We start from the raw sequence: 72,089 nt of genomic DNA, 5'->3' as shown, positions 1-72,089 counted from the left end.
GCTCCCGTTTCCTGCCACACCGGAATATCGAGGAGAGATAGAGAGCTGGATCAAATGCTATTTTGTCAGCAGTGCATTTAATACATGTACACACCAGAAATTGCAGACCATGACCGGAGAACCACTTACTATCACATTCCTCGACAACCACCAACCTAAGGTTGTTCACAAACCAATCCCTGTCCCTCACCACTGGAAAGAAGCTGTCAAATCCCAGCTTGATGCAGACGTAGCACTGAACATCATTGAACCAGTGCCAGCAGGGACACCAACGACATGGTGTTCGAGAATGATCACCGTGCCCAAAAAAGATGGCAGCCCACGTAGAACGGTCGACCTCCAAAATTTTAACGCAATGACAAGACGAGAAACACACCACACACCCTCCCCATTCAATCTTGTCAATACGATACCCCCAGGAAAAAAGAAAACTATTCTGGATGCCTGGAACGGATATCACAGTGTTCCTCTGGCTGTAAAGGCACGGGATGCCACCACTTTCATAACAGAATGGGGCAGATACAGGTATTTGCGAGCCCCCCAAGGTTTCCAAGCGTCCAATGATGGTTACACAAAGAGATTCGACACCATTACAGAAGGTTTCCCTCGTGTTGCTCGCTGTGTGGACGACTCTATCTTGTGGGATGATGATATGGCACTATCCTTTTGGCACACCATTAGATACATCATACTATGTGCTGAAAATGGAATAGTATTTAACCCAGAAAAATTCCAATTCGCAAAAGACAATGTAGAGTTTGCTGGCTTCGACATCAGCTTAACAGGGTACAAACCATCTCAAAAATTACTTGAGGGCATCAGAAACTTCTCATCACCGACAAACATTACAGGAGTTAGATCTTTCTTTGGTTTGATTAACCAAGTTTCATATGCGTTTGCCCAAGCACCCATCATGTCACCCTTCAGAGAACTACTGAAACATAACAGCAGGTTTTACTGGGACGATACATTGGAACAACTCTTCCAGCAATCCAAGGAAACAATCCTAGAAAACATCCGGGATGGTGTTCGAACATTCGAAATAAATCACCCAACATGTCTGACTACAGACTGGAGTCGAACAGGAATAGGATTTACCCTACTCCAAAAACATTGTGCATGCCCGTCCACAATGGACCACCGTTGTGGGCCAGGACATTGGAAAGTTGTATATGCTGGCTCCCGATTCACTAGACCTGCTGAGAACCGGTATGCACCAATTGAAGGGGAAGCTTTAGCTATAAAGTTTGGATTGGAAAGCTGCAAAATGTTTGTTTTAGGCTGCCCCCACCTGATACTTGCTATTGATCACAAACCCCTTGTGCCGATATTCAATGATCGTAGCTTGGACGAAATAAAAAATCCCAGGATTTTAGATATCAGAGAGCAGACCCTGATGTACCAGTTCAGGGCCATATCAATACCAATACCAATGGTGGAGCAAATGCCATGTCCCGTATCCCTACACATACCACCAAGGTCGCAGCAGCGGAATTGGATAGCATGGAAGAAGCGTTGCAAGCTGGAATAGAATCCCGATACAACCAAGAAACATCTCCTATCAAGATGGTGCGCATACAGCAAGAAGCCGTGATGGATCACCAATACATGAACCTCGTGGAAACAATAGAACAAGGATTCCCTGAACACAAGGATCTTCTACAGCCAAATATTAAAGAGTTTTGGAATATGTGAAGCGACCTATACACAGTTCAGTCTCTAGTATTCAAGGAAGGCCGCATATTAATTCCAAAAAACCTACGTCGCGAACTCATCGACCAACTCCACGTTGGCCACCAGGGGGTCAACAGTATGAGAAGCAACGCCAGACAACGTTTTTTGGGGCCTGGTATGGGAGCACAATTGCAGGAAAAGCGCAATCAGTGCAGGCGCTGTAACGAAATTGCCCCATCAAACCATAAAGAATCTGCAATGGAGCCTGTCCACCCAGAATACCCTTTCCAGTCGACAGTAACAGATATTTTCAACATGGCGGGACGGAAATATATGATATATGCTGACAGATATTAAGGTTGGACAGAGGTATCTTCAATGCAACAAGACGCCAGGATCTCCACAGTATGCAACATCTTACGCAGGTATTTTGTGAATTATGGTGTGCCGGAGGAAATTGCTTGTGACGGTGGACCCCCATACAACTCTGATGAGTGGAGGACATTTCTCAAAACATGGGGCATATCTCTCCGAGTCTCGTCGGCATATTATCCACAAAGCAATGGCAGAGCTGAGGCAGCTGTCAAGCATATGAAGAGGATATTAACAACAAATGTTAGCCCCAACGGTTCACTGGATACGGATGAAGTGGCGAAAGCACTGCTACTCCATCGCAACACACCACCACCTGACATAGGTGCGTCACCATCAGAACTTCTATTCGCTCGTCCCCTGAATGACCACTTACCAAACCCCACAAAATTTTGCCGTGAATGATTGGAACTCACCGACATGCGCGAGAGGGCCATTAACCAGCGTTTCCTCAACAACATGAAACACACTGAAAACAGGCAACAACTCAATCCACTAAGAATTGGGGAACATGTGTCAATTCAAAACCAACATGGACACAAACCACTGCGCTGGGATAACACCGGCACGATTGTTGAAACTCTCCCCCACAGACAATACCGTGTATTAGTTGATGGCAGCAGAAGAACCACACTCCGAAACCGCCGTTACCTTCGCAAAATAAGCACGGATAGCCGCAACCTGGCTCATGATGACACCCTACCAGATGACCTACCAAACAGAATCAGGATTCCTCACAGTCACCTACAAACTCAAACCCAGTACGCCCAGACAGCCAACAACACCCTCAAATACAAATGACACCAACCCCACCTTCCACACCAGGTACTCAAATAAAGAATGAACCCCTGAAAATGACAGATACAGGGCAGAATGAAAGATTTGAAGCTAGGTCTAGACCTATCCGTAACAGACAATTACCGTCTAGATTTAAGGACTTCCAGCTTGGATGATGATAATAATAATGATAATAATGATAATAATAAAAAAAAAGACTTTAAATAAAAAAAAAGAATAAATAAATAAAAATAACATGTAAACATAACACTGAGTTATGTACCCTTAACCCGAGCTCTCCAGGAAGGAGAGAGAAAAGGACTGTCATGGCGGACCCGATAAAGGTACACACGTACGTCGCTTATCGAGGCTAACTACTGTGTCTTGTTGTCTTTCCCTTATGAGTGAAGTCCTTCCCTCTTAATTATACACCGATATCCCCAAAGTCCCGATTTTTACAACCGTAAAGATTAATTTTGTATAAAATTTCTGATACTTTGTTGTGTTGGCATGACTTGTTTATAACGAAATGATATTGTCATTGAAATGAACCTGTTTATGAGTTTAGTGCTTCTAATGCTATTATTTAGATTTTGTTCCTTTTTTATGATTTGGAGTTGAAGGATATAGGATCTTGATCTGCATGTTTTTCTATTTGTTGCTGATGTTCATTTCCCTGTTTGGTCATCCACGATTCGTACATCTTGTCCATGAACATGTGCTTGTAGATCAGGATCTGCTCTATCATGATACAATATCATGATACAATTTCTGCATATCCATCCTATGTTTTAGTGATATAGTGAGTATTGGTCAATCTTGGGATGTTTGCTCTCAATATTCGGCTCTTCAAAATCTCAGCTTGACTTGAAAGTTGTTGTTAATTGGTACCGTTTGTCAGCACGCCATTACTAAGTTGAGATGTCATCTTACATTGTCTTGGTTAATGTTTTTTTTTTATTGTTTGCATTGATCTTTTGATGAAATCATTTTGTCCGATATATCCAACCAATCCCACTAGTAGCCTTATCTCTGCTGCATATACATCCACCGATTCTCCGGTCCATGGAACTCTTCTGAGTTTATTATACGCCTGAAAATGCGCTCTCTGAAAAACCGGTTCTCTATACTCTCAACAATGGTCTGATCTGTTTCTCTCATTTCAAGATAGGCGGCTAATACAGTGGAATCAATGTAGATGTCTCTCTATTAACCAACCACACAACACGAGCTAACACAGCGTGACACCGTCAACACGTGTTAACATTTTTTCTTTCGAATTACAACTCGTTTCTTATCTTTTTCCACCAAAAATGCACCAATCAACAACGTCCATTCAATCCAGTCTTCCTGCTGTTAACAATCAGTTAATATGCTTGATTGCCTTATATAGTTTGTTTCCTTATAAAACTAATACAAGGAGTCAGCTGACATATAAAAAAAAAAAATTAAAATATCACATGAGCGAGTAGCAGCGCCTCAGTAAGTGTATCAGAATTTTTGTAGGAATTTTTGACACCCCTAACACGAAACTGCGAATAAAATATAAAAATCTCGTAATTTCTCTTTTAAAAGTGGGTTGTTTATTTTCTTTATGGATTATACTTCCAAAATAAACTATTAAAGTTGTTTTAAAAGTAATAGAAATATTTTTTTTATTTTTTAAAACAGTTATGAATTTTACGAACTCAATATTTTTCAATTTTTAAACTTTAAAAATCTATCAAAATTTTTCTATTGATTCTATTTTTACGATATTTTCAGGGTCAATGTGAAATTTTATGCTCTTTCCAATAAACTTAATATAATATTTTAGACAAACTTTTTTTTTATTCACCCCCCCATTTTCAAGTTTCTATTAAAAAGTAAATAATTAACTTACTCACCGAAAAGTAAATAATTAATTTACTCACAAATTGAAGAGAAAAGGTCAATAAATAATATATTCAAATTTAAAACAAAAAAACGTAGTGTTTTTTTAGAATTTTACCTGTAAAGTCTGAATTTTAAAACCTTTCTTTTTAAACCACGTTATTTGTTTTTTCTTTTTTAACCTTGGTCCTTGCTCCTTTAATTGAAAAAAAAAATTAGGGTTTGAATTACATTTTTCGAGGAGTTATAAGCTTGGAAAGACAGGGGGTCGAATAATTCACGCCTCCCATTCTGAAATGTCTTTTAAAAAGTAAATAATTAATTTATGTACCAAAGTCTTATATATCACAAATTGAAGAGAAAAGGTCAATAAATAATATATCTAAATTTAAAACAACAAAAAAAAGAATTTTTTATAGAAATTTACCTGTAAAGTCCGAAGTTGAAAACCTTTTTTTTTTTTTTTAAAAAAACACGTTGTTCTTTTTTTTTGTTTTTTTGTTTTAATGAAACCTTGGTCCTTACTCCTTTAATTGAAAAAAAAATTAGGGCTTGAATTACATTTTTCGAGGAGTTATAAGCTAAAGATGGGGTGAATTATTCACTATTTTCACGAAATTTCTGACACACCTAGAGTAGCAGTGTTTATAGAATTAATAACATCCAAGGAGACCGATAAATCATCAAAGAACGTGTAAGCAGTATTACTTTTGGTTTTAACTTCTGCTATGTTTTCTTTTTATCGGTCGGTCTCTCCATATCCCATTCCCTTCGCCTCGTGGTCCCTGCTAATCTCTGTAGTCTGTTATTATTATGATCGTTTTTATTGGTATTTTTATTGGTCGCAAGTGATTCTTGCCAAACTTTTTTTCCTGCCTCTTTGCATTGATTAACTTTCAAAACAAAACACTTCTGCCTCACAGTGATGTCTGCCGAAGAGAATATGACTGCTGTAACTAATACCGTTTCATTGACTAACGATATCTCTGGCTTACACATAAGGCCACCAGAACAACTCATATTTAATGGGAACAAGGCAGACTCCATGAAAATATTTCATAAACGATGGTCCAACTGCTCGTCTGGAGCATAAACTATGAGAAATTCAGGTTGCCCTTCTGGAGAACTGCTTGGGCGATTACGCCATGAAAATATACCAGGGCATGCAGTTTGACACCCTGGAGACGGAGCGCACTGTAGATGACATACTACAAGCACTGGAGGAGTATTCCGTCGGAATTCTCAACGAAACTTATGAGAGATTTGCGTTCCGTCAGAGGAAACAGGGTGAAGGAGAGGCTTTTGACAAGTTCTACAACGATTTAAGAGTACTGTTAAAAATGTGTAATTTTTGTATCTGATGCAGTGACTCGCTTCTGCGGGATCAGATTGTAGAAGGTGTCCGAGATCAATTAACCAAATAGGAGCTACTGAAGACACAGCACCTTACCCTACAGAAGAGTATTGACATATGCAGAGCGGCTGAAATGGCCTCAACCCATAGTCAAGGAATGGAACTGGATACAGCCCAGGTGATGAGGGTACGTGAAACCAGTCAAATGAAGGAACCCGTCTCCAAAAGAGAATGCCTATTCTGCGGCTACGCACACATGCCAAAGCGCAACAGATGCCCAGCCCATGGCAAATTGTGCCATGCATGCAATGAGAAACGACATTTCGAATCCAAGTGTCCCAACAAAGACAGAATGACGCGAAAACAGAGACAGAGTGTATGAATGTATGAAAGCAAGAAACGTATTGCACCTCACCACAAATACACCAACTTGATACATCCTCAACTGAGGAGAATAAAGAATACACCCACGGGGTAAATGCGATAAAACCCCAGAAAACAAAATAGGCAAAAGATGCCAAGTGCCTTATGCTTTTGAACAAGAAAGAAATTATTTTCCAGATTGACACAGGGGCATCCATTAATACCCTCCCTGAAAGGTTTGCAAAAAGGATGCAACCATACAAAGGGGTTTTGTCAATGTGGAATGGGTCTTTGATGTAGCCACTTGGTGTATGCCGAAGAAAGATAAGAAAGATAAAAACGCAGCAAACCTACTCAGTGGAATTTGCAGTGTTTAGGGATGGAGATGATTGCCAGTCACTGCTTGGCCTGCAGGCGAGCGTACGGGCCTTGTGGAGATAAAGCAGAAGAACTTCCACCATGTTGCAGCAGTCAACATAGAGGAAAGCTACAAGGAAGTGTTCGATGATCAACTGGGCAAGCTGCCGGGTGTTGCCACACTCCAGCTCAAGCCAGACGCAATACCAACTATAATGCCCAATCAGAGAGTACCTATAGCTATACGTTCTGAACTGAAGAAGGAGTTTAGTCGACTAACCACATTAGGAGTGATCAGACTAGTAGATAAACCCACTCCGTGGTTTAGCCAACTTGTCATAACAAGAAAAAAATGGGACAATGAGAATATGCTTGGATCCTCATGAGCTCAATAAAGCACTCATGCGAGAGCACTACACCATACCAATTCCCGAGGACGTCCTTCATGACATGAGAGATGCAAAAGTATTTACAAAAGTGGACCTCTCATCAGGATATTGGCCTAAACTCCTCAGCCGAGATATTCCAAAGAAATCTGAATGAACAATTCCAGGGCATGCATGGAGTTGTTATCATTGTAGATGACTTGGTAATCTATGAGAAAGACCAAGAAGAACATGACAGACGGCTCCACAAGCTACTCCAGAAATGCCAAACAATAGGAGTTAAACTCAACCCAGAAAAACTGGAGACCAGACTAGACGCAATCACTTTCATAGGGCATCGCATCACTAAAGATGGCATTGGAGTCGATCCAGAAAAAGTAAGGGCTATCACTGACATGCCAGCATGATGAAACATTGGGGCTCTCCGCAGATTCCTAGGTATGGCGAACTACATAGGGAAATTTATTCCAAATCTTGCAACAGTGACAAAACCCCTCCAGAACCTCACTAAAGAAGATGTCTCGTGGTCATGGTCAGATTCAAGCAACTTTCGACACTATCAAAGAAGCAAGCGTGAACTCACCCGTCCTTACATACTACGACCACCACAAGGATCTGATTCTCAAGAATGATGCATGTGAGTACGGGTTAGGAGCAGCACTAATACAGGTTGACAAACCAATTGCATTTGCAAGTAGATCCCTATCAGATGCCGAACAAAGATATACACAAATTGAGAAGGAGATGCTGGCAGTTGTATACGGCCTAGAGAAATTTTACCATTACACACATGGAAGAGAAGTAGTAGTTTTGACTGACCACAAAACGCTCATCTCAATCAGCAAAAAGCTCCTATCAAAGGCACCAAAACGGCTACAGAACTTCCTGCTACGGGCCCAGCAATACAACTACACATTACGATATAAGCCAGGGAAATATATCCCATTAGCAGATACGCTGTCACGAGCACCAACAAGCAAGCCAGAGTTGGAAGAAATAATGTCAGTGAATAATCTGACAATGCAGCCGATACAAGACCATAGGCTCGCAGAGATTCACCAAAAGACAGTTGAGGACTCCAACATGAGAGCACTGGCAGAAGTAATCGCTTCGGGGTGGCCGCATAATAAGGAAAGCTTACCCAACTCTGTCAAACTGTACACAGTACAAGATGGGCTAATACTGCGAGTACAGAGAATAGTCATACCGCATGCTATGCAGAGTGAGATGAAACAAAAAGCACATGCCGGCCACCTCGGCATAAATACACGTCTGTGAAGAGCGTCGGACCTCATATTTTGGCAAGAAATGTCTAAAGAGATAAGACAATACATCGAAGCCTGTGGCACCTGTGCAATCTATGCAGACCACTAGCCAGCAGAAGCACAGATCATAGCACCAGTGCCAGAAAGACCTTGGCAACAAGTAGCAGCAGACCTTCTATCATGGGGAGGGAACAACTATCTGATCACAGTAGACAGACATAGCAATTTCTTTGAAATTGACAAACTGGATACGCCCACATCAGAAGCCATGATTGAATGCACAAAAGCGCATTTCACACGCTATGGAATTCCAGAGGTGCTGACACCTGACAATGGTCCTCAATTTTCGTCTTACGCATTCAGAAAATTGGCAAGGAAATGTCTATTCATACCCGAGACGATACTGCCAGGTAACAGCCAAGCAAATGGTGCTGCCGAAGCAGCAGTTAAATATCTCCAAACGCCTTTTCCGGAAATGCAAAGCGTCAGAAGAAGATCCATTCCTGGGACTGTTGAACCTATGCAACGCACCAACTAAAAGACTAAGCACCAGCCCAGCACAAAGACTCTTTGGTAGAAGGACAAGATCAACGGTACCAGTTGTCGAATTAAAGCTCAAGCCCCGTTACCCACATTCAACTGATGAAGCATGGAGGAAACAGGAGAGAAAGATTAGGCACCATAAGACGGGGAAAGAGCTAAAAGGCCTCAACGTGGGTGATAATGTTCGAGTCTAGCCACACAGTTCTTACACAAGAGGATAGAGGGAAGCAACGGTCTGAAAACGAATGACGGATAGGTCCTATGAAGTGGGAGCAAGAGATGGACACCGATACTGCCGAAACAGGCGATTCATGCGCAAAATGCCTGAATCAAAACATTCCTTCCCATCAAGCAACACACACAGCTGATGATCACCCTCAGTCCCAAATACAGCCTGACAATCCCATATTACAAAAAGAAAGGATTATACAGGAAAATGAACCGAAGAAAGCATTTGTGAAAAAATGACAGCCAACAGGTGACTACACGCTCAGGACGCATTATTCGAAAACCTGCACGCTACAACGAATGAACAATTCACCCTCCCTCATGTTGCCATTCAAAACCATATCCCTACTCCTTCCCTCTTAGAAGAAAACAAAATGAACAAACACCCTACCTAACAGGGTGAGATGTTGCGTATAGCTTAACCCCCACCACTACCCTCACTTGCCCTCTCCCCTTTCTATAGAACTTGGTCTTGGAACATGGCCGCTCAATAAAGCTGCTATTATATTTTAACTGCGTCATCTTCACTCTGATACTAGCCCATGAACGTAACAAATGTACTCACCAATAGAAAGTGAGGGAAACTGTTGATAGTTGTTGTAGCTAGTTGAGTGTTTTTATGAAAGTTTGGAAAATGGGTAAATAGCTTTCGCATGGTTTACTGGTCACTAAGGGACATTAACAAACTGGACACTAAAACATGAACAAATATTGACACTGCAGAATAACATGCAGAAAATAAAAGTGTCGGCCTGGAGTGTATCTGCCCAGAGGCGCATGACGTGTGAGTTTCTTAGAAATTGACTATCAGCATTGTGCGAATATTGAGTCGCTAAAAAATAACCAAGAGCTTCCATGGTACCGCCCCCCAAAATCTGAACAAACTGTTATCTATCTTAGCACTCAAATTTTAATTTATGAAATAGATTTTTGTTCTATTTTAAAAATTAAAAAAAATAATCGAAAAGCAAAAATATTTGTCATTGACAAATATTAGGTACGTGCAAAATGAATGCCTCAAAATGTATATTTTGACCTCTTCCTTTACCTAAAAATTCAAAAAAAATCCTTTACTAAAGTTATGGTTTTCTGTAGTAAAAAAAAAAATGAATTAATTTATTTTTGCATTTTTTTATTAAAATAATGCATCGTAAATTATAACAATTAAAAAATATATTTGATTTTTACAGGAACGTTATGAAAAAAGCTCCTACAGTCTGTATGTAACTCGAAGAAAAATTAATTTCTCGAACTACCGATATTATCATTGAATTAAGCATTATTTATTTAATTATTTATTTATTTATTTAATATTTTCACACAGAAAAATTCATATCACACAATATATTTCTACCTTTTTTTTTTATAAAATAAAAAAATTTGCATGATTTTTATATGTAAGATTTTAATTATGTCCTTGCTTAACTTAATGTGAAACTTTCGGCGTAACATAATTTTTATATAACCTTGAACAATAATTTTTATATAATCTTGAACAATAATTTTTATATAATCTTGAACAATAATTTTTATATAATCTTGAACAAAAATTTTTATATAATCTTGAACAAAAATTTTTATATAATCTTGAACAAAAATTTTTATATAATCTTGAACAAAAATTTTTATATAATCTTGAACAATAATTTTTATATAATCTTGAACAATAATTTTTACATAATCTTGAACAATAATTTTTATATAATCTTGAACAATAATTTTTATATAATCTTGAGCAATAATTAAAAAAAAATTAATTTGAAAACAGGAACCTAGAAAAATAATTAAATTAAAAATGGTAAAAATGCTACAAACGTTCAGGATAGGAATGTACGGATGCACGTCTGGGGAGGAAAGAAAACTTGCACCCCCCCTCCTTTTAATTACATGACATCATTCTCTGACAGCGTTTTGACTGTCTGAAATTTTGAGCTTCCGTAAAATTTGTGTTTACAAAACTTCCATTTGTCGCGATTTTGCAAAGGGCAGAATCTCTCTTTGGGGGCTAATAAAGCTATTTTTTGTACAAACAAGGCGTTTTCTTTATTTAATTCAATATCTTCGGACTTGTAGGGTACAGAAGGATGTGTATGTTTTTATCGGTCGGGTGTCACAAATTCGTAGTGGAAAAGAAGTTTAAGCGAAATTAAATCTCTTTGCCCCAAACAAAATAATAATAAAAAAAAGGAATAAAACAAAATGACACCCCCTTCTCGTTTAAAATGCATCGCATTTATTTTTTTAACAAAAACAACACGATGAATAAGCAAAGGTCCGATGGGTGAAAGTTCTTGCAAAGTCATTATGATTAGGATGTTAGGTGAAAGTCCTTCGTGGAATTAATAAGATTAGAAGGTAAAAAGTCTTGTGTGAAAATAATGTCCTTATTTTAATGTTAGTGTTTTAACTGGCAAAGTTCGCCTTATTTAAAGGTCCTGTGAGGAAAGTAATTCGTTGTTATTAATTAGAAAATGTGTGGAATGGGTGCATATGTTCATGCTTTTTGAGTGCCTGCGTGGCGTGTGTAATTAAGGTTTTGATGTGTGGAGAAAGAAGTGGCTTACCGTTAAAGCGGCTGCGTGTTTGTGCCTGCATAGCACAAATTGAGAATCAAGATGGCGCCCGCATGCGTTTATGTGGAAAAAAGTCTCGGGGAATCTCGGGGAATCTCGGAGAATCTCGTACCCTGATTCCATAAATAACGAGGAAAGGAAAGCAGGAGGACAGACGATTTTTAGTCACTAAAGCGAACGGATGTGTGTAAAAGAAGAAGTAGAAGAAAATAGTGTGGTGAACGAAACAAACAACGACTCGGTTGAAAGTGGAGTTGTAACGAACACAAGCTATTCCGGCATGACGTCAGGATTTGACCCCAAGCTAATTCCCCTGTTTGATGGCAGTAGCACTGATCACTCAGTGCAGGAATGGGTGGAAAAAGCAGAATTAATATGTCAGCTCAGTGGGGTGAAGCGTATAGAATGCGTGGTCCCAATGCGCCTCACTGGGGGAGCATATGCAGTATACCAGCAGTTCACTGATGAGAAAAAAACATATTTTGCCTGCATCAAGCGCGCCGTTTTTACAGCATTTGCATTAGATCCAGTTACTGCATGGAAGGAATTCATGGCCTGAAAATTACATCCCGGGAAAACGGTGGATGTGTATCTGGCTGAGCTAAAAAAGCTATCAGTCCTTTTTGGAGGGATGTCAGACCAAGGCTTGGTGTGCGCCTTTGCTGCAGGATTACCTAAGAGTGTGGAAGATCTGCTCCGTGCCTCATCCCAAGTGGACGAGATGGACATATCGGAAGTATTGGCACGGGTACGAGCAATACTAAAGAAAAGCCCTAAGACTATAGATCAAGTGGCAGCTGTACAACCATCACAGGTTGGATTGCAGGCCCTGGGCGCAGCTACAACCTGCTATAATTGTAGAGGACCCAACCATTTGGCCCGTGATTGTCTTTCGTCACGTCAACCAACTTGGTAACTTGACGGGCCGCAGTGCTACAAGTGCAAAGAACGCGGACACCTGGCCCGCACCTGTCCGGGAAATGGGCAAGGGGAAGAAGCTACAGTGCCAGTCTTCTCCCCAGATCATCATTGAGCAGGGCGCTACCCACTGTAAGCATACACATTAATGGAAGCGAGCGCCTCGCACTTGTGGACACTGGGTGCACCCAGACTCTCGTAAGCAAGATATGCTGTGCCACTTGGAAAGCAGAGAGAATTCCGGTACTAACTGTAGGCGGAGGTTCACTAGCCTCTTGTGGGGTGAGCATTATCCGCGCAAGCATCAACGATGGGCCTGCAGTAGCCGTGCGAGCCCTGGTGGTGGAGGGAGTGCTTCTCGGGTATGACCTACTCCTGGGTATGGACTTGATTACACAACTGGGTGGAATTACTGTGGACAGAACCGGCAAGTACAGTTCTCCCGATGTGAGGAACATGTTTGTGCTGCCATAACTCTCGACGAGCCTGACTTTCATGCAGAGTATGATAGAAACACCAATGCATGGACGGCGTCTTGGAAGTGGTCAAATGATCAGCCACCAATATCCTTGTGAAACCGGTTATCGGAATATCCCTTACCCATGTGGCTAAGGGAACAGTATGAAGAAGAACTGCAAACGTGGATCGACAATGGCTGGCTTCTTCCATACCCAGAGGATGAGCTTGGCCCCCCGCGAGGGCTGATTCCCTTAATGGCCGTCGTACAAGAGACCAAACAAAAGGTCCGCCCCGTCCTAGACTACCGTGAGCTCAATGAGCATGTCGACCCATATACGGCAAGGGCTGATGTGTGTGCACTCAAATTAAGGGAGTGGCAACAGCAGGGATGGAACGTGGCAACTCTGGACCTACGCAGGGCCTATCTGCAAATATGCATTGAGAAGAAATTGTGGCCATTTCAGACTGTGGAAATTGGAGGAACCTGATATTGTCTAACCAGGCTAGGGTTCGGTCTAAATGTGACCCCAGGCATTATGACAGCAATCATGCATGCTATCCGGCAGCAAGATGAGGCAGTGCAACAGGCAACATCCTCATACATCGATGATATATTCGTCAATGAGAGCCTCATGTCAGTGCAATTGGTTAGAATGCCCTTTGAGAGCTTTGAACTGACATGTAAGGAACCAGAGCGTCTGTGCGATGGAGCAAAAGTTTTTGGCCTGCACGTGCGCAATAGCAAGGAGGGACTTTGCTGGAGAAGAGGAAGTCACGTTCCCAAGGTCCATCACTCGACGAACAGTGTTTTCGCTTTGTGGAAAGATGGTAGGCCATTTCCCTGTGTGCGGTTGGCTCCGGGTTGCCGTGGCGGCCATAAAAAGACGTGCAACAGCTGTGTCGTTGGGATGGGACGATGCAGTACATGATGTTACCCTAAGGAGCATGCTGACAGAGACTGTGTCCAGGGTGACCAGTGATGACCCCATTCAGGGAAAGTGGTGCATCAGCAGGAATGAGTTCACGGTCTGGGTGGATGCTAGTTCACTGGCCCTTGGAGTTGCCCTTGCACTTAATGATTCCATTATTGAAGATGCCTGTTGGCTTCGGCCAGAGAATGATTCAAGGCACATAAACCTGGCCGAACTTGATGCCACATTGAAGGGCGTTAACTTGGCGCTTCAATGGCACGCCAAGGTTCTACATATCATGACTGACTCGGCAGGCACTCATCGGTGTATATACAATGCATTAAGTGGAAGAGCACGGCTGACGACACGAGCATCGAGTGAGATGTTAATTCGAAGACGGCTTGCCACCTTGATCGACACCATCACAGAGTACGACCTGACCGTGGACGTAGTGTTGGTCAGGTCTGCGCTCAACAGAGCAGATGCTTTGACAAGAGTCCTTCAACGATGGCTTCTGGCTGGTGCTCGGAGAGATTCTGATAATCTGCAAAACACATGTGCAGCAGTTGTGTGTAATGTGGATGCAGCGTGCATCATGCACATTCATCGACAGTGTGGACATCCTGGCATCAAGCGGACACTGTACTTTGTCAAGATGATTGATCCAGGAGTAGAAAAAAAAAGATATCCGAAGAGTGGTGGAAAGTTGCGAGGCCTGCCAATCCATCGACCCAGCTCCAGCACGATGGAAGAAAGGGGAGTTGGGAGTGAGTGGTAAGTGGCAGAGAGTGGGCATGGACATCACACACTACAGTGGCAACCACTTCCTTACCCTCATCGATTGTGGGCCTACACGTTTCGCAGTCTGGAGACTCCTCGGGTGCCAGGACTCTTGCAACAATATTCGCCAGCTGTCATCCGTGTTCTGTGAAAGAGGTGCGCCCAATGAAGTGCTGACGGACAACGACCCAGCCTTTTGCAGCCATCAGATGTGGCAGTTCTTACAAGAATGGGGTGTGCGGCTGTGGCTTAGATGCGCTTATGTGCCTTCTGGCAATGGTATAGCTGAGAGAAGCCATCGTAGCATCAAAACAATTGCAGCCAGGAAGCAGTGCACCATCGCAGAAGCTGTGTACTGGTATAATCTCATGCCAAAGGATGGCGTCTCTCCAGGAACGGCGCCTGCAAATGCAATCTATCAGTACCGTGTCCGAGAAAAAGGAATCCACCCCGATACAACTGTGGCCACTGAGATAGAACAGAATCGATATACCAAAGGGGATGCTGTCTGGGTGAAGCCGCCAGGAAACCAATGTACTGTAAATGTAAATGGGGCACAGTGACCGATGTGGTGAGTCAGCAGTGTGTTCAGGTTGATGGCATGCCCTGTCACGTTAGGGACCTACGGCCGGCGACACATGTACCACCTCCAGTGGACGACGAGTGGGCCATCGCTTTGGTTTGCACCATCCCTATCAAGCAGTGACTCTGATATCAGTAACCTCCACGGAGATGAAGCCTTCCCCGACCATCAGGCGGTGGATGAGAGCACACGCGAAGACGAGAGCAGCACTGTCCCCCTTCGTAGAAGCACTCGACGGCGGTGATCACCCCCCCCCCCCCGCAGTCTCTGTGATCATGAGATCAGGGGGGAGTGTGGAGAAAGAAGTGGCTTACCATCAAAGCGGCTGCGCGTTTGTGCCTGCAGAGCACAAATTGAGAATCAAGATGGCGCCCGCATGCGTTTATGTGGAAAAAAGTCTCGGGGAATCTCGGAGAATCTCGTACCCTGATTCCATAAATAACGAGGAAAGGAAAGCGGGAGGAGAGACGATTATTAGTCACTAAAGCGAACGGACGTGTGTAAAAGAAGAGGTAGAAGAAAAGAGTGTGGTGAACGAAACAAACAACGACTCGGTTGAAAGTAGAGTTGTAACGAACACATGACGGCGTTGACAGCGACGATGTTATGAAAACGGGAGGCATGTTCTTGTGTCATGTGATACTGTCGTCAACTTCACTAGATGCGTCAGAAATTTCGTGAAAAATAGTGAATAATACCACCCCGTCATTCTAATGTAATTCAAGCCCTATTTTTTTTTTTTTTTTTACAATTAAAGGAGCAAGGACAAAGGGTTCATTTAAAAAAACAAAAAATAAAAAAACAAACAACGTGGTTTTTTTTTTTTAAAAACGGCTTTAAACTTCGGACTTAAATTTTTAAAAAAACACTACTTTTTTTGTTTTAAATTTGAATATATTATTTATTGACCTTTTCTCTTCAATTTGTGATATATAAGACTTTTGTGAGTAAATTAATTATTTACTTTTTAATAGACACTTGAAAATGGGGGGGCGTGAATTAAAAAAAAAAGTTTGTCTAAAATATTATATTCGGTTTATTCAAAAGAGCATAAAATTTCACATTGACCCTGAAAATATCGTAAAAATAGAATCAATAGAAAAATTTTGATAGATTTTTAAAGTTTAAAAATTGAAAAATATTGAGTTCGGAAAATTCATTACTGTTTTTTAAAAAATAAAAAATATATTTCTATTAAAACAACTTTAATAGTTTATTTTGGAAGTATAATTCATAAAGAAAATAAACAACCCACTTTTAAAAGAGAAATTACGAGTTTTTTTTTATATTTTATTCGCAGTTTCGTGTTAGGGGTGTCAAAAATTCCTACAAAAATTCTGATGCACCTACAACTTCACTAATTACCTTTGAAATAATATTTATCTTTTAAAGGATTGTTACAATGAATTTATTTAACTTCAAAATTTAGCTGAATTGTTTAGCTTGCCGTGAAAACAGTTTTCATAACTTTTTTTTTTCACGTGTACAAATATTTTTTTTTCCGTTTGGAAATTCACTTTAGTCTGTAATCTTTCAAATATAATCCAAAAGTAGTCGGAAACCTACAAAAAATTGATGATAAATCGGCTTTCAAAACTAGACCCCCCCCCCCTAGCTTTATTGGTGCCCGGAAAACTCGTCCCGGGAAAACTCGTCTCCGGAAAACTCGTCCCGGGAAAACTCGTCTCCGGAAAACTCGTCTCGGGAAAACTCGTCCCGGGAAAACTCGACCCCGGAAAACTCGTCCCTTATTGAATAAATATCGATTGAAAACACATTTTATGAGCGTTCTTGAAGGAGATATTGTTTTTTTTAAAATAGACTATAGCCATAATATTTTTAAAAAATATTTTTACTTGTTTAGTGTTTTTTTTTTTTTTTTTTTAAATAAAATCGATTTTCTAAGTGTCCGTTTTCTACCTAACTGGCTAAGTTCTTAGTGGTTTCACTTCTTTTAAAGCGTTCATTATGTTCATACAAAGTTAATTACAAGTTTTTTTTTTGTTCTTATTAAAATAAGAACCAAAAAAAATTTGGAGTCATAAAAACAATAATAAAAAACAAAACCAAAAAATTAAAAAACAGGGAACGATTCGATTTTTCGTTTCTTTTTTGTTTTGGTTTTTTTATTATGATAGTTTTTTGTTGTTATGTTTTTTTTTTCTCTCATAATGCACTCATGCGTTATTTAAAATTATAATTTTATCAACATTTATTGTCGTCCTGTCAAATTTTGCAAAAATTAACTAATAAATTAAAAACGAAATATTTTTTTGGCGCGAGAGATGCCATGTGCTAACAATTTCTCGTTAACTAATTTTTAATTTTTAAAAATTTTTACTTCAAAATTCTAAAATCAATCATTAAGAGAAAAAGTAATCACTAAATAAATTTATTAATCAATTTTACTGAAAACTCCGCTATCGTTTATCAAGAATCTTTTTAATTTCATTTTTTGTTGGTTGTTTTTCGGAGGGAGATATAGTTCTTACCCCCCCCACTCTCTCTCTAAATTATATTTTTAAAAATATTAAAATTTATTATTTTTTTTAAAACCAAATCTCCCTTGGTAATTTCTTTAATTTTCTATTTTTTAGCGATTATCAAGACCCCTAAGATGTGATAATAAACCCGAAAATCGATTTTATTTAAAAAAAAAAAAAAAAAAAACATTAAACAAGTAAAAATATTTTAAAAAAATATTATGGGGGCTATAGTCTATTTTAAAAAACAATATCTCCTTCAAGAACGATCATAAAATGTGTTTTCAATCGATATTTATTCAATAAGGGACCAGTTTTCCTACCTAGCGAAAGGGGACGAGTTTTCCGGGGTCGAGTTTTCCGGAGACGAGGTTTCTGGAGACGAGTTTTCCGGAGACGAGTTTTCCTAAATTCAGCTTTATTTGTACATTTTTGCCCGTACCTAACAAATATTATTTGTTAAATGGCTAATCGAATTTTTTTTTAGTAAAACGATTTCTTTCTTTCTTTTTTTTATCATGGCTTTTCCTTTATTTATGTGGGATTCTGGACAAGCACCGTTTGGCGTTTCTTATAATAATCACTGTTAAATAAATATTTATTTAAAATAAGAAAAAAGAAAGACGAAATTTAAGCCAATTAAAAAAAATAACATTTTAAGGCTAAACTGATTTTTTAAAAGCCAAATTCGCAAAATCTGGCCATAATCTAGCATTCGAATTAAAATCAATTCCAAATTTTTTTTTAAATGTCATTTTCTTTTGTTGTGGTCTGTTGAATGTTAAAATATTGCAATAAATAAAAAAATAATTTTACACGAAATATTCACCAAAAATATCGCATCTATCTAAAAAATGTCTCATTTTATTTTTAAAATTTTCTGCGAACTAGCTATCTCGTCGCCATTTTTAAAACGTGAAACTCGTCACTAACATAGTCACATCCATGACAACATATACGTTTCTTTTTTTCGCCCCCGGTAAGTATTTTATCATTATTATTTTATTATTATTATTTGTTGTTTCTTTAAAATATATTTAACGAACAACATATAAGTTACTTTCTTCCCTGTAAGTAGGCACCGCCAAAAATGGCCGCAAAATCAAGTTGTTGTTGTTGTTTAAAACGAAATTACATTTATTAAAATCCATTATTTCTGAGTAACTTTTTTTTTCCAGAAAGATAAACCCCTGAATTTTATCATATAGAAAACAGAATAATGTAAAACTTTTTCTACTATTTTGAATTAAATGTTAAATTTTCCCAAAAAGTTAACAATTGACATTTTTTGTCTTGCACAAAAAACGTACATAAATATTAAAAAAAAAAAAAGGTTTTTGAAATAATTAATTTATTTATTTATTGTCTAACTAAGATTTAGGATGATTTTCTAAGAGAATATGCAAAAATATTATAATATAAGTACCTGGATTTCAAATAATTCCACTTATTCATATAGGTAACCAGTTATTTCGCGTCGATCTAGAGTCTAGATCGACACTGTTTACGTTTGCGTTTGATAAGAAGCAAACTATGGAAGACCAAACACGCCAAAAAAAACTGTTTTTCAGTGACCAGTACCAGATGGGTGACCATTTGTATGAGTTTGGTTTTTAATGTGTATGTGTGTGGGGGACAGGCTCCCCAAAATGGGGTGGGGGCAATTTAAAGCAGAATAAAAAAAAATTATTTCAGCGCGTTTGGTCCACGGCGGCAAACGTTTTTAAACGGGATCGAAAAAAAAATGATGCTATTTTTAACATAAAGGGCACAATATTTATCGAATTTTTTTTTTGTATCGATTCTTCAAAGCATGCCCTGTTTAATAATGGTCATGCATTATTCGGCTCGCTAAAAAAAAAAATTGTTAATTTATTTATCAAAGATTTAAAAATGGCTTTTTTCGTATAAATATTAAAAAAAAAATTATTTTTGTTTTGCTTAACTTAAATTCATGATTTTACTTAACATATTCACCGAATTTCACACTTCAAAACTCAAAAGCGGGATAATTAAACACAATCGAAGTTCTGATATTCAGACGTCAAAATAACGTATGCAAACAATTTTTTTTTTTTTAATCTATAATTCTGTCCCTTACAACAACACAATATGTTGTGTTCAGTTTCAGATGATTATTTTAAGCATATTTGTTCCCATTTCAAAACAGGTGGGGGGTTTGTAAGCAAAAAAAATATATATATAAATATCGTTTATGAAAAACAAGTACACTGTTATAAAGTTCATTCTTCTCTTAATAATCGCTGAAAATTTTGTATTGATCGGATAATTTCCTGACTTTTGGTAGATTTTTAAAAAGACGGTCCGTCAAAAAGTACTGACCTGTCCCCCCCCCAGTTTTGGCGGTGCCTACCTGTATTTTTTTTGTATCGATTCTTCAAAGCATGCCCTGTTTAATAATGGTCATGCATTATTCGGCTCGCTAAAAAAAATTGTTAATTTATTTATCAAAGATTTAAAAATGGCTTTTTTCGTATAAATATTAAAAAAAAAATTATTTTTGTTTTGCTTAACTTAAATTCATGATTTTACTATTATATATTATTATTTATATATTACTATTATACTAAGTATTATTATTATTTGTTGTTTCTTTAAAATATATTCGATGATTCATTACATTACATTTTCAACGATTTTATTGCTATTAATATCATCAGTTATTTTCTTAGAGATAAATTTATGTTATTGAAGTTTATTTAGGCAGATTTTCCATGTAATTGTGCAAATAGCCTCGAACCCTGTTATCAAAAAAGGGATCGACACCATTAGACATTGCTTAGTGTAAACAGAAGTTTGTTTACGTAAAATGTATTTTAGATTAACCGTGTCGTTTAACAAATAAAACGATTACATGTATTTTATTTCATAATTTAAATTTTTTATTTTATAATTTAAATTTTAAAACATTAGACAATACAAATAATACATTGTTTAACAAATAAAACGATTAAATGTATTTTATTTCATAATTTAAATTTTTTATTTTATAATTTAAATTTTAAAACATTAGACAATACAAATAATATAATAACAATAATAATAATAATAACAAATAAAATGATTAACTGTGTTTTATTTAATAATGTTGAAAACAAACAGTCATATAACTGAGAGTAGCAAACCTGAAGTGAGGTTGCGGAAAAAATACAATCTTCTTTGCGACCTTCTTCTCAGGTCTTGTAACCACAGTAACATAAAAATAAAGGAATAAGTGACTCTTCACAAAGGAGGAAGGTTTTTATAATAATTACCTTACTCTATTAGTATAAATAACTACAAGGCTATTGTTCTTCTTGATTGTTGGAAGAGCATCCTCACCTCCGGCAGCTGCACTCAGGTAAGCTATGTATTATTCACCACACTCTCCCAACAAAAGAAAAAAAAAGAAAGAAAAAGTGCATTTTTTATATATATATATATATATATATATTTCATAAAAAATAAGTAAGTTGGCGTAACCCTGTAGGGGGACTAACAGGTGCTAGGCCTCAGTCAAGGGCCACCTGGAGGTAACAGTGGTTCAGGGTACCACTTGATCTTTTTCTGGATGAGGAAGGGTTGATCCGCTCGCATGGACGGCTGAACAGGTCTTCTCAGTTTTCTTATGAAGTTAAGAATCCCTTGTTGCTGGGCAAGAATCATCACCTGACCCGACTTGTGATATTAGACTGCCATCTTAAATGTTCCCATCTGGGTATAGGGTCAACCTTAACGGAATTGAGATGTCGTGGGTACTGGGTACCTCAAGGGAGGCAGGCAGTCAAAACTGCACAAGGTGTAAAAGATACAATTCTAGGCCAGTGCTGCCAATCTACCAACTTCTCGTGTCGAATTTGAGGTTCTGCAGTGATTGTGCACCTCAAAAGAGACGAAGGAGTAGACCTAGTCTGTTACCTACTCAATAGAAATAATCTTGGGTAGGACTATAAACTACAACCGACAGCGGAGCCTAGGCTAAGATCTGAAGTGCCTGAACACAAGTAGGTGCAGGCTTTACCATAGGATTCCGCAGGTAATTCAATTCAGCTGTAAATTCCTCTTGTTGAGAACATTTTATTAAGTAAATTGCGGCTTTCTTGTTGTAGTTGTCTTCCCTTTTCCTCATCAAGCCGATGAATCGGAAGACTAAAGAGGTTACCCTCAACAAACGGGTAAACATGGAGATCACCGAAGCACACTCCTCATCCACAATCGCAGCAAAATTTGTTGATGAACGAACAATCTGCTGGCACCTATTATCAAGACAAGGCAACTCCTGCTCCGGCCAAGTCAAGACCCCACCGCGCAACCAGGAAGGGCCATGGTACCAAAAGTCAAAGTTGTCTCGGAACTTCCTTATCGTTAATCCATGAGTGATTAAGTCAGCCGGGTTTTCGGTGGTAGAAACATACCTGAAGATCGGCCTGATGCTGTAGTTTGTTTCCAAATCAGGCTCATTAGCAGAACATCCTTTAACCTGTTTCTAGCAAAGATGCTTTTACTAGTCATCGTTTCTGTAAAATCCATGACAGTACTACTTGTGCATCTGTTACCACACACAACCTAGAAGGGCGGACAGCCTTGCATCCTACCAAGATATGCAGAATTGTTGTCCTGAACATAGTAGGCTGCAAATCCATATACTTCTTTAGAAGCGTCACAAAACAGGTATAACCCTCCAGTTCGGTTCCCGTCATGGGCCTGTCTGCAGAAATGCATGTCACTCAATTTAGCTAAGTCTTCTGCCAGGTTCCTCCAAGAAGACTGAAACTCTGGAGAGACTTCCTCATCCCATTGCACACCTCGCTTCCATAATTCTCCCACCAAAATCCTACTCCTTATAGTAACGGGCAGGCAAAGAGATAAGGGATCAAATACCTTTGCTGATTCCGAAAGGATTTGCCCGTTAGTAGATGCACTCGGATCACACTTAACAGGAGCAGTGCAGAGCTTTTCTGAAATAGGATCATACCGGTACCCGAGCACCATCTCTCATCCGGCCTCATGAGTACTCAATGTAGCATCTTTCTTCATCTCCTTCCTAAGTTTGAGTTACAGGACTGCACCACAAATCCACCTTCCTGCAATCGCCTCCTAACCTGGGAATACAGCCCTACAAGCTTTGCTGGGTCAGACTCAGTCACCACCAGGTTGTCGACATAGAATTGGTTCTCCATCGCAACTCGACATTCATCAAAGGGATATTGGGCTGCATGAAACTTCAAGATACTCCCCAATATAAAGGGACTCGGGGTGAATCCGAAAATCAATGTGGCATAGCGGAAACATTGAAGGCGATCACCATCCTTCACAAAAAAACAGAACCTGTTCTTGTCTGCCTCCAGTGCAAGGCGAACCATCAAGAAAGCTTTCCTGATGTCTGCAATCAAGACAAACTTATTCGATCTAAAAGACATCAACAGGTCCAACATATCTCCTGTCATATTCACACCAGAGTAAGAGAAGCAGAGCCACCGACCTTCAAGCTAAAGTAAAATACAGGCCTGATTTTAGTAGTAGCTGCCGGATCCATCTTGAAAACTGGCCGATGAGGTACCCATACATAGTCCACAAAATTTTGAGGATCCACCTGTATTTCCTCAATGATGCCCTCTCGTAGCTGCTGAAGGAATACATTTACATACTCTTGGTACAGCCCCTTCTTCTCCAGGCTCCTGACCACACGATCCAAAACGTGCAAAGCAATAGCATGATTAGAAGGAACCAGAGCCAGCTTATCTGCATGCCAGGGTAATTGCACATGATATTTCCCATCCCTGAATGTTATAGATTCCTGGAACTGCCGAATCATATCCTGATCATATCCTGAAATCTCTTCTCCGTCCTGAATGCCCAACGACTCAATGCTGAACATTTTCTCCAATCCTCTTTCCACATCGCTAGAGGGAAAGACATCCACCCAGGGGCCTGCATGGGTAGGATCGGCTTCCAGGATGAAGCAAACATGCGATGATTCCACTTGGGGAGTATTCTCTATCACTGCACTGAACAAAGTAGAATCTCTTGAAATAGGGGCAGGATTTGTAGAAAAAAAGTGTCTACCTCACCAAAGGGAATCAAACCAGCAGGAACAGAGAAAGCCCGACTCCACAAACAAGGCACCAACTGTAAGGGACCGAAATGTTGCACCAGATCCAGATCCATAATTCCACTTATAACCACCAAATCAGTGCCAGACTCAAATTGCCCAGCAAGAGAACATCCAGTTCGTTTGAACTCTTCCAACAGCAAATGCCAATTTTTTAGATATAAGGATAGGTCCAATGAGTTGGCAACCAGTACTTGGAAGTGCCCCACATGACCAGACCCTAAGTCCACATCCAATTTCACCTCTCTGTATACTTGCTCACATTCTCCAAGAAGTGTAGTCAGAACTCAAGGAACCCAGGGAGTACAAGACATCGCCAGACAAATACGTTCTGCCATTGCCAGTATCCAATAGGCAGTTTACAGAGATAGTTCTTCCTCCTCGACCGAAGGTAACACAAATCAGAGGAGGTAGTTTACTCGAGTAACCAGAAGGAGCCTGACAATCTGAATCTATGCGGAAAGAAACATCTCGGGTTGTAGTGGCTCTAGATTTTGAAAAGGTTACCTGAGAATTGTTTCAGTGGATATCCAAAGAACCAGGCAACCTGCCACTTTTAATTAGCAAGCGTTTAATAGCCTCACTGGTGTCTCGCATCAAAACTGACAGAGAAGGAATTCTAGAGCCGCATAACTGAATAAGCTCTCCCTTCAATGCTCTCGGAAATTAAAGAAAAAGTATTTTGGCCATTAATCGGGCCCCTGCAGAACCATTCTCAGAGAAATCACAATTGGAAGCTGTTCTGCAGATGAAACTACCAAGATCCTCATAAGAACTCTCCCTCTTGAAATCGATATCTTGAAATATCTTATCAATGATGACGCTAACATCTAAATATTCTCGTTTTAATACTGTCAGTGCTTGCTGATAATTTGTATTGACGCAACTTAAGTGATTAATCAGCAGCAGAGGTCTCCCAGACAGAGAGCATTTTAAAAAGTTTAATTTTTCTGCGTCATTTGCCATGCCTGCTGCACAATTTTCAAATCGTGATAAGAAATTGTAAAAACTCATTCTATCATTTTCCATTCCACGACCACTGAACATTGGTCCAGTGATTTGAACTTGAGGAAGTCTAACAGTGAATGATGGATGAGCTCTATTCAAAGAAGGTCCAGGCGTATAAGGAAGGGAAGGTCGCCCTGAATAGCCACTAGCCTCTGGAGGATATAACAGGAGAGAGAGATCATCTAATTCCTTCCGTAAATTCAGCTGGTAACTTAGCCAATCGGACTCCATAATCTCTCTTTCCTCTTCAGAGACACAGGAAAGTTGCAACTTGCAGATGGAGATTTCAATTTCGTTGATGTATTCCAAAATTTCCCTGTGGAATACAGAAAAAATAGCAGGAGTAGTCTCTGAGCCATGGGACAAACGAAGCCTACCCTTGATTTTCATCTTCAGAATGGAAATCTGGTTACGGTGTCTCTCCCTGGAATCTGCCACAGCTGAAGTATCAGTGGTCTCCATATCCTTGTACGGGTAATTGAACAATTTCCAGAATTGTCACTAATTGCTGTTACTAATGACTCAAAGTTCTGTTAGAAATTGTGTTGAACTGTTGTATTTTTTTCGCAAATTGTTGGAAAAAAGTCATATAACTGAGAGTAGCAAACCTGAAGTGAGGTTGCGAAAAAAATACAATTTTCTTCGCGACCTTCTTCTCAGGTCTTGTAACCACAGTAACATAAAAATAAAGGAATAAGTGACTCTTCACAATTACCTTACTCTATTAGTATAAATAACCACAAGCCTATTGTTCTTCTTGATTGTTGGAAGAGCATCCTCACTAGACCTCTTCAAAATTGACCTTTTTCTTCAAACATATGGAAACTGCTATTATTCCCATTCTCCAAGGTCTAAATTAGCTAAATATACCAGTTATTGTGATCTTGGACCTTGGCTATGCCTGCCTCAAAAGCCATGTAATTTTATTGTTGACATTTTTCAAAAACGCTGCAAAATATGGGATATTATGTCCTTATTTTCATTGTAGCTTTCCAGAGGTTGATGCTATAGCATTGAAAGTGGTACCAAATGAAAGCTAATAAAATTTTCTTGCATATGGTAGTAAGCAAAATAAAACACATGAACACCTGTGTAAATTTTAACTAATTTTAATGCACAAACAGCTGGGACACTACAAAAAATCAGTTTGGTAGTATGATAGCACTGCACTGACACATATATTGCATAAGAAACTGTCAGATAGGATGTTACTAATACATGTATTAACACTTGTTCAATGCGGCTTTTTTGAAACTGTCAAATTTTTTCCTGTGGTACTCCACAACTTGTAGTAAGCAGCTTCTTTGCTCTGGGTCACTTGTGATCTGAGTTGCAAAGTCACTCATTAGTTTCACACCTCTCTCAGCCACATCATTGGTCACTTTCACTGATCTCACGAACTTCTGTGCATTTCTGTAGCTGTCATTGTCTTCCCAGGTGTCAGCAGGAGTAGTGAGCCAGTCACATTTCACTCGAAGAGCATCAAACAGAAAGTGAGACTCTGGCTCTACCAGGTCTGTGAGAACTGTAGCTGCATTGATGACAGGAAACACAAGCTTGCCTTTCCTGTAACTCTCAGGTTTCTCTGTTTCTGACAGCTTGACTGCGAGCTTCTCTTTTGCAGACTTGGTCATGCTGGCATGTGAACTGAACAAGGTGAATGGCACTAGTTCCTGGGTCAGATACCAGCGGTGGTTGTTCATTTTCTTGAGAACAGAGGTTGCCAGTTCATAGTCATACTGCTTGTATTGCAGCATGTTCTTCATGGTCATGGATAGGTGCATCAGCTGCAGATGTGGTGGTCACCCAGTGGCTGGTGTAGAATAAGGCCAGGTACTTGTTCATCCTCTCCAGCTTGAAGATAGTGTCCATGTTGTATTTTAGTTCCTTGGAAAACATGAGCATCTTCATACAGTAAATGTTTCTGGCCATCCAGCAGGCTTGTTGAATGGCACCTGGCTTGGCCCAGTGGATACCTCGAGGAGGTTCCTCACCAAGCAGGATCAGGCACAGCTCTGCCACCTCTCTGTAATCTGCCCTCGGACTTGCTTCCTCAAGGAAATTGCTTAAGACTGCAATTGTGCTTGTCTTCTGTTTCAAGTCTTGTTCAACTAGGCCCAGAACTCTTGGGCAGTCCTTAACCAACTTGTCCCACTTCTCTTTCACATTGTCCTGTTGTCAGGACTCTTGACCTTGTTGAACACAGCCTCCCATACACTTCCAATTATTACCTCTGATATGTGATGGTGACAAGCGAAGTAGAATACCTTTTTGCCTAGTTTTTCTTCAATAAGCTTCGCTGCACCCTTGTTGATGCCACTGTTGCTTGCTGTGGTATCAAATACCAAGCCTACAATGTTGTCTGTGAGACCCCATGCTTCTATCAGTTCCAATGTAGCATTACACTGTTGGATTTCTGTGGAACTTTCTATGAAGGGTACACCAAGCAGCTTCCCTTTTTCATACTGTGGAGTACCAGAGACGAGCACTGCAAGACTTTCCACTGGGTATCTTTCACCAAGAACATCCCGTAGAAGTTTTCTATCCCAGTGTAGTGTGCAGTAATCTGGCGGACTTTCCTTGAAGTTATTCATGTAACTTTGGCACAAGTTATGACGAGTGTTTATCCTATTTCGTCTTGTAGTAGAGGCTGATATAACAAAGTCATCAAGATCTGCGCATCCTGCCTTCAACACTGCAGACACCATGGCTGTAGTCTGGTTGTCAGAGAGTGACAACCGATTTGCAGTGCTACAAATCTCTTCACTGGTCATAACTGAGTGTGGAAAGTGTAAGGTTATCGTACTTGGTTTTGATGAACAGCTTGGTGTTGTCTCAGTGTATTCTGAACCCTCACTAGTACCAGAGCCTTGACTGTACTCTGGGTCTTCATCACTTGAAATTTTCCCAACTTCTACTGCTGCTGCAGTCACTGATGATAACATTCTCTCTTCTCTTTCTTCTCGGAAGCTTTTCTCTCTAGACTTCTTCTCAAACACCTTATCATGACATGACATGTGTGCCAGGCGAGTGGTCTGTTGGTTCAAGTAGAAATTGACGTCCTCTTCCTTGTGAGCAGCCTGTTACTTCTTATCTCCTCCACAACATCCTTTGCTCCAATATCAAATAACTTGTCTAAGTCCTTCAGAAAGTTAGCTCGTTTCTCTTCCTCTAGTTTGTTATTTCTTCCCTTGTTTTTAACAATTTTCCTGTACTTTTCATGGAGGATCATGAAACGGTTGACTGCATTTGGTCTAGTTAGTGTTTTAATCCTTGCCATATGCCAGAATGGCAAAACGACATCCACTGTATCATGGGTTAAAGACCTATTGTCACTGTTGGGATTATCATTCCTCAAATGCAGGAAATACTGGAACACCTGGCGATTAGTAGGGAGTTGAGAGCCCCTGATGCTGGAGCTGGGTTGCCCAATGAGATACACATCACTGAATGACTTTGTGGCAGGAGTTGCCACCTTTCTTCTCTTTTCAGTTGGTTCATCCCGTTCACCTGTATCACTGATCACTTTCCCACAGCGTAGTTGTCTTCCAGATGCCATGTTGTCAGTAGTTCACAAATCTTAACAAATCAGCTTTAACTTACAATCTGAAATGAAGAGATAAAACATACTTAGTGATAATAAATTACATGCATTAAGAGTAACATTTTTGAGATAAACTTATGTATTATATGATAAAAAGCATAAAAAATATATATGTTTGTGCATTAAAATTAGTTAAAATTAACACAGGTGTTCATGTGTTTATTACCATATGCAAGAAAATTTTATTAGCTTTCATTCGGTACCACTTTCAATGCTATAGCATCAACCTCTGGAAAGCTACAATGAAAACAAGGACATAATATTCCAAATTTTGCAGCGTTTTTGAAAAATGTCAACAATAAAATTACATGACTCTTGAGGCAGGCATAGCCAAGGTCCAAGATCACAATAACTGGTATATTTAGGAGAATTGGAATAATATCAGTTTCCATATGTTTGAAGAAAAAGGTCAATTTTGAAGAGGTCTTACTCAGGTAAGCTATGTATTATTCACCACACTGTGTCTTATTTTTTAATTTTTTTTTTTTACATGGGTGTCACCACTTATCAAGACCCAGAGGCCACTCGAGGATAAGGGTTAATAGGTATACATTAGTCATTGTGATTTTAGCATAGTAAACAGTGGGAATTTTGTAACTTGGATTACTTAGAGGGACGATTCAATTAGAACTTGTTCACATTGGACTTTTTCTTTTTTTTTTTTTCTTAGGTATCAACACATTATCAAGGCTAAGAGGCCACTCAAGGATAAGGGTTAAAGAGTGTACAGTAGAAATTGGACAATATAATAATCATTAGTAATGAAAATTTGTTAAATTTGATAACTTATATGGAACGGCTCATCAAGAACTTATTTACGTTAGACTTGAAGACAACCATATTTTAGTCAGCCGGAAAGCAGGAAAACGGAAGACAATTCCACAGGCGTGCAGTTCTAATAAAAAAACTTTGTTCATGGAATCTACATTTAGGTTTAGGCACAGATAAAGAGTGGGGGGAATTATTGATAGTGTTTACAGCTAGACGAGTGTTTCTTGTGAAAGTTTTGCAAGGGGGGACCATAGATTGAAGCTCAGTCGAACACTTCCCATGAAAATAACGATACATCAGAGACAAACTCACAACATCTCTTCTGTGAGATAGAGGTTGCAAGGAAGAGAAAAGGACATCTCCTACGAGGGTATGAAGTCTATTTTGAGCTCTATCAAGGCAGGCCAAGTCCTTTCTAGCAGCTCCTGCCCAGATGTGGCAACAGTATTCCATCCTTGGACGTACCTGGCTCTTATATAGATAGAGAATTGCATCAGCAGTGAGATATCTACTGGATCGATAGAAAGATCCCACCATTTTTCCAGCGGCCTTGGCAACAGATTTGATGTACGTGTTCCATTTAAGATCAGGAGTAATGGTCAAGCCTAGAAGCTTGTCAAAACTTGAGGCCTCCTGAAGACGAGAGCCATTCATTTCAATTGATGCCAGATGTGGATCAGAATGTTAATGATGTAAAGATAGAAGCTTGGTTTAGATGCATTAAAAGTAACCAGCCACTCCTTTCCCCATTGTACTACATCCTCAAGATCAGAGGAGAGAGAATTGGAGAGAACTTGGTCGTTTACTGTCTTAGATGTGCTACCATAAATGGTAGTGTCGTCAGCATAAATGTCTACAAATGATGTAAGGATGTGATTTGGAAGATCATTAATGTAGATCAGGAAAAGAGTTGGGCCCAGGATGGACCCCTGAGGGACACCGGCATTAATACTGTGGGCTTCTGATTTTTGCCCCTCAACTACTACTCTTATGAACCTATCAGAAAGAAATGATTTAATAATTGAGAAGACATTTCCAGCTATACCATAGCTAGAGATCTTATGAAGTAAACCTTTATGCCATACCCTATCAAAGGCCTTAGATATGTCAAGAGCAATTGCCCTAGAAAGGTTGCCTCCGTCGAGAGATTTGCTAATCCTATGAGATATAACTGTAAGCACATCTGCTGTAGATCTAGCAGAACGGAAACCATATTGAGTGTCACTAAGAAGGTTATTTTTGTTGAGATGGTTGATTACTTCTGTATTTAACACAGATTCCAGCAACTTACTCATGATGCACAGGAGACTTATTGGCCTGTACTGAGAGGGGGATGAGCGATCACCTGAATTCTTAAATACAGGGCATACTGATGAAATTTTCCAGGGAGATGGGAAACTATTCTCCTTAAGACAACGTTTAAATAGTTTTGTAAGTATGGGCGCTAGTTCAGGTTGAAGTTTTTTTGAGTACTGTAATTGGAATACCGTCCGGGCCAGTTGCTTTACTGGAATCAAGGTTTTTGATTAGCTTGGCAACATCACGTACAGATATACGCATATCACATAGTGTGTTTTCAGATACAGGAGGAAATATTGGGGGTTGGCGGCCTTTATCGCAAAAGGTAGAATTAGCTGCAAAGTTCTTGACAAAGAGTTTGGCTTTGTCTGATGCTGACGAGATTACCTCAGGTCCATTGATGATAGTTGGGATGGAGCACATGCTTCTGTTCAGAATTCTGTTTGCTATTTGCCAAAACTGGTGGGAACCAAGCCGCTGCTCAGCAACTTTGGACTTAACAGATTGAGCATACAACCATCTTGCGCTCTTTATTACTTTCTTACAATGGTTGCTGGCAGTCCTGAAAGTGACTTTAGTTTCCATACATCTATTACATTGGAAACAGTGGAAAAAGTGATTTCTGTGCGCAATGGCAGCAGCACATTCTGGAGAGAACCATGGCTGGCTGTTAGGTTTTTGCTGAAACTTTTTCGAGGGTATGAAACAGTCAATACCTACAATTAACCATTCCGTCAGGTCTAATACTATAGAGGACACATCCTTTTTAAACATGGAATGCAGAGGTAGATCAGTTATAAATGTACGGAAGCTATCCCAGTCAGCCTTAGTGTATCGATATACTGTACGATGGAGAGGTACGTCTGGGGACTTATTACATTTAATTTTTATCTTAATTGATACAACAGAGTGGTCGGAAGATCCAAGAGGTGACAGAACAGAAACTGAACATTTAATTTTAATTTTTATTTAATAATTTAAAATTTAAAAGATTGGACAATACAAATAATACGCTGTTTAACAAATAAAAAAAACAATGAAAGACAAAGTTTTAAAATGATTAAAGGTGTTTTATTTTTTAATTTAAATTTTTATTTTATAAAAAAATTTAAAACATTAAACAATATAAATGATACGTTGTTTAACAAACATAAAAAATAAATAATGAAAGACGGAGTTTTAAAATGATTAAATGTGTTTTAGTTTATAATTTAAAATTATTGTATAATTTAAATTTTTAAAACATTGGACAATAAAAATAATACGTTGTTTAACAAATAAAAAAAACCCAGAAATAATGAAATACAAAGTTTTACAATGATTAAATGTGTTTTATTTTATAATTAAAAATTAAATTTTCAATAATCACGTGATAAAATTAACCAATATTTAATCAATATTTAACTTCATCTTTCATTATTTTTTTCGAGAACAAAACCAACATTTTATTTTTATTGTCTAACGTTTTTATTTTTAAAATGTTAAAATAAAAAACATTTAATCATTTTAAAACTTCATCTTGACTTATTTCTTTTATTATTTGTTAAACAGCGTGGTTAATTTTTATTAAATTGTAATCAGAGGATTACATTTTCAATAATCACGTAAATATAAACAAATTTCAGTTTACATTAAGCAATATATACCGGTGCCAACTCAATGCGTCCCTTTTTGGATAACATGGTTCGAGGCTATTTGTACAACTAAACGGCAAATCTGCCGTAATTTTGATCACGTGATTAAAATTTAATTTAAATTAACCACGTTATTTATCAAATGAAAGAAATATAATAAGATGAAGTTTTAAAATGATTAAATAGGGTTTATTGACCAATAAAAATGAAATTTTGGGTACGTATGTATTTTTGTGCCGTGCTGAAATAATAAGGTTATTATTTTGAAAGCCATACTTAATATGAGGAGAGAGGGTGGTTTGTAACTATTCTGTGTTTCCACCTTACAATTAAAAAAAACATCATGAAACTTGAATTTAAACGGAAAAAAACCCACAAAAAACTGTATAACATTAGTGCAGTGCCATCTGCCATCATATGCATCCATGTTAAGAATAGCTTTCAAAATAATAACATTATTATTTCAGCACGGTACCCAAAATACATAAGTACCCAAAATTTTATTGTTATTGTTTCATGTTTTTAATTTTAAATTATAAAATAAAACACATTTAATCATTTTAAATTCTTCTTTCATTATTTTTTCATTTGTTAAACAACATGGTTAATTTAACTTAAATTTTAATCACATGATCACGTTTTCAATAATTATGTGATTATATTTTACCCATTTAAAGTTTGTTTAAAATGTAAACAAACTTTTGCTCAATACCGATGTCGACCTTTAAGAGTCCCTTTTAATGATTATATGGTTCAAGGATATTTGTACATTTTATTAAAAAAAGACAATACTTGAAAATAATCCAAAGATTACAAACATTAATTTAGTAGAATGGCCCTGAATGTGAAATTATAATAAAACCTCTGGCAAATGTGTAGTTTAGCGGCATAAATTATTTGACAGACAAAAAATCATAAAAACATTTTTTATATATTTATATAAAACACATTAGATCCTAAGACCACCATATAGTTTTTAAAATTTGGCCTTTCTAACGTTTGAAAGATTGGCCCTTTTAAGGCGAAATTTGGCCTTTTTATGTTCTTTCATAAATTATGAAAACACCGTTTTTGGCCGTCATATTTTTTTGTAATGAAAGAGCATAAAAAAGGTCAAATTGGCCTTAAAAAGGTTAATCTGTCAAACCTTAGAAAGGCCAAGTTTTAAAAGCAATACAGCAGCTTCGATTGTCGTAAAAAATTATGAAAAAATAATAAAAGTGAATTTTTTCTGGTTTTATTTCAAATTTTGGGTCTAATCATGTGTTTTATATGAAAAAATATTTTTTATAAATTATTGTTTGTTAAATAATTTACGCTGCTAAACTACACGTTTACCAAACCTTTAATAATTCGTAATATCATGATCTGACTGTGTAAAATACAAATGTGACCTTTCTAGAGTTGTTGAGCTTACTTTTGAATTTGCCGGGCATAAGTGCAAGATTGCTCTTATTTTTAACTAAAACATGCAACCTGTCGTGGTCTAATGATGCACCATTTTTAGGTCAATGTGAGATTTTCACTTTACATGGGTTTTTATTTGCACGAAAACGGCTCTTTTTCCGTTATGCCAAATAAATTTACCAAAGAAATCCAAACAAGCTTTAAACATTGACAAAAATAATCTCAACTTGATAGAAAAACAATTCGTCACATTTAATGAACAGACATTTTTACACGACAAACGAAATAATGATTACACCGTTTTATGATGATTTCAATCCATTGTTCTTTAACAGTAAATTTTCTTTTTAATTTCACGTTTAAATCGAGTTTTTCATCTTTTAATTTGGATTCTTTTATATTTTCATATATTTTATTTCTTAATGAATTGAACACACTAAACAAAAGTTGCATTTACTAAAGAAATCCTAACAAGCAAAACAAATTTTCTGTTTTGAAAACAAGTAAAAAAAGAAACACGAATTAATCCCGTCTTATTTTTCTTAAAAAATTATAACTTTTCATTTCAGGAATTCAATAATCCTGGAATGAAAGGTAATTTTTTTGTTTTGTTTATTAAATTAGTTGGTGAAATTCCGAATACTTACATGTAAGCTCTTATTACTCTTTAAACATGTATATAATTGGTTTGGTTTCAATTGTATATTGATAGAGAATTGCAGCTTCCGACTAAAAATGTTTCAGCAGTTCAACGGTTAATTGCGAAAATCAATCCCATGTATATTTAGTTCATACAAAAGTTTCTTTTTTAATGTGATTTCTCTCACTAGAACTTATTTAAATTACAAACATATTTATTATTAATTGAAATGTTTTTTTTATAAATCCTCCAAAAAAAATATATGTTGAACAAATCCCCTTCACATGTTTGGAATGTTTTTCCAAATGATATATTTATTCTTTATAACTTTATTTTAAATATAACGATAGGACATTGTTAACTATTTTGTAAACATGATTTCATTTAATAATTTAATAAACAGAAAATTTTTTTGTCCCATAATAAGATTAGTTAATAAAGCCGTTGACTTGAACGTAATAGAACATAACATAGCTACCACTGAGCTTCACTACATATTACGTTTTGAACTGCATATTACCAGATTGGGTGTCTATTCCGAAAGCCGTTCTTAACATGGGAATATTGTTGGTGACTATTCTGAAAGCCGTTCTTAACATGAGAAGGTTTGAGATTTCTATTCTAAAAGCCTTTCTTAACATGAGGAGGTTGGATGTTTGGCAACAACATCAACCACATATTTCTTTCTATCGAAATATTTACTTATATATAAAAGAATTACATATACCACACATTTCTTTATTCTATCGAAATATTTACTTATATATAAAGGCATAACATAAACCACACATTTTTTATTCTATCGAAATATTTACATTTATATATAAAAGAATTACATAAACCACACATTTTTTTATTCTATCGAAATATTTACTTATATATAAAAGAATTACATATACCACACACTGAGGGTCTATTCCGAGAGCCGTTCTTAACATGGGAATGTTGTTGGTGACCATTCTGAAAGCCGTTCTTAACATGAGAAGGTTTGAGGTTTCTATTCTGAAAGCCATTCTTAACATGAGGAAGTTTGAGGTTTCTATTCTAAAAGCCTTTCTTAACATGAGGAAGTTTGAGGTTTCTATTCTAAAAGCCTTTCTTAACATGAGGAGGTTGGGTGTTTGGCAACAACATCAACAAAGGCACTGAAAATCTTTCTACAAGATGAGAGGGACATGCTTCCACCGGGCAAGGCCGGTTAGCAGGTCCTGCTAGTAGAACATAATATAGCTGGCAATGAACTTCACTGCATACTACTTTACTTATAACGTTTTTGAACTGCATGTTATTTTTCTGTTTGGTAAACACCTATTCTCTGAATCACTGCACTCTGGCTAAGTATATCTTAAATGTTCAAGGGTTATATTTTAATCTAAACAGTATATATCTAATCACATGTAATAGTACAAGATTATTTTGTGTAAAGATTGGATTATGTTTGAGAAAAATCTTTTTGAATTGTTTTAATTTGCTTACGTTTGCAATAAACTAATCAATGTTTATAAAATGTCTATCATTTTCTTCCTAATTTGTTTTAGTTTGCAATTAACTCATCAATGACGTATGTTTTATCATGCAGTTCATCAATTTCTTTCTATCGTAATATTTACTTGTATATAAAAGAATTACATAAACCACACATTTTTTATTCTATCGAAATATTTACTTATACATAAGAGAATTACATAAACCAGACATTTTTTTATTCTATTGAAATATTTACTTTTATATAAAAAAGAATTACATAAACCACACATTTTAATTCTATCGAAATATTTACATATATATAAAAGAATTACATAAACCACACATTTTTTATTCTATCGAAATATTTACTTATATATAAAATTCTATCGAAATATTTACATATATATAAAAGAATTACATAAACCACACATTTTTTATTCTATCGAAATATTTACTTATATATAAAAGAATTACATATACCACACATTTTTTCTTTCGAAATATTTACATTTATATATAAAAGAATTACATATACCACATATTTTTTCTATCGAAATATTATATATAAAAGAATTACATATACCACACATTTTTTATTCTATCGAAATATTTACATTTATATATAAAAGAATTACGTAAACCACTTTTTTTTTATTTTATCGAAATATTTACTTATATATAAAAGAATTACATATACCACACATTTTTTATTCTATCGAAATATTTACTTATATATAAAAGAATTACATATACCACACATTTTTTTATTCTATCGAAATATTTACATTTATATATAAAAGAATTACATAAACCACTTTTTTTATTCTATCGAAATATTTACTTATATATAAAAGAATTACATATACCACACTTTTTTATTCTATCGAAATATTTACATTGATATATAAAAGAATTACATATACCACATATTTTTTCTATCGAAATATTTACATTTATATATAAAAGAATTACATATACCACACATTTTTTATTCTATCGAAATATTTACTTATATATAAAAGAATTACATATACCACACATTTTTTATTCTATCGAAGTATTTACATTTATATATATATATATATTATTCCTTAATTGGAATTCATTTTTGAGATGAGCATTATATATTAATTTATTTTCATTTGGGACTATTATTCTCATCTTTATTAGGTGTTGTTTTTTTTTAATGTGGTGAGACGACAACAACCCGAATTAATATATAATGCTCATCTCAAAAATGAATTCAAATTAAGGAATATATATATATATATATATATATATATATACCAATCGGTATAGACCCAACTATGGAAGATCAAATAATAAATAAACGTGGATTCATAAGATCAAAGAATCCAACCTTGATCGCCCTTCGGGCCCGTGGCGCAGTTGATAGAGACATTGAATTGCTACAGTTCTAGATGAACATTGTCTGAAGATAGCGGTTTCAATCCCACCCAAAGCGTGCCAGAGGTTAATTGGCCAAAATGTGGTGAGACGACAACAACTACGGATGGCAGTGATGGCTGAGAATGCAGTTAGGAGATTCGAAGTTCCTATCCATCGCAGTTACCACCTGACGAAGGCCAGAGGAATAGTTGGCCGAAACGTTGTGAATAAACAAAAAACCAATAAAAGATAAAAATCCACAACTAATAAAGATGAGAATATTAGTCAGAAATAAAAATAAATATTTCGATAGAAAAAAATATGTGGTATATGTAATTTTTTTATAAGTAAATGTAAATATTAATTTATTTTTATTTCGGACTAATATTAAAAAATGTGTGGTATATGTAATTCTTTTATATATAAGTAAATATTTCGATAGAAAAAAATATGTGGTATATGTAATTTTTTATAAGTAAATGTAAATATTAATTTACTTATATATAAAAGAATTACATATACCACACATTTTTTAATTCTATCGAAATATCTACTTATATATAAAAGAATTACATATACCACACATTTTTTTATTCTATCGAAATATTTACTTATATATAAAAGAATTACATATACCACACATTTTTTTATTCTATCGAAATATTTACATTTATATATAAGAATTACATATATATATATATATATATATATATATATATATATATATATATAAGAATTACATATACCACACATATTTTTTTTGATCAAAATATTTACTTATATATAAAAGAATTACATAAACCACACATTTTTAGCACAACGTTTTAATGGAAAGTTGTAGCGTTTGATTAAGAAATGCAAATTCTTTAAGCTTAAACATTTAAAGATTGCCTTTTTTTTTCATTATAAATAAGCCGGCCTTTGAATTAATAAAAGCTTAGCTGCAATATTTTTTGTAAAATATTAAAAAATGTCTTCATGCAGTATTGAAAATGTTGCAAATATTTGAAAAATCTTTTGAAGATTTAATTAGAGTAATATATGTAGATAAAGAAAAACTTGATAATATTGTGACGTCATACCATCTCAGTCTGCATGTAATAAAGCACATGTAAAACGTTATAAAGCACATTGATGTGGCAGCTGAAAGGTTTTAAACAATCAACGGTTAAGAAACATCACAAAAGTAAATAAATTGTGAACAAGAGTCGATAGGAATACATGAAAGGAAAAAACATTGGTCAAACATTGATGGCCAAACTTCCAAATAGTAAATAATAAATTAATTTTTAACTTTAATTTGATAGAACTATTTTGACTATTGTTTACTAAACCATCCTTAAAACTTGTATAATGAATTTAATTGCAACATTTCCTTAAGACATGATATGTAAAACACATACAATTCTTATTAACATAACCTCAATTTAATGTTTCCTGACTAAAGTCTTCTGTAAAACAACAAAGAGGATAATTAATTCTTACAGCATTGAAACAAAATCTACATCAAGTAATTTTTATGTTCTGAAAATATTTTGCTAATGTATTTGAAAATTAGTAAACTAAAAATTTGTTGAAACCAATATTTAAAGACAGATGAAACATTAACACACTTATAAGTTAAACATTTGTAGTTACAAATAATTTTTATATTCAGATGAATTAGAGAAATTGTTATATTCAGATGAATTAGAGACGAGGGGATATATTCCCCCAAACAAATGTAGATGGAATAATAGGATTGACAAATATCAGAGGAAAAACGTATGAATGAGTAAAAATAGAAATATATAGAATATCACGGCAGCTTTTTTAACCAATTTTGTGCCTTTTGGGTACAAAGCAACGTTAAGAATAAATTTAATTGCATTTCAGCATTTCCTTAAGACATGATATGTGAAACACATACAATTCTTATTAGCATAACCTCAATTTAATGACATACTAAAGTTTTCTGTAAAACAACAAAGAGGATAATTAATGACAATATGGGTCATCAGTTCTTGTTGAATAATGACAGTGTTGATGAGACCATCTGCAATATGGCAGCAACCCCTATATCGTAAGCACTGGAATCCAACCCTTAAAAACTTGTGCTCCAAATAGGAATATGCTGCCTTTATGTTACAACATATTTAGTTCTTGTTAATATTTCTTATATCAAGTACCTTTATATAAACAATTGACTATTTAATCAATGTGATATGTTGCAACAATACTCAATGCATATGCAAATGTAGACGTCCAGGATAGTCACAATCTAAAGTAATTTTCTTGCAGTATTGAAAAAAAACCATGTCCTTTCAAGTAATTTTTCTTATGTTCTAAATTATTTGCTAATGTATTTGAAAAATTTGTTGAAACCAATATTTAAAGACAGATGAAACATTAACACACTTATAAGTTAAACGATTGTAGTTACAAATAATTTTTATGTTCAGATGAATTAGAGACGAGTGGATATATTCCCCCAAACAAATGTAGATGGCATAATAGGATTGACAAATATCAGAGGAAAAACGTATGAATGAATAAAAATAGAAATACATAGAATATCACAGCAGCTTTTTTAACCAATTTTGTGTCTTTTGGGTACACAGCAACATTAATAAAATGTTTCAATATTTTTGATAATTTTGCATATTTATATATCAGTTATACGTGTTTGAAGAAAGCAAAAATGTGTATGCAATAAATACTTTTTAAATGGACATTTCATTGTTACATTAAGATACATGTATATACACTGTGTATCAAATTATTAATGAGTTTAGATTTTTCTTAATATTTAAGGAACAGGTAAATAAAAATCCTTGAAACTTTGAGAAAGTGCTTAAAATACTATCCAGCTACTTCAGTACAAAAATAAAAGTATTTAAAGCAGTATTGGTGAAACTATGACAGAAGACAGTAATATCAGTGTGTCAAATTATTAACAAAATTGAGAAAAAACACATACCCATAACTTGTTTATTGAAATAATTTTCAAACATTAGATGAACTAGGAAAAATGCTAAGAACATAATAACTACTTTACATAATTAGTAGGGGATATGTGATCCTTTTTTATGAATGATTTGTGAAAGATGTGACTTTTATGAAAGACGTTGTTCCATAGAATTAGTCAAATTTGTGATTTTGTCAACAGTTATTCCTTGCGATACCTCTTGGAGAGCATCCCACAACTCATCTTTGCTCTTAAATGAGTGTCCACTTGCATAGAGGCCTCACTTCATGATACTCCAAAGTTCTCAATTGGGTTAAAATCTGGCGAATTCGCAGGCCACTCCATCGTCCATTGCACAGAGAACCCCAGTTGTTGCAAATACTCTTTGCTTTTCTTTGCTGCATGCAAAAGAAGCATTATCCTGCATAAAAATAATAGTTTTTCTGAACGTCAACCTTAGTTTCTTCAGCCATGGTTCAATGTCCTCCTTCATAAAAGCTATGTAAGCATTTGACGTAATTTTTACGCCTTCTGGGACTTTCCACATGCCAACTAAAGTACCTCCATTAATCCCAGCCCATATCATTATCACACCACCACCTTGTTGGCGCCTTAAACACTGATGAAGGTGTCGTCCATCTAGGACCCATCCCTTGCTCCAGCCATCTGGGCCATCAAGCATGACACACACTTCATCCATAAACAAAACTTTGAAAAAATGCGTTTTCATGTTGTCCGCTGCCCATTTCAATCAGTTTTGTATGTGATGTTCCTTTAATCGAGGTTTTGTCACAGGCTTCACAGAGATTTGCCACTTTTTTCAGAAGGCGACATCGAGTACTTTTTGAGATATTCTGCAATCCTGCTTGGTAAAAGACTTCTCGACTTTCTGCCCAGGGGTCTTAACAACTTCACTTTTAATTTGGAGTAGAGAACAGTGTGAAACAACTCTAGATTTACCTTTATCAGCTCTCTTACATACCTTTGTAGGGTCATTGACAAAGTTCTTCACAGTTTGATGGTACCTTCAGTTGTTAGTTGTTCTGTAGTAGTACTCTTTTCAGAACTACTCAAACCCCCTTTACGACCCATTTCATTGATGAAACAAACTGCCTTGTTAATAATTTGATACTAAATACCATGGATTCAGTTGTTTACATTGCGCAAAACAGTACAACAATTTCAAAGTATGCACAGGTCAGCATTTCCGACGTTTCCAAAACTTTTGATACAAAACTACCAGTAATTTTCTGAAACTGGTAGAAAAATGTTATCTTGTTAATAATTTGACACGCAGGGTATATTGTAACATTGTATGTGTATTGTAACATTGTATGTGTATTGTAACATTGTATAAATATAAATATGTCTCTTGTCTCTATGATGAAAATCATAACAAAACAATAAATATTTCAACTTGATAGTAATTTAAGCAACACTTGTATTTACTTACTCTGTGTCAAGTTAGAAATCATATGTGAACGCAAATACTAAAAATATTGAACTTCATTATTTTTTACAGATGTTCCTGATTGAACCCTATTTCAATGTTAATGGAGGATCATGATCTTTAAACATTAAGATGTAAACAGTTATGACTTTTGGAACTCAACAGCAACATCTGTGAGAAAATTGCTACTGGAAACTATGCATATTTTAAAGTGTGTGGGTATTCTTGTTTTCATAAAGAAAATACATCTTTGTTGATATTCTTGTCTGCAAAAATCACATTTAGTGATTCATAAAAGCCCACACATCGGAGAACTTCTACTGAAGAAAAATAAAATAAAAAAGAGAAATGCAACATTCTTGTCAAGCATGTAGATGTTCTTGTTCTGCAACATCACATATGAGAATTCACACTTGAGAACTTGAATGCCTGGAGAGAACTTGAATGTCTACTAGACACTCTCCTCGAGTGTCTAAGGTCTCTCTGTACACGGGTTTGTCAGAAGAATACTTTTTCGATAGAAGTAAACCCTGACTAAATATTCAAAATCACACAATATTTGCTGCCCAAATAAGATCTCGCTATGGCTAACCCATATTAGCTTTTACGAGGAATGTTGCACCTTCTCCAAGTGATGTCACCCCAAGTAATAGCACGAAACTGGATACTCCACCAGACTAGATAAATTCTTGTCCTGAAATTCAGTAAGACCAAGAGACCAAAATAAAAGATATAATACAACGTATGAAAATGGTTAATTGGGGAGAGGAAAATTATGTTCTCAACTTCTTTATCAACTCAGTGTTTGAGAAATAAAGAACTTGAATGGAACATTTAAATATCTATGTATCTCATATAGAGTTCAAGTGTTAGCCCCAGGTAGTGCACCCCTTGATTTCTGAGAACTTCAACTGAAGTAAAATGAAACAAAAAAAGAGAAAAGCCTCATTCTTGTAAGGTGTGTGGATATTTTATTCTAAAAATAAAATTTAGCTAGCCACACATGGGGAAAACCACATTCTTGTGAAGTTTGTTGATATTTTTCTTCTAAGAAATCAAGTTCAGTGAAACACATGAGAACTGACACTTTTGAAATTTGAATGTAACTTTTAGTATTATGGTATCTGTTCAGTGCATATTTACCTATAAGTATGCCAAACCACTTATCATACAATGGCTGTCGGGTTGTGTTTTTGAATAACAATTATATACCGAACACCTCCAATTGATTTAGCAGCAAAAACCTGGATACTGCACCAGACTAGATGAATTTCTCTTTTGGAATCCAGTTAGATGTACTAAACCATACAAAATGGCTAATTGGGGAGAGGAAGATTATGTTCTCAATTTCTCAGTATTTGCGAGATAAAGAACTTTAATGGAATATCTATATAGAGTCCAAGTGTTTGCCCCAGGTTGTGGGCTACTTGATTTTTGGGAATTTTGACTAAAGTAAAATAAAACAAAAAGGGGCACGCCACATTCTTGTGAAGTTTGTCGATATTCTTGTTCTAATAAATCATCATTAATGGATCATAAAAGAACTCACACTGGTAAAAAGCCACATTCTTGTGAAGTTTGTGGATATTCTTCTTCTAAAAAATCAAATTTTTTGAGCCATATGAGAACGCACACTGGGGAAAAGCCATATTCTTGTCAAGTCTGTGAATATACTTGTTCTGAAAAAGCAACATTAGTGAAACATATAAGAACTCACACTGGGGAAAAACCACATTCTTGTCAAGTATGTGGACATTCTTTTTCTGAAAAATCAACATTAGTACATCATATACGAACTCACACTGGGGAAAAGCCACATTCTTGTGAAGTTTGTGGATATTCTTCCTCTAAAAAGTCACATTTAGTGAACCATATGAGAACGCACACTGGAGAAAAGCCACATTCTTGTGATGTGTGTGGATATTCTTGTTCTGATAAATCAACGTTAGTGAAACATATAAGAATTCACACTGGGGAAAAGCCACATTCTTGTCAAGTGTGTGGATATTCTTTTTCTGAAAAATCAACATTAGGAAAACATATGAGAACTCACACTGGGGAAAGGCCACACTCTTGTGTCGTGTGTGTATATTCTTGTTCTCGAAAGCCAGACTTAGTCAAGCATATGAGAACTCATACTGGGGAAAAGCCATATTCTTGTGAAGTTTGTGATTATGCTTGCGCTACAAAATCACAATTAGCGAAACATATGAAAACTCACACTGAGGAAAAGCCATATTCTTGTCAATTGTGTGGATATGTTTGTTTTGTAAAATCAACGTTACTGAACCATGTGAGAACTCATACTAGGGAAAAGCCACATTCTTGTGATGTGTGTGGATATTCTTGTTCTGCAAAATCAACGTTAGTGATCCATATGAGAACTCACACTGGGGAAAAGCCATATTCTTGTGAAGTTTGCGGGTATTCTTGTTCTCAAAAATCAAATTTAGTTAGCCATATGAGAACTCACATCCTGGCATGAGCATACTTTTTCCTAGAAGTAATCCCTGACCATATATTCAAAATCACACAATATTCGCAGCCTAAGTAAGATATCCTTCCTACAGCTAACCCACATTAGCTTTTACGAGGAATGGTGCACCTTCTTCAAGTGATATTACCTCAAGTAATAGCATGAAGCTGTATACTCCACCAGACCAGATAAGTTCTTGTCCTGGAATTCAGTAAAACCAAGAGACTAAAACAAAAGATATACTACAACATATGAAAATGGTTTATTGAGGAGAGGAAGATTATGTTGTCAATTTCTTTAGTAACTCAGTGTTTGAGAGATAAAGAACTTTAATGGAACATTCAAATACCTATGTATCTCATATGGACTCCGAGTGTTAGCCCAGGTCGTGGGACCTTTATTTCTGAGAACTTCGACTGAAGTAAAATAAAACAAAATAAAGGGAAAGCCACATTAAAACAGAGGGAAACCGAGTGCAAAAGAAACGATTTCTCAGTTGAAATGTATAAAATCGCAGGATTCCTCACCCTGACTTAAACAAAATGATACAAAAAATAAAGAGAAGAAAAGCCCACATTCTTGTTAATGTCTTTGGAGAGATTCAACTTTACAGATCGTTGAACATCTGGCATTATGAAGCACATCAAACAAAAAATGACAAAAGTGTTCTATGACAAAGAAATACAGTCGGGCAGATACATAAAAGAAAGGGCCATCAAGCCAGACATTGTAATATGGAAGAAGCCTGAACAGGAAAAGATAACAAAATATCAGGAGTTAAAAATGACTTAAAAAGAAATGAATATACTGGCTTTAAAGAACCATCAAATATAAATAAAAATCATAATGAAATCAAGTGTTAGCTCATGGACGAATTCATTTGATCTTTTAAAACAAATCATAGTAAAACAATAAAAAAGGGAAAAGCCACATTTTTAAGTGTTAAATATTCATGTGTTTTTAAGTCAAATTAACTTCATTAATAAGTATTATGTAGAACACCCTGCAACCTCTCTCACACAGAAAAGACGTTGTGAGCCTGTCTTTGTTTTATCGTTATTTCCTTGGCACATGCTCCTCTGAGCTCCAATACCTGGTCCCCCTCGCGAATCTTTCACGATAAACACCCATCCAGCTGAAACCACTGTCAATAATTTTCCACACTCTTTATGCCTAAATAGAGTCCATGAACAAAGCTTCTTGCTTAGAAGTGCACGCCTGTGAAAATCTCTTCTGTTTGCCTGTTTCTCACCTTACAACTTGGATATCTACAAGTCCAACATAAACAAATTCCTGATGAACAGCCCCCTTAAGTAAGACACTGTATCAAATCACCAATACTAACGATTACTGCGATACTATCCCATTGATTACTGTACACACAATAACCCTTATCCCCGAGTGGCTTCCAGGTCTTGATAAGTGGTGACCACCATGTAAAAAAAAAGAAATGGAAAGTCATAGTCTTACACAATATGATATCAAGTTTACTGATACCTATGAAAAGAACACACAATTAGTAAATGACACGTCTTTGCAAAATATGTGAATATTTTTATTCTAAGAATTCGCATTTATTCATAAAAGAACTTCAAGGTATACAGCATTACAAAGAACACGCTTGACAGGAAGAATATGTTGCTTAATCATTTGGAATAAGGAAACCAATACTGCATAGTTTTTTTAAGGCTTGTTCAGTATTACAATGTCTAGCTTAATGGCCTTGTCTATTATGTATCTGCCTGCCTGTATAACTTTGTATTAAAACCTAAAGAATGATTGTACCTATTTACTATGCCTCCCCACGGGACAGAGTTAGACACCAGGGTCGTTTTTTAACGTGGAGAAAAGATACAAAAATAAAAATTGTCTCAGTCGTGAAGGATTTCGCTCCACCGAAAGAGAACAAGAAATAGAAGTGCAGCATCTGAAGAACAGATACTACACTTTGATCTTGACCAAAAGGCCAATATTGTAAACAACAATCAAATAAACATTATCCAGAATAACTAATAAAAAATCTTAAGCATGGAAACAATCTGTGGAAGGCCACTCTGTAATGATATAATTGGTAACCAAAACGCAAAAGAACCCTTGGATATTAACGTGTACTCTCCATAAGGGAGCTTCCTGAAGTAATTAAAAAAATTAAAAAATTATCTGGTATGTATATCTGGTGAACAAGTTGCAGATATATTCAAACAACTGTGATTAAAGGGGAATTTTAGAACCTTTTAAATGTCTCGCTTGAAATGTATAAGATAATACAGTATTGCTTGGCATCTGCTAGGTTGCCTCACCATGAGTCTAAGCTATGAAAACAAGGGTGAAATGCCAGAGCCAAGAATAACGTCTGGAATGTAAAAGTTGGATCGATTCTAGTATCGCAAAATTCCGACATAGACTACCTATCAGTCTTCTGACTGAATAAACTCATATCACTCTATAGCAAAAGCGAGTGAGACACTACGCTATTGAACAATACAGATTAATATACTGTCTCACTATAAAACATTGTTTCATTTTGTGACTCCCAGACAGCGGCAATGGAGAAGAATGTTAAAAATATAACAGTTGAAATCATAAAAATAAACAAAGGATGTGTGAATGCAAGTTAATCAACATAAAATTGTTACAAATATTTTTTAAAGCTGGAGAATAAAATACAGTTTAATATAAACAATAAGATGACATGGCTGGTTGTGTTATCATATAGTCAGTGTAAATCAGTCAGCAAAGATAGAGTGTGGATTGACTAGCGGATGTGGATAGAGATGGACAAACTAGAAATGATGTAGAACATAAAAAGAATTGTGTGCAACTCTGAAGGAGGTGAAAGGCATTAAATAAAGTTTTACAGACGCTATACAACCTGACACATTTATATGCACGTTACATATGTGTATATAGACCTCTATAATACAACACATGCTCTTTCCTTGCCTGCTTGTATACTATATTTTTGAACAATTCTCCTCTGGAGGATACTTCATAAGAGTAGTGGTCGATGGACAAAAATCGGAGGCCTGCAATATAAATGCTGGAGTCACTCAGGGGTTAATCCTGGGCCCAACTCTCTTCCTGATCTACATCAATGACCTCCCTAAACACATACTTAAATCATTCGTTGACATCTATGCTGATGACACGACCATCTACGGCAACACATCAAAGGCTGTAAATGACAAAGTTCTCTCTGATTCTCTCTCCTCTGATATCGAGCGTGTGGTTCAGTGGGGGAAGATGTGGCTGGTTACCTTTAATGCATCCAAAACCAAACTCCTATCCTTACATCATCAACGCTCTGACCCCCATCTGGCATCAATTGGGATGGATGGCTCTCATCTGGGTGAGGCCCCGTGTTTTGACAAGCTTCTGGATTTGACCTTTACTCCTAATCTGAAATGGAACATGTACATCAAGTCTGTTGCCAAGGTTGCTGGAAAGATGGTGGGATCCTTCTACCGCTCCAGAAGATATCTCACTACTGATGCAATTCTCTATCTATATAAAAGTCAAGTACGTCCAAGGACGGAATACTGTTGCCATATCTGGGCAGGAGCTGCTTAAAACAGCCTATCCTGCCTTGACAGAGTACAAAATAAACTTCATGGCTTAGTGGGGGATGCCCTTTTCTCTACCCTGCAACCTCTCTCCCACAGAAGAGACGTTGTGAGCCTATCCTTGTTTTATCGTTATTTCCATGCCAGGTGTTCATCTGAACTCCAATCTCTGGTCCCCCCTTGCCAATCTTTCACGAAAAACACCCGTCTAGCTGAACCCACTGTGAAAAATTTCCCCCACTCTTTATCTGTGCCTAAATCAAAACGTGGATTCCATGAACAAAGCTTCTTTCCTAGAACTGCATGCCTGTGGAACTCTGTTTCGTCTGCCTGCTTCCCACCAGACTACAACTTGGATGTCTTCAAGTCCAACGTTAACAAATTCCTAATGAACTGCCCCCTTAATTAAACAGTTCATCAAATCTCCACACTAACGTAATGTACTTGCAATAACCCTTATCCCTGAGTGGCTTCCGGGCCTTGATAAGTGGTGATCACTGTGTCAAAAAAAAAAACATATAGGAGGAAGTGTGTTGGGATCAAGAAGCAGTTGTTGATTAACAAGATCATTATTGCTGGGATTGATTACATTCAAGGGTAATTATCTCTGATAAATCTGTTATCTGCTTTTTACAATCTGAGCCAATTTAATATATTGAATAAATGATCGATTTGCAATTTTGCCTTTGCGAATCCTGAAAGCTAATAAATGGTATGTAACATAAAAATGAAAATTCGTTTATTAAAAGAACTGTCTTGCGTAAATCATTTGTTGCAGTTCTGAACAGTATTAATATGTGTATGCATCCGCTAATTGACCAACTAGAAATAATATTTAACATAAAGGAATTGCGTGCAATTACGAAAGAAGTGACAGGCATTAAATAAAGCAATATAAGAATAAAACTTGTTTTTATAGTGCATCTTGGAGGAATATGAATCCCTTGCAACATGCTAGCACTGGGAGAGTGAGGAACAAAGAGATAAGGTATGTTTCTCTTTTGTTTAATGTTTCACAAAATGAAAATTCATTTTATTAAAAGAAATGTCTTGCGTACATTATTTGTTGCATTGTGAACAGTATTAGTATGTGTATACACCTGCATACAGAAAACAACTGACGATATGTACTAACAAAACAGAAGAAAATATTATGCATACATCAACACATTTACATGAACATGGTTACATAAATGCTATAAAACATGACACGCACAATATAGTACAACAATACAACAGAGCAATATACTACAACATATGATTTCTATAATAAACCATTGTCAGTCGTATTACATGTTTCAAGCTTTTTGTAAATTTTTGTTTTTTAATTTTTCAGTTGAATAAAGTTAACAGATGATTAATAAATTTATTTTATTTTTTGTTCATTAGTTCCTTTTAATTTAATAGTTATTAATAATTAATTATTTCTATGTTAGTTTATTAAGTGTTCTGCAGTTGTGAACAGTATTAATATGTGTATACACCGGCATACAGAAAACTGATGATGTGTACTAACAAAACAAGAAAATATACACACTTCAAGAAACACATTTACATGAACACAGTTACATAGACGCTATACAACATGACATACACACACACATATATATATCTATATATATAAAAATGTAACTCTTGGTTTGTTCGTAATTAATAGTCTTAATAACCACTGGACGGATGGCTTCCACATTTTGGTATAATATGTTTACGGTACGCATGCATGTTTCTATATATCTCTTGTTAAATTAAACTAAAATTATCATTTCTTACTTCCAGAAACTTGGTAAACCGATATTACTGGAGAAAATGAATCTTGACAATTCAAAAAAATGTTTAAAATTATTTATTTGTTCGAAAAAACCCCCAAAAAAATATTTTATAAAAGTCCAATGTTGCTTTAAAAGTAAATAAAGAAATTGAAAGAGAACATATATCCGTAATTGTTTAATTGGAAATGTTTCGATTTAATTGATGAAAACGGGAAAGCTTTTCATGGAACATTTTTTTTTATTATTATTAAAAGCAGAAAATTGAAATAGTTTAACCTGAGCGAGCGCCATTTGAAAACCAAAACAAAACCAAAACATTTATTAGTTTGTTTTTTGTTTATTTTTTCGTTTGTGTGTTTTGTTTTTTTTGGGGTTTTCTTTTCAAACAAATAAATAATTTTAAATATTTTTTTGAATTGTCAAGATTCATTTTCTCCAGTAATATCGGTTTACCAAGTTTCTGGAAGTAATAAATGATAATTTTAGTTTAAAGGAGTAATAAATGTTAATTTTGGTAAATTTATTCTTTCCCTTTCCGGAAGCAAGCGTTTGGCCTTATAAGGATGTCTCCCCCAGATTTGGATAGCAGATGTATCAGAAATTTGGATAGTACTGCTTTCTTCACAATGGGAGAGGCATAGAAAAGGTGGCCTAACCAAAGCTTGTTTCCATCATCCCCAGTTGACTTGCCAGGATCAACGGATATCTCCTAATACAACAAAGAAAAGAAGATACGCATCCACCTCTAAGGTTGAAAAAGCATTGAAGCTGGCATGTTGGCACATCAGAAAAATGCTCGACAAAGACAACAACATAACTGAGTGTCGCTCTGCTTTGATTGCACTTGAATTGTCCAGACTGGATGTCGACATTGTTGCCCTTGGTGAGGTTTTCTTCACAGAGGATGGCAGCCTTCAGGTACATGACATTGGATAATCCTCTTCTGGTCAGGGAATCCTGCAACAGAGAGGCGTTTCTCCAACGTCGGTTTCATGGTCAGAACCTCTATTGCTTTCACACTAGGAAGTTTTCCAACTGGTCATTCTGACCGCATCATGTCCATGTGCTTTCCTCTGAGTGTGTATCTGTTGATATCTTATATAATTTTATATAGTTATGTCGTTCTTGGTTAAATCACTATGTGTAACTGTTTCAGATATATACTCGACAGTCAAAACAAAGAAAAGGAAATGTCATAGCGGACCAGGACGTAGTTGCCTGGAAAGGAGTGCTTGGCGGACATGGCGTTGGCAACTGCAACAACAATGGAGTTGAAACTTGTCATCACAAACACCATCTTTAAGCAAAAAGACATACAAACTTGATACATCCTCGGTCCAGATACTGGCACCTCATAGATAACAATGAAGAGATTCGAGAATTATTGGTGAGGAAGAGTTTGGCCCATCGCTCTACCTAGCTCAGCCGTTTTGTCTGCTCAGAGGAGCGGCCTTCCATCATATTTGCAGAAATTTCTAGCGGAAGCTTAGAATGATGCAGAACGAGTGGTTGTCCAATCATGCAGATGCTGGTGACGACAGAGGCATTTATGAAACTCTCAAGATAGGTTCTGGCCCTACGTGCCACGTCCAGAGTCTGTCCGATTATGTTTGTTTCATTATATGATACGGGATGAACCTTATTAAAAAAGACACCAGAAGACAAGATACATTTAAGCGTGATAAGCCATGGAGCAAGTCCATGTATTTATTTTTACTAACCACAAGGGACGCAACTCTTGTATTGTTTTATATTAAAGAGTTGACCGAAGGGGACATAACTCATAATATGACATCCCTCTTTTCCAAAGAAAAATAAAACAAAAACAATAAAAATTACATAAGGAAGGAACCTTGACACTAGTACAATAGTGTGTGTCCAACTAAGGGCTGTTCTCATCATAAGAAAATGTTTTGGGTGGTCTTATTATACGACCGGATCTGGATACTTTCTGCGTTCCAGGATGATTGTTCAGTGTTTTGTGGGGTGTATTCGTACCGGGTCTGTCATTGATTGTGTTGGGGCTAGTATGCTCCATGGGTATATAATCCGTTGACAAATCGTTCGATTCTGGGGTCATTATGGGTGTGGCAGCATACGTTTTGGAGTTCAGCCTTGTTGCAGACTTATCTGTTCTTAGATGTCTGCGGTTCCTGCGAAGTGACTTCCCCGATGGAGTCTGCACCGCATATGATCTTGGTTCGACACATCTCTGTGTGACGACTACTGGAGACCATTTGCTGGAGTCTGGATCATATACGCGGACGTGTTGTCCTTCCTGTATCTCTGGTAACTCTCGGGTGTGTTGGTCATAGTGAGACTTTTGGTAGGATTGCCTTTGATAGAGGCGAGTTGCTGTTTTTTCTTTTTGGGTCGAATTGTTGGGACACTTCACTGGTAAGTTTCCCACCAGCTTTCGGTTCCTTGGCAATTCACCGGGTGACGGAATTGCATGGTCGATTAGGATTGACGGTAAACACAGCAATACCATGGCTACATCACGACTACTTGAGGCAGCCTTTTGCATAGTTGATTTTATGGCTTGTATACAGCACTCGGTCAGACCGTTTGATTGGAGGTATCTAGGGGATGATGTGACGTGTTCAAATCCCTATTCGCTTGCAAATTGTTTGAAAAGACTGTCGCTGATGACTCTTTCTGGGATCCCTTGTTCACCGAATATCTGCTTTATTAGTTTGACTACTTCCTGACTGGAAAATTCCTTTAATTTCCTCACAAAGGGAAACTTTGAGTAATCGTGCACCATTAGCAGGTAATTGTGACCTTCACTGTGGAACAGGTCAGTGGCCACTACTTGCCAGGGTCTTACAGGAATCTCATGTGGCATCAGAGGTTCTGCACTCTGGGCTTTTTGGTGCTGTTGACATATGGTGCATTGTTGTGTGATGCTGTCTATATCTTTATTAATGTTGTGCCAAAAGACACAAAAGAGTATAGGGTCGGCTTTCGTTGCTAGCTTTATCTGTGTTACTTTTTTAGCAGAAAATTGGACAAAGTCAACTCGGATATTAAGGTCGATCTCCTCGTTACTCCTTCTGTTGGGTAGTCGGGAGAATCCATCCGCCAGGGTAATTTCCTTACCTGGGCAATACATGATGGTCATGTCATATCCTTGTAGGCACAGCAGCATGCGTTGCAAACGAGGTGGAGCAGCAAATAGATTTTTTAAGCTGATCATTTCCAACGGTTTGTGATCGCTTTCTACTTGGAATTTGCTTCCATATAGGTATGTTTTGAAACGCTCACAGCCAAAAACTACAGCTAAAAGCTCTCTCTCTATGTTTGCATACCTTTGTTCTGTTGCTGTTAGAGCTTTTGATGCAAATGCAATGGGCTTTCCTTCTTGCAAGAGTACTGCACCTAGACCCTTGTTTGAGGCGTCTACCTGTAGGCTTGTCTCTTTCATTGGATCGAAGTAAGCGAGAGACATTTCTTTGCAGATCTCATCCTTTATTTTCTGCATAGCCTTCTGGTGACTGACAGTCCACTGGTACTCTGCTTCTTTTTTTGACAGATCTCTCATGGGTGCAGTTAAGTCTGATAGGCACGGAATGAATGGTGACAAGTAAGTGATGATTCCCAACACTTTTTGCTATTCTTTGATGTTGGTAGTGCTAGGAAGCTGCTTTATAGCTTCTACCTTACTAGGATCTGGTTTAATGCCATTCTCGTCATAGATAGCCCCCCAAAAGCTTATCTTCTTTTGATCTATCTCACATTTATCACCATTAAAAGACAATCCTTCCGTTTGTGCTACTTCCATAAGCCGGTGGAGGTGGCTGTCGTGCTCCTCCTTAGTCTTTCCGAAGACAATAACATCATCTATTAATCCAATTGTACCAGGGCATTTTTCCAGTATCGTCCATTCTCTGCATAAATACATCCTGTGTCATTACCAGACCAAAGGGCATTGTTTGGAAACAGTATCTCCCAAACGGTGAGTTGAAGGTCGTTTGTAATTGGGATTCTGCGTCAAGAGGTATGGACCAATATCCGTTTTTGGCATCTAGCTTGGAGAAGTGTTGAGCACCTGATAGCTTGTGTGCTAGCTCTCCTATAGTGGGAGTCTTGTAATTACATCTCATTATTGCCCGGTTCTGATCCTTTGGGTCAAGGCATAAGCGAAGTTGTCCATTCTTCTTTCTAACATATACTATGCTGCTGACCCATTCAGTCGGTTCGGTGACCTTTCTGATGATGCCTTGGGCTTCCATGGATTTCAACTCCTCTTCTATTTCTTCTCTAAGATGGATAGGGCATTTCCTCGGTGCATGTATTACTGGAGGATTATCAGATTTTAGGACGATGTGGTAGTCACTTTTAAAATGTCCTATACGATCGAACTGACTTGCATATGCATTTTTTAATTCGCTGACGGAGTTAATCGGATCTTTCTTTTGTTGAATGGTGCAGTGGAGGCTTATCAGCTCCAAGTCTCTGAGAGAAGGTAATCCTATGATTGTAGGCCCTTCTGTTGTGACAACAAAGAATTTTAAAGTTTTCCACTTGTCTTTGTGTCCGCATTGTATGTAGATCGATCCATGCTGTATTATGTTTGAGCCGTTGTATGCCGTCAGAATCGTGTGCTCTTTCTTTGTGGAGCCTGGAATGGGTTGTCCTAAGTCATCAACTCTGTAGAAAATGTGTAAGGAAAGTCCTTTAAAATTACTGCGCCCTCTGTAGATGTATAAGGAAAATCCTTTATAAGTACTGCGCCCTCTGTAGATGTATAATGTTGCAGCAACGTAAAGCAATTAAATAACCAGTAAACACCGGTTCTGCACGGAATCCAACTAGCAAGGTACCTAGACGGACGCGAACGGTTACTCAGAACGGTCCCAACAATGGTAAGATATGCTCACACCCACACGGCACGAGAAGCAACTGCAACACGATTCCCAACCAAGTCAATCATCGCTCCCTCAACGTCTTACAATCACCCGCTTTTATGGCCATTGCAGGCCGGCTAAATTTGCATATTGCGAGAATTCATGTGACTTTGCGAGATATCATCCTTTACAAAAGACAGCGGCCGCCATCTTGATCTTTCTTTCTCTATTTTCAGTCGGTAACGCCGAGCCGGCCCCGAGGTAAGTCTTTCCTTTTCGTCCATCTCTCTTAAGCACCCACACAACACACAAACACGCGGGCGCTTGTCTCCTGGATGCACACTACACTCCCCCCTGATCTGATGATCACATAGGAAGCATTGTGGGGGTAGCCTTTTAGTGCGTGTGCTTCTGCGAAGAGGTACATTCACTGTTTCAGATTCGGACTCTGGATCTGGTTCTGTCTCATCAGACGAAGTATCGCTATCAGTCTCTGGAGGGGGCTCACTGAATCCGTGCATCGGCAGCTCATCGCTAGACGCTTCACTGCTTTCTTCTGTAGTTGTGTGACGCGCCTCGGTAGCTGGGCGAAGATCTTGCACATGTCATGGGGTTCCATCGACCAAAACAGACTGCTGGCTAATCACTCCAGATATTTGTCCTCGCTTAAACTTGTCAGTGCACCGATTTCCTGGGGGCCGCACCCACACTGGATCTCCCACTTCATATCTGTTACATGTTCCCTTGTTGGCTGGCTGCGTAGTGTAGATTCCCTTCTCTTCGACTCGGTATGTGTAAATAGCATTCGCAGGTGCGGTTGAAGGAGACGTCTTGTCCTTTGGCGTAATGTTATACCAATATGTGGCTTCCGTAATAGTACATCGCTTCCTGGCAGCAATTCTCTTGATGCTGTGATGGCTTCTTTCAGCAATGCCATGTCCTGACATCACATGCGCACATCGCAACCGTAGTCGGACGCCCCACTCATCTAACAACTGCCGGACTTGCTGGCTACAAAACGCTGCATCATTGTCAGTCAGGAGCTCTTCCGGTGCACCTCACTCAGAAAAAATGGATGATAGGTGGCGAACAATATTTGCCGAATCCTGTCTGGTCATCTGCCGCCACACCGCAAATCTCGTAGGCCCGCAATCAATGAGAGTTAGAAAGGGCTTACCACTGTAATGGGTAATATCCATGGCCAGCCGCTGCCACACACCCTCAACTTCCAATCGACCCTTCTGCCATCGCTCTGGTGCAGGATCAATAGACTGGCAAGCCTCACAGTTTCTAATGATCTGTCTGACATCCATCTTGGTCACTGCTGGGTATACGCGCTTCACAAAATAAAGGGTCCTCTTGATACCTGGATGTCCGCTCTGTGCATGAATTTTTTGTATTTGACATGGGTCGATTGCAACTGCACAAGATCGAGCAGTAATCTCCATTCCCATCTTCGCGACTTCATACCATTTGTGAGGTACTCGGTATCAGTTGGTCAGCACGATTACAATGTGATGGCACCAGAGTGATGCTCAGTGATAGCCCATACTCAGATACCAGGCTTTTTAGCGTGTCTAGCCTTCTCCGTATTAACATTTTGCTTGCTGCCTTGGTACGGATTCGTGTCTGTCCTGAAAGTGTGTCAGACACCCAGTGGTAGACACAGAGAGAATCTGTGTACAAGGTCAACTTCTTAGACTGCCACTGCAGGGCCAGATTTATCCCCTTTACAACGGCGTCCAGCTCTGCCAGGTTAACATGCTGAGAATCTGTTACGGGCCACAGCCAACATGCATCTTTGAACACGTTTGCTCCTTGCTCCAACGATACTCCCAACGCCAAAGAACTGGCATCAACCCACACACCTACGTTGTCTCCGTTAACGCACCACCGCCCACAGGCAGGGTCCTTCTTGTTCACTCTCTCCAGTGTCTCTTAAATCATTAGAGTTAGTAGGACATCATCGGATATGTAATCCCAACGCGTGGTTGTTAAATTTGCTCTGTGTTTAATTACACCAACTGCTGTGCGGAGCCAGCCACAGGCCGGTAAGTGACCAACAAGTTTTCCACACCAAGAAAAAACGGTCCGCCTTGTAACGATGTTGGGGATGCTTGGAATTTCATTGCCACGCCTCCATTGTAGGGTGCCACCATAAACATCCAATCCCAATACACGTGCTCCTTCCCTCAAACGTTCGGGATTCTTGCATTCCAGACCAAACTGAGCCAACTTTTCTTTGACACATGACGCAGACTGCACATCTTCATTGACATATACGTCATCAATGTAAGCTGACGTTGAGTCCCTCATTGGCTTTTCTTGGGACAATACTGTGTTGACAATAGTCTTCATGATCTGTGGTGCCACATTTAGGCCAAAGCCGAGGCGTGTAAGGCAGTACCTCTGCCACTGGAACCAAACTGTCTGGAACAGCCACGTCTCATCAACTCGCACTTGTAAATAGGCTTTTCACAAATCCAATATCGAGACATTAGTGCCTTTCTGACACCATTCCCTCAATTTGCTGGTGCATACGTAAGCATCGGCAGTGTAGGCTTCAATATGCTTAAGCTGCCTATAGTCCAGCACTGGCCGTACTTTCGACTTGTTATGCTGGACTACTGCCATCAAGGGTATTAGACCCTTCGGAGGCCCAAGCTTGTCCTCAGGGTAGGGGATTAACCAGCCATCTTGGATCCATGCCTTTAGTTCCCTTTCGTATTCTGCTCGGGCCTCACTGGGTATAGGGTACTCTGCAACCCCATTCTTGAGTTTAGTCAGTGCCCTTCCCTCAGTCCACTTCCAAGATGCAATCCAGGCCCTCTTGCGAGAGTCGTAGTTCACTGTAAAATCCGGCCGATCGATGTGGAGCGCTGCACACACTGAGGCCTCCAAGAATCGCACCTTTCCATCCCGATGAATTGCGACTCCCCCCAGCGCCTTGATGGCATCGTATCCGAGCAACAGGTCAAACCCCAGGAGATTTCCTTGGTTCACGAGCACATTGATCTTAGTGGCTGCACCGGTGTCCGTGTAGATCTTGACAGTTCCAGCTCCACAGCATGTCTGGGTCTCGCCTTCTATCGTGGTGACTTTGATCTTTCTCTTAGTCCAACTTGGACACAGCCTGGCGCTCACTATAGTATGCAAACAGCCTGAGTCGAGAAGTGCTGAGCAGGGTATCCTGTTTACGTAGACGATCATCACTGGTTGCGCCTTGTTCAAATTTTGCTCGAGGAGCAGGGCAGCGCTGATGTCCTCTCCCCTGATACGTTTCCCGCAGTTTTGGGCTAGATGCCCCAAACCGCCACAATTAAAACAGCGCACACGCCCCCTGTTGGTGCAATTTCTTGCAAAATGTCCGCGTTGGCCGAAGCGAAAACATTTCCCATTGCTTGCAGGGTTCTAATTCGGAATCTCCCGAGCGCCAATCTGGCCTGTCTGTGTCACCATCACAACTGGTCCTCCTCATCTTTGATGATGGCTCGAGCACGTTCCATCAAGTGTTCCATGGGCGTTGTTGAAACGCTGGTTGAGGCTCTCAGTAGCTGCTTCACCCGAGTGGGAAGGCCCACCACAAACCAGAAATTTGTCTATGCATTGATTTTGTCACACTAGAAATCAATCCAACGTTAACATTCCAGGCATTATTCCTCGCTCTAGCATTTCAACCTTGTTTTCATTACATTGTGATATATTTAATATCTACTTTATCTCTCGTTTGTTGAATGTTTTGTCTTGTGTAAATTCTCATTGGTAATCAATCCAAACAAAGATTAGAATTATCTCCCACTTTTTACAATCTTAATTGATTATCTTATTAATGGTTCTTATTGCAAAAATCAACAATTTCAAAAATACGCCACCTTGCTTGTTCTCTGTAAGCTATACTTAAGGCAATAGTATTGCACAGATGTTATATACAACGAGTTGTATTAAAGACCTTTTGTATTGTAGTAAGACAGAATATTTTTCGGTATTTCTTAGAGAATAGTCTCTCACTGTTCTTGCGATGAGTTTGCTTCGCCTTTAATAAGATATCTGTTCCGTCTGCCTGCTTCCCACCGGACTACAACTTAGATGTCTTCAAGTCCAACGTTAACAAATTCCTAATGAACCGCCCCCTTAAGTAAACACTTCATCAAATCTCCACACTAACGTAATGTACTTGCAATAACCCTTATCCCTGAGTGGCTTCCGGGCCTTGATAAGTGGTGATCAGTGTAAAAAAAAAAAAATATACTTGTGTAACCTACTTACCAGTTCGCAATTTGATGCTGTAAACGTAATAGTTTCTATGAATATGTGGATAGCGTCTGGTATTCTATGCAGAGATTCTCGGCGCTGGCATTTAGATTTGTTTTTGTAGTTGATTTTTCGGTTATTTTATTTTTTTTCTAATCCTTTTCGTTTAGCTGTGATGATGAGGCAACCTAGCAAATACCAAGTTTTATTCTATTATCTTATACATTCAAACTGAGACATTTTAAAAATTCTAAGACTTTCTTTCATCATAAATGTTTGAACATATTTGCAACTTGTTCACTATATTTTAATATATCTTTAACTTAATCAGATGATTTTTGATTTTTTAAAAATTTACTTCAATGTACAAGATCAATGGGTTCATCAGATGATTTTGGATTTTTTAAAAAATTTAATTCAATTTACAAGATCAATGGGGTTTATCAGATGCTTTTTGATTTTTTAAAAAAACTTAATTCAATTTACAAGATCAATGGGGTTCATCAGATGATTTTTGATTTTTTAACAAATTTAATTCAATTTACAATATCAATGGGGTTTATCACATGATTTTTGATTTTTTAACGAATTTAAATCAATTTACAATATCAATGGGGTTTATCACATGATTTTTTTTTTAATTTACTTACTTCAATTTACAAAACCAATAATGGGGTCCCTTCTGGAGTCTACACTTGATTGCATTATGATTTGCATTTATATCTAAAGTTTTTTTTTCGCATTATGGTCGTCAACTATATCATTACAACTTGGCCTTTAACGGATTGTTTTCAAGTATTTTTAAGATTATGTTATTAAGATTTTTTATTAGTTGTTCTTGATAAGTTTTATTTGATTGTCATTTACAATCATTCTTTAGGTTTGAAAATTTGTTTTTTATTAAGATTTTTTATAAGTTGCACTGAATAATGTTTATTTGATTGTTGTTTAGGTTATAATATTTTGCTATTTTCCACATATAGTTCTATTAATATTTATTTGGAATGAGGAAATCAATAATGCGGTTTTCTTTTAGGTTAGTTCCATATTACAATGTGTGACTTAATGGCTATGTTTATTAGATATCTGCCTACCTAGATGAATTTGTCACAGAACACTACCACCTTTGCATTTTATTATTTTACTTTGGTTTGTTTTAAGAGATCAAGGGGTTTCATCCAAAAGATTTCATATTTCACTATGATTTGAATTTGTATTTAAGACTCTTTTAAGAATATGGCTGCTATCTGTATTTTGTTACAGCTCAGTCTACCACGGATTGATTTTATTTATGAAGATTCTTTTTTATTAGGTCAGTTGCTCTCATTACAACCGGTATATTTCTTTCTTTCAAAGACCCTGTTTTTTAGATCATTTTTTTTAGGTTCTGCTATTTTGCTCCATTTTCTCGTTCATCCCTTTTAAGGCCAAAGACATTTAAGACTGTGACATTGATAATGATTGCAGTTATTTCAGGCTTGTCCCATATTACAATCTGGCTTTACAGACTTTTCTTTCATGTATCTGCCTGCCTGAATTTGTTTATCATAGAACACTGTCATTTTTGTTTGATGTTATTTGTGGTAGTTCATCTTCTCAGATGTTCGACAATCTTTCAAGGTGCATCTCTCCACAGATCTTCAAATCGAGGTATTTAATACATTGTAAAAACTTTGCAACTAAGATTGGGTATCCAGATATTAGGTGTGAGTTTTCATATGTTTCACTAAATGTGATTTTTGAGAAAAAGAATATCGACACACTTCACAAGAATATGGCTTTTCCCCAGTATGAGTTCTCATATGTTTTACTAATGTTGATTTTTCAGAACAAGTATATTCACAGATTTCACAAGAATATGGCTTTTCTCCAGTATGCGTTTTCATATGTCTCACTAACGTTGACTTTTCAGAACAAGAGTATTCACAAAATTCACAAGAATTTGGCTTTTCCCCAGTGTGAGTTCTCATATGTGCCATTAAGTCTGACTTTCGAGAACAAGAATATCCACAAACTTCACAAGAATGTGGCTTTTCCCCAGTGTGAGTTTTCATATGTCTCACTAACGTTGACTTTTCAGAACAAGAGTATTCACAAACTTCACAAGAATGTGGCTTTTCTCCAGTATGAGTTCTGATATGTCTCACTAAGTCTGATTTCGTAGAAAAAGAATATTCACAAACTTCACAAGAATATGGCTTTTCCCCAGTATGAGTTCTAATATGCCTCACTAACTTTGATTTAGCAGAAAATGAATATCCACAAACTTCACAAGAATGTGGCTTCTCCCCAGTGTGAATTTTCATATGTATGACTAACTTTGATACTGCTGAGCAGGAATATCCACACACTTCACAGGAATGTGACATTTCTGCAGAGTGTGTTCTATTATAATTCATTAAATATGAGTTTTAGAACAGGAAAATCCTCACATTAGGCAAGAATGTTACTTTTCCCCAGTATGAGTTCTCATATTGGTCACTAAAGTTTATTTATAAAAACAAGAATATCAACACACTTTACAAGAATTTGGCTTTTTCGAGTGTGATATTCTTATATGTTTTATTCAATCGTATCTGGCAAAACAATTATATCCATACACACACATTCTTTTTATTTAAATTTTCTTATTCCTTTGTTCAAACTGAGGATGCAGCACTATACAGATGACAAGCATCTACCTACTATTTCAACCAAGATATATTTTTCAAATGCTATATAAAAGAATTTAACGTTTATACCGTTAATTCGTGTTATGTTTTCACCACTGTTGAGCAAAATTTATTACATTATAGTGTCTAGTATGATAAACGTTCTCAAAGATATCGCTGTAGTTTTTCAAATAGAGTAATAGCTGTTTACGGCTTAATGTTTAAAGATCATGATCCTCCATTTAAATTGAAATAGGTTTCAATCAGGAACATCTGTAAAAATAATGAAATTCAATAGTTTTAGTATTTGAATTCACATATTAGTATTGCGTTTGTTTATTGTTGTTAATATTATTAGATTGAATAAAAACATCTACATTCATTTCTACTACAAAATCATATGGAGTTAACACAGAATGAGTCGATACAAGTGTTACTTAAGTTATTATCTAGTTGAAATAATATTTAGTGCTTTGTTATTATCTTAATCGTAGTGAGAAGAGATATATTTATATTTATATATACAATTCTACAATATATATATATATATATACATGTATCTTATTATAACAATGTAAGTAAAGCACCATATGTTCATCCAAAAAAGTATTTATTGCATACACGTTTTTGATTTCTCCAAACACGTACGTATAACTGATATATAAATATGCAAAATTATTAAAAAATATTCAAACATTTTCTTAATGTTTGTTTTTTTTTTGTACGAAAACTATTTTCTCTGCACGTAATAAGAATAAACTATGAAGTGTGCATTAGATTAGCCAAGGTCCCTTAACAGTTTTGAGCTGTCACTATTTTTTTGTGATTTATGAAGCTTCAAATGTATGAATAGAAATGTTCTCATTATATCTGTTCTAACTCATGTTTCATGTGAATGTTAAACCGAGGAATTTGAACAAAGTACTTTCAGATAATGTCTCATTAGCCATAGCTATTGACGGTTGAGAAGGTTTCTTGTAGTTATTAAAATAAAGGAGGTTAGTCTTCGATTATCAATATATATTCCTCCAGCTGCAGGTTAAGCTTTTTATTATATCGTAACTTTCTAGCAGGGTAGAGAGAGGCCACCTTCTCTGCAGCGGCTGTGGCAATGCTTTCAATGTTCCAACTTAGGTTCCCTGTGAACGTCAAGTTGAGAAGTTTGAACGATGTACTTTCAGGTAATGTATCTTTAGCCATGGTTATTGGTGGTTCAGAATGTTTCTAGTAATTATTAAAGGAAAGAAGTTTAAGGATAAATTAGATGAATTGAAATACAGAATCAACATTAATGAAAGATAATTTACCACATTTAATTGCATTACAGGAAGTTAACCCAAAACATATGAGATATGAAAGGACTTTAAAAGAATACAATATTGAAGGATGTGAGACAATCGTAAAAAATACACCAAGTCAGAATGATAGGGGATTGATTGTATATAAAAACGATGGATAGTTCTTGATATATGATAAAGATTGTACTGAGAACATGTTTGTGAAGAGGGAACAGTGTTATATAGGGACATTCCAAGAAGTTATTCAAGCATTAATCAAGACTCAACAAAAGAAATATAATTATAAGGCATGCATCCACCCACACATCAACATTGTCAACCGTTAAAGTAGAGATGACGGTGATGATGGTGTTGAGCCGGAGTCACAGGCTTCCAGGATGTCATATGTAAGCATCTGTACTGAGTGTTAGGTTAGAATTAGAAAAAAATGGCTTATATAAAAAAGTCATCTAGGATAATCATTCAAAAATCGATAATAAAACAAAATACTGATAGAACACCACCAAATAAATTTCACGGTGATACTTTATGCAAAGTTTTGTTTTTTTTCATATGCAAAGATTTTTTTTATGGTATTTTAGGTTTATAAAATATTTTTTTCTATATTACGTTTCAGCTTTAAGTTTATATTAAGTTGGTGATGGCCAATAAATATACGTTCATTTTATGTAAACTTTATAAAATAAAATGATCCCCATTCTAAAATTTAAAATATTGGAGAAAACAACAAAATAAAATCAAATGGAATTCTCCCGCGACATAATAGGTAATATGGACAGAAAAAGAAATTGCCAAAAATCTAAATGTCAAATTAAATAATATAATTTTAGGAGACTTTATGTTTAAGATGGAGTTGACAAATTAATTTTTTACAATATGTTGTTTAAGCAAAAACACTGTTATGTACTTAACTGAAATTTCGAAAAATAATCAGTGAATAGAACGTTATTTATAGGTAAACGTCACTTTTTCGAAAGATTGGGTAAAATTGCCTTTTTCTTAAATGTGATAGAGTAGACAATGACGATTTGACACATGCAGAACATAAAGTTTAGATGAAACCAACATTTGTAGTTTATACTAATAGACTTTCTTTTTTTTTTTACTAAAAATACAATAGCAGGTGTTCAACTCGATGAGTTTTCGTAATTTTTGAATATGTTACTATTTTCGACATATTTTAAAAAAAATCAATTGTCAACTTTATTGTAACAAATACTGACTTTTTAACCGGAGATTCATATTCTTTTTATTCACGTTTGTTATCAAAAATAAATACTTTTGTTATTGGATTGCAATAAAAATGGTTTGAATGTTTTTTAATTATTTTAAAAGTCACCAAACTTTTCAATCGTTAAAAAGTAAAAGAAAAAAACTTACCTTTCATTTCAGGAATTAAAAAAAAAATCGTAATGAATTCGTTTTTTTTCTTCTTTTGTGTTAAAAACAGAAAATTTGTTTTGTTTGTTAGGATTTCTTTAGTAAATTGATACAACTTTTGTTTTGTGTGTTCAATTCATTAAGAAATAAAATATATGAAAATATAAAAGAATCAAAATTAAAAATTAAAAGATGAAAAACACGATTTAAAATTAAAAGATGAAAAACACGATTTAAATGTGAAATTATTTAAAGAGAAAATCAACTTCTAAAGAACAATGTATTTAGGTCATCATAAAACGGTATAATCATTATTTCGTTCCTTGTGTAAAAATGTCCGTTCATTATTTAAGTGTGCTGAATTGTTTTTTTTCAAGTTGAGATTATTTTTGTCAATACTTAAGGTTTGTTGCAATTCATTTTGTAAAATACATTAGTTCAGTGTGTAATTATTATTTTGTTCCTTGTTATTGTCTATTATTATTATTATTATTATTATTATTGTTATTATTATTATTATTATTATTATTGTTATTATTATTATTGTTGTTGTTGTTGTTATTATTGTTGTTGTTTATTATTATCATTATTATTATTGTTGTTGTCGTTATTGTTATTATTATCATTATTATTATTACTATTACTATTTCTCTTGTTATTATTATTATTCTTATTATTATTAATGTTATTACGGTTATTATTATTATTATTATTTTTGTTATTAGTATAGTATGTCTGTTATTATTATTATTGTTATTATTATTATTGTTATTTATTATTGTTATTATTGTTTATTATTATTATTATTATTATTATTATTATCATTATTATTATAAAGGTTATTATCATTGTTATTATTATTATTATTATTATTGTTGTTAATGTTATTACGGTTATTATTATTATTGTTATTATTATTGTTATTTATTATTTATTATTATTATCATTATTATTATTACTATTCTTCTTCTTCTTCTTATTATTATTGTTGTTGTTGTTGTTAATGTGATTACGGTTATTATTATTATCATTATCATTATTACTATTATTATTATTATTATTATCATTGTTATTTATTATTATTGTTATTGTTTATTATTATCATTATCATTATTGTTATTGTTATTAGTGTTATTATTGTTATTATTATTGTTATTATTATTATTATTGTTGTTGTTGTTAATGTGATTACGGTTATTATTATTATCATTATCATTATTACTATTATTATTATTATTATTATCATTGTTATTTATTATTATTGTTATTGTTTATTATTATCATTATCATTATTATTATTGTTATTAGTGTTATTATTATTGTTATTATTATTATTATTGTTGTTAATGTTATTACGGTTATTATTATTATTATTATTATTATTATTATTATTATTGTTATTAGTGTTATTATTGTTATTATTGTTGTTAATGTTATTACGGTTATTATTATTATTATTGTTATTGTCTGTTATTATTGTTGTTATTGTTTATTATTATTATTATTATTATTATTATTATTATTATTATTATTGTTATTATCATTATTATTATTACTATTTTTCTTGTAATTATTATTATTATTATTATTATTACTATCGTTAATGTTATTACGGTTATTATTATTATTATTATTATTATTATTATTGTTAATGTTATTATTATTATTGTTATTATTATTATTGTTGTTATAATTAATGTTATTACTATTATTGTAATTATTATTATTATTTTTGTATTATTATTATTGTTATTATTGTTATTGTTATTATTATTAGTAGTAGTAGTAGTAGTAGTAGTTCGTAAGGGGATTTTTTTTCCTGCATTAAAAATTCTTCCTCTGATGTCAGTGTTATGGGAAAACTGGTTTATTTAATTCCTTCTCCGTTCATGAGTTTTCGAACCCTTCCCTTCTGTCACCATCTTTCAGTGCGTTTTCTCGAATCCATTTGTCGCCAGTGTTATGACTCTGAATTAGTCACAATGAAAACACAACAACGGTGTAAGTTAATATGCGTATTAATAAAAGACAAACAGAATGAAAGAGTGTTTTGCGTTCTGAAGAGCATGTGAGGTTAACTCCGGAACCGAATGTGAAAAAAAAAGGACCGCATGTTTCCATGACGTCAGACTTGTGTTAACTATACGAACTATGGAAAAGCAGAAGCGACTTAATGATTTTTTAAAACCTTTGTTTATCTTCTGAAGCGAGGCGCTCGCTGGGCAAAAACAACGCATCGCACTTACGATTAATTTTTCAAAACATTTATACGAAAGTAAACATCTGGAAAAATCAATTAAAAAACAAATCATCAGACTTAGCTCTTTGTAATAGATGTGAATTTATTTGCCTGGAATATCTCACTCGTGTTATTTTTTAGTCCGAAGATAAAGAAAAGAAATCCTTCTTGACCGGTTCAATGTTTTTTGACGTTACGTTGGAAATTAATCTTTTTAGGAAATTCGTCGAGTAAGGAGCTGAAGGAAAGGTAAGAATGTTTTTCTTTCTTTTTGCGTGTTGTTTCATCAAGGGAAATCGGCACAAGGTATGTGGCGCACAAGCGACGGAGCGTGACAGTAACGCGTCTTAACCTTTCGGGTGCCGAGCAAAAAAGAGATCGAGAGAGTTCTTGAAATTTGGCGCCACGCCTTTTTTTGTCTTTTTTTCGGAGCTCTCCGGAAACGGTGAAATGTTCAAATGTCCTGACAAAATAAATTCCCGGGTAGACGCTACACTTCTTCAAACTGCAATTAATAATTAATCTTTGTTATAATTTTGTTAGGTTTTAAAATTTACACAGTTTCATGATGAATAATATTATAAACATTTGTATATTAAATATGAAATACGGTTTTACTGAATATGCATTTGATTAACTACCGGCTTCCATACTTTTGTTTGGTAAAAAGACACAAACAACATATGAGGGGTGCTACAAAATACTTAATATTTATAATTGTGCAATAATATTTTCAAATCGGTTTTAATTTGGCGATAAAATAGCTGACAAGAGTCATGTTTATATCGGTGCCGGGAAAACTCGTCCCGGGAAAACTCGTCTCGGGAAAACTCGTCTCCGGAAAACTCGTCTCCGGAAAACTCGTCTCCGGAAAACTCGTCCCCTTTCGCTAGGTAGGAAAACTGGTCCCTTATTGAATAAATATCGATTGAAAACACATTTTATGATCGTTCTTGAAGGAGATATTGTTTTTTAAAATAAACTATAGCCCCCATCCCCCATAATATTTTTAAAAAAATATTTTTACTTGTTTAATGTTTTTTTTTTGTGTGTTTTTAATAAATGCGTTTATTATGTTCATAAACGAGACCGCATATTTTTTTTATATTAATATAAAAAGAATTTACTTATATACTGTTGTTTATAAAAGGGTAAAATCGATTTTTCTACCTCGCCGACTATGTTGTTTATTTAATTTATTTGGAATCGTTTATTTGGTAAAGAAAAAAAAAACAGAAAACAAACAAAAAACATGTCGGTCGAGTGTTACGGGAGAACGAGAAATAATGCCCGGTATATCACATCTTAGGGGGTCTTGATAATCGCTAAAAAATAGAAAATTAAAGAAATTACTGAGGGAGATTTGGTTTTAAAAAGAAAATAATAAATTTTAATATTTTTTAAAATATAATTTAGAGAGAGAGGGGGGATAAAACCTATATCTCCCTTCGAAAAGCAACCAACAAAAGATGAAATTAAAAAGATTCTTGATAAACGATAGCGGAGTTTTCAATAAAATTGATTAATAAATTTGTTTAGTGATTACTTTCTCTCTTAATGATTGATTTTAGAATTTTGAAGTAAAAATTAAAAAAATTAAAAATGAGTTAACGAGAGATGTTAGCACATGGCATCTCTCGCGCCAAAAAAATATTTCGCTTTTAATTTATTAGTTAATTTTTGAAAAATTTGACAGGACGACAATAAATGTTGATAATTGATAAAATCATAATTTTAAATAACGCATGAGTGCATTTGGTATGAGAGAAAACAAAAACATAACAACAAAAAAACTATCATAATTAAAAAACAAAACAAAAAAGTAATCGCTCCCTGTTTTTTTTGGGGTTTTTTTTTTTTATTGTTTTTATGACTCCAAAAAACATCGTTAAAATAAGAACAAAAAAAAATTTGTAATCAACTTTGTATGAACGCTTTAAAATAAGTTAAACCACTAAAAACTTAGCCAGTTAGGTAGAAAACGGACACTTAGAAAATCGATTTTATTTAAAAAAAAAAAAAAAAAAAAAAAAAAAAACATTAAACAAGTAAAAATATTTTTTTTAAAATGTTATGGGGGGGGCTATAGTTTATTTTAAAAAACAATATCTTCTTCAAGAACGATCATAAAATGTGTTTTCAATCGACATTTATTCAGTAAGGGACCAGTTTTCCTACCTAGCGAAAGGGGACGAGTTTTCCCGAGACGAGTTTTCCGGAGACGAGTTTCCACGAGACGAGTTTTCCCGAGACGAGTTTTCCTAAATTCGTGCTAACAATCTCTTGTTAACTAATTTTTTTAAATTTTTACTTCAAAATTCTAAAATCAATCATTAAGAGAAAAAGTAATCACTAAATAAATTTATTAATCAATTTTCGGGTTTGTATTATACTGTACACATAGATTCGAAAAAGTTGTCAAAAAACAAATATATAACAAATAAATGTTATCAAAGGCAATATAAATTACTTTTCTACCAAACTGGATATAATTTTCGTGTTTTCATTCAATTTAACATGTTTATTCAGCTCAAAAAGCATACAGTGTTTACCGATGTATTGGAAAATTCAAAATGGCGGCCGACTCTCTCTTTAACACGGTAAGTTCGGGAAAAGGTGTTATAAATAATAAACTAGACAAAATACTATTAAAAACCACCGAATATATGTCAAGTTATGTCACGATAACATATATTGAGCGAATTTCTAACAGTATTTTGTCTACATTATTATTTATTACACCCTTTTCCGAACTTACTGTGTTAAAGAGAGAGTCGGCCGCCATTTTAAATTTTCCAATATATCGGTAAACACTGTATGCTTTTCGAGCTCAATAAACATGTTAAATTGAATAAAAACATGAAAATTATATCCAGTTTGGTAGAAAAGTAACTTATCTTGCCTTTGATAACATTTATTTGTTATATATTTGTTTTTTGACAACTTTTTCGAATCTATGTGTACAGTAATACAAACCCATAAATTCTGTTTATATTAATATAAAAAAAGCGGTCTCATTTATGAACATACTAACCGCTTTAAAATAAGTAAAACCACTAAGAACTTAACCAGTTAGGTAGAAAGCGAACACTTAGAAAATCGATTTTATTAAAACAAACAAAAAAACATTAAACAAGTAAAAAAAATTTTTTTTTAATATTATGGGGGTTATAGTCTATTTTAAAAAACAATATCTGCTTCAAGAACGATCATAAAATGTGTTTTCAATCGACATTTATTCAATAAGGGACCAGTTTTCCTACCTAGCGAAAGGGGACGAGTTTTCCGGAGACGAGTTTTCCGGAGACGAGTTTTCCGGAGACGAGTTTTCCCGAGACGAGTTTTCCCGGGACGAGTTTTCCTAAATTCTAAAAACTTGATATTAAAATAAAAATTTGAACACAATAAATTAAAAATCTGTGCTGTAACGGAACATTTTGAAATAATGGAATTTTAATTGTTTTTAATCATTTAAAAATTAATTAATTTTTAGGAAGTTTCCTTGTCTTGGCAATTCGCCAAAAATGGCCGCAAAATCAAGTTGTTGTTGTTGTTGTTTTTTAAAACGAAATTACATTTATTAAAATCCATTATTTCTGAGTTTTTCCAGAAAGATAAAACCCTGAATTTTATCATATAGAAAACAGAATAATGTAAAACTTTTTCTACTATTTTTAATTAAATTTTATGTGTTACATTTTCCCAAACAGTTAACAATTGACATTTTTTGTCTTGCACAAAAAACCTACATAAATATTTGTAAAAAAAGAAAAGGTTTTTGAAATAATTAATTTATTTATTTGTTGTCTAACTAAGATTTAGGATGATTTTCTAAGAGAATATGCAAAAATATTATAATATAAGTACCTGGATTTCAAATAATTCCACTTATTCAACCAGTTATTTCGCGTCGATCTAGAGTCTAGATCGACACCGTTTACGTTTGCATTTGATAAAAAGCAAACTATGGAAGACCAATCAGGCCCAAAAAGCTTATTTTTCAGTGACGAAAATTTCAATGTAATTGAGGTGTATCAACATTAACAATGCGTAATGAATAAAAATGCACAAGACAAAATAACATTATAGATAGATCGTAGGGAAAGATCGTCTCCCGGTCCTTTTATTTACAAAAAAAAACAGATTTTAAGACGTGCCCTCTAGTGGTAGTTCATTGAAGTGCAAGGGAGATAATCCGTAGTTCATTGAAGTGCAAGGGAGATAATCCTGTCCAATATATTACATCCCTTCAATCTTACTCTGGATCACTAACATAGTTTTCAAATTTTTTTGGTGGTCTCCGAATACGCCCTGACTTGCGAGAGGGTGGTGATGCCGATTTTTCTACCACTGCTGGAGTCTCTGCAACCTCTTCCATATGCCTGCTCTCAGGTATTAAACTTTCCTCAGGATTGTCGGGTGTGCTGGAAACTTCAGATGTGCCGAAACTCTCAAGATTCTTTGCAGCATTATCTGCTTGTATCTCAGGTGTAAGTTCCACTGCTACTGGTGATGAGAGTTTCACAAGCTGGTCCACATGCCTCCTTACTAGCCCTCTACCGGTTTCCACTTCAAAATTCACTGCTCCCAACTGTCTGGTAATGGTACCTTCAATCCATCGCTGAGTAGATCCATAGTTACGCACAAGCACAGGATCGGCTACTTTAAATTCACGGAGCGGCACCATTACCTTGCTCCCTCTTTCCATTTTATTTTTTACATCCATAGCCTTGTACGTGTCTGGCTTTGCCAAATGAAACGCTGTTCGTAACTGCCGCTTGAACATCAGCTTGGCAGGAGAAACCCCAGTTGATGAGTTTGGAGTTATCCTATAAGTGAATAAAAATCGGTTCCCCTTGGTTTCAAGTGTTGCCTTGCCATCTGTATTCATGCTTTTAAGCGCTTCCTTGAAGGTGCATACACTGCGTTCTGCTAGTCCATTCGAGGAAGGATGGTAAGGAGCTGTGAAAATGTGCCGAATTCCATTAGCATTCATGAATGCTTTGAATTCTTCACTTGTAAAACAGGGACCGTTGTCACTCACAATTAATACCGGTAGTCCATGAGTTGCGAAGATCCCTCTCAATTTTTCAATTGTGGTCATAGCAGAAGATGATTTTGTAATGCAAACTTCAGTCCACTTTGAATGAGCATCCACTACTATCAAAAACATGTACCCCAAAAATGGACCCGCATAATCTAAGTGGACTCTCTCCCATGGTGAACTTGGATATTCCCAGCAGTGAATGGGAGCCTTGCCGGGGTTGCTTTGATAATGTATGCAGGTTCCACAAGCTTTACCGGCTCTCTCAATATCTGCATCAAGATTTGGCCACCACACATAGCTGTGAGCAAGGGCCTTCATTCGCACGATCCCTATGTGTGTCTGATGTAATTGCTGCAACACTTTTGTTCTGAGTATAGCCGGAATTACTACTCTACTCCCCCATAATACGGTACCATCTTCACATGTCAACTCTGTCCGTTTGTTGAAGTAGGGCTTTGTCTGGAATACACCTACTCCAGCCATTCAGGATGTATTCGTACACCCGACTCAAAGTAGGGTCTCTTCTTGTCTCCAATCTCACTGCCGCCACAGTCACTGGAGCATCAACCAAGTTCATCATGTGTATCCTGTTAGAATCAGGTGTGACATCTTGCTCCTGCACACTGACTGAGGCAATCTGCATTTCCATTAAGGGACCCGGCACGATACTCCAACCTGTAATTATAGGCAGCCAGAAATATGGCTCAGCGTTGAACTCTGGCAGCAGCAAGAGAAGGGATCGGCTTGTTTTCAGCAAACAACCCCAATAACGGTTTGTGGTCAGTGAACAACGTAAAATTATTCCCATACAGATATTGGTGCAACTTTTTCACCGCAAAGACTAGGGCCAGCCCCTCCTTCTCAATGTGCGCATAATTCTGTTCTGCCTCAGACAGCGTTCGTGATACGTAGCATACTGGTTTCTCCCTTCCATCTTCC

At 36.1% G+C, this 72,089-nt stretch overlaps 1 long non-coding RNA gene across 1 annotated transcript; it reads left to right on the top strand.

The window, feature by feature from the left end:
- Positions 1-18,799: 18,799 nt before the first annotated feature.
- LOC145271181 (uncharacterized) lies at positions 18,800-49,034 on the top strand. Its single transcript, XR_013865729.1, has 2 exons — positions 18,800-18,877; positions 41,699-49,034. It is a non-coding gene; the product is annotated as an uncharacterized LOC145271181 (long non-coding RNA).
- Positions 49,035-72,089: the final 23,055 nt, after the last annotated feature.

The sequence above is a fragment of the Euprymna scolopes genome, chromosome 46, assembly GCF_053919585.1.
Source record: "Euprymna scolopes isolate OS-2025 chromosome 46, ASM5391958v1, whole genome shotgun sequence".
Taxonomy (NCBI): domain Eukaryota; kingdom Metazoa; phylum Mollusca; class Cephalopoda; order Sepiida; family Sepiolidae; genus Euprymna; species Euprymna scolopes.
The sequence above is the reverse complement of the archived record's forward strand: the minus strand, read 5'-3'. Positions and strand labels throughout refer to the sequence as shown.